Consider the following 72,089-nt stretch of genomic DNA (forward strand, 5'->3'; position numbering starts at 1 on the left):
TTCATTGATAGTTTGGAATTTATAGTATATTCTCTTCTTTTTATCCTATTTGATTTTCAGTTGCTTGGGGACAAGCAACAATTTAAGTTTGGTGTTGTGATGAGCGGATAATTTATACGCTTTTTGGCATTGTTTTTAGTATATTTTTAGTAGGATCTAGTTACTTTTAGGGATGTTTTCATTATTTTTTATGTTAAATTCACATTTTTGGACTTTACTATGATTTTGTGTGTTTTTCTGTGATTTCAGGTATTTTCTGGCTGAAATTGAGGGACTTGAGCAAAAATCAGATTCAGAGGTAGAAGAAGGACTGCTGATGCTGTTGGATTCTGACCTCCCTGCACTCAAAGTGGATTTTCTAGAGCTACAGAACTCAAAATGGCGCGCTTCGAATTGCGTTGGAAAGTAGACATCCAGGGCTTTCCAGAAATATATAATAGTCCATACTTTGGCCGAGTTTAGATGACTCAAAAGGGCGTTGAACACCAGTTCTACGCTGCAGTCTGGAGTTAAACGCCAGAAACACGTCACGAACCAGAGTTGAACGCCAGAAACACGTTACAAATTGGCGTTCAACTCCAGAAAGAGCCTCTGCACGTGTAACATTCAAGCTCAGCCCAAGCACACACCAAGTGGGCCCCGGAAGTGGATTTATGCATCAATTACTTACTCCTGTAAACCCTAGTAACTAGTTTAGTATAAATAGGACTTTTTACTATTGTATTTGACATCTTCGGAAGATCCGGGATTGTATTTTTGATCCTGTGATCATGTTTTGGGGGCTGGCCTCTCGGCTATGCCTGAACCTTTCACTTATGTATTTTCAACGGTAGAGTTTCTACACTCCATAGATTAAGGTGTGGAGCTCTGCTGTTCCTCATGAATTAATGCAAAGTACTACTGTTTTCTATTCAATTCAACTTATTCCGCTTCTAAGATATCCATTCGCACCCAAGAACATGATGAATGTGATGATTATGTGACGCTCATCATCATTCTCACTTATGAACACGTGCCTGACAAACACTTCCGTTCTACATGCAACCAAGCTAGAATGAGTATCTCTTAGATATCTAATACAGGGGACCGAGTCCGAGTTATTAGTGTCTTCGTGGTGTAAGTTAGAACCCATGGATGGCCATTCCTGAGATTCGAAAAGTCTAAACCTTGTCTGTGGTATTCCGAGTAGGATATAGGAAGGGATGGCTGTGACGAACTTCAAACTCGTGAGTGCTGGGCGTAGTGACAGACGCAAAAGGAGGGTGAATCCTATTCCAGTATGATCGAGAACCTCAGATGATTAGCCGTGCTGTGACAGAGCATTTGGACCTTTTTCACAAGAGGATGAGATGTAGCCATTGACAACGGTGATGCCCTTACATAAAGCCAGCCATGGAAAGGAGTAGGACTGGTTGGATGAAGACAGCAGGAAAGCAGAGGTTCAGAGGAACGAAAGCATCTCTATACGCTTATCTGAAATTCTCACCAATGAATTACATAAGTGTTTCTATCTTTATTTTCTGTTTATTTATTATTATTATTCGAAAACTCCATAACCATTTGATATCCGCCTGACTGAGATTTACAAGGTGACCATAGCTTGCTTCATACCAACAATCTCTGTGGGATCGACCCTTACTCACGTAAGGTTTTATTACTTGGACGACCCAGTGCACTTGCTGGTTAGTTGTGCAAAGTTGTGAAGTTATGCTTGGACCATGGTATTGTGCACCAGTTATTGGCGCCATTGCCAGGGAGAGAACGAACAACAAATTTTACAACCTCAGAGTAACAATTTCGCATACCATTCATAAAATGAGAAGAAAAGGAGAAATGATAAGAAAACACAAATTCAACACAAGATCTAAACAAAATTATAACTAGAGAACTCAAATTAAGTAATTGAAACTAAAATTAACAAGTCCCAATTCAGAAATTCAACAAAGAAAGATCAAAACAAACTAAATCTAGAGAGAAGTAAGAGTTTCTCTTCCTAGAAAATAAGAACAAAAAACTAGCTAAATTTATGTGTATTGTCTGAATGATTGAGTCCTCCCCCCCCCTTTTCCCTTGGTTCCTTGGGTCTTTTCCATGCAGAATTGAGCTCAGATTGGGCCAGGAACCTCTCAGAAATTGCCAGCGCGATTTCATTAATGATGTCATGTGCTGGGCGTCACGCGTGCGCGTCATATGAACTCCTCAGGCCATGCGTACGTGTTAGTCATGTGTACACGTCGGTGGGATTTTGCATCACCACGCGAGTGCGCTAGATTTTGTGCACCAGTCCTAGCTACATGCGTCCACACGTGCACGTCAGCCACGTCTGCACGTCGCCACCAATTCTCCAAAGCTTCATTCTTCATGTCCCTCCCACATATGCAAGCTTCCTTTACACCTTCTAGGCTATTCTTTCCCTATAGATCCTGAATCCACTTAACAAATACATCACGGTATCGAATGGTAATAGAAGAGGATTAAAAATTAGCATTTTTAGGGTTAAAGAAGCATGTTTTAAACCATGAAGCAAAATTAGGAAGGGAACACAAAACCATGCAATTTATATGAATAAGTGTGAAAAATATTGATAAAACCCCCTAAATTTTACATAAGATAAACCACAAAATTAGAGTTTATCAAACCTCCCCACACTTAAACCAAGCATGTCCTCATGCTAAAAATTAAAAGACCAAAGAACATAGGAGAATGAGGTTTATGAAATGCAACTTACCTTCATGGATGCAACTAATGCAAATGCTTCTATCTACTTGGTCAAAAGTGAATCAACTTCCAAGAACATATATGAATACATAGGGCCAAGGTGATTAGATGATTCATGAACTCTACCAATTCAAATATTAGAATGGCGTGTAAACAATTTGCAAGAAGAAAGCTTGTGAAAGCAGGGAACAAGGAGTTGAGCATTGAACCCTCACCAGAAGTGTATATGCTCTAGTCACTCAAGTGTATAGGGTTGATCACTAAATTCTCATCTAATCATACTTTCCAATATTTATTTTTCATCTAACAATCAACAGTTATTCGGTGCATACATACATTCATCATGAGGGATTATCTTTAGGTTGTAATGGGGTTAGGGTAAAGGTAAGGATGCATGTATGGCCAAGTGAGCTTGAAATTTGAATCCTTGATTAACCTAAGCTCTCACCTAACACACATAATAACCTATAAAATTCTAATACATAACCTAGCTACCCATTCATTCACTTTTTACACACTCATGCATTCTCTTTCAATTCACAACCCATATGCATTGGTTATTATTGGCTTCGCCTTGGGGCATTTTGTCCCCTTTTTATTGCTTCTTATATATATATATATATATATATATATATATATATATATATATATATATATATATATATATATATATTGATGAATTATATACAACGATGCCACTGCATATGGTTTAGACATTCAATACATGAGTGTGTATCCGATGCCCAATGTTTTCAATAAAAATACAAAAACACACTTTTACCTCTACCAATGTTCCCAAGCTTCCCTCCCGCTTAAATGACACACACCCTCACTCGCCTAAACTAATCAAAGATTCAAATCAGAGGACATTTATTGTTTTTCACTTAGGGGTATTGATGTGCTAAATTAAATAATAAAAGGGGTTTAACATAGGCTCAAAATTGGCTAACAATGGTAGATAAAAGGGTTAAGGCTATTTGGGTAAGTGAGCTATTGAAATAACGGCCTCAATCATGTAAATGTATTCATACACAAAATAATAGACAAATAGAATAAAACAAATCAAGGATTGCAATCATAGAAAGAGAACAATGCACACAAGAATGGAAATAAGTGGTTATATGATGTAACCATGCAATTAAGCTCAAAACTCTCATGCTTATGTGTTCTTAGCTCAAAAACCTTTTCCGGAATTAATTCCTTCAAGCAAGTTCAACAAAAAAAATTTCCAAATTAGTAGGGTGCCTGATGATCAGGATTTTTGATGGTTTAGAATTCACAATTGAATTCTCGTTGCAAGTATAGTTTCTAAACCAAACCATAATCCTTTCATACAAAAGATTGTTTGTCACTAAAACAAACCCCTAAATTTATAAACCAAAGTATTGGAACCTCGGGTCGTTCTCCCTAGGAATTGCGATAAAGTATCTTGTTATTGGTTATGAGATATTTTGGGGTTTTTGGGATAAAAAATAAGAAATGTAAATGGCAATGAAAATAAACTAACAACTAAAAAGGTCTTGGCAAGGTTTGGTGGTCAAGGATCTCTATCCCTATCACTAACCATAACATGAGAATTGGCAAGGATCAATCCCACTAAGTCATCCTCTAACTAGTAGTAAAGGAAAGTCAAGTGAGCTATATCAATCCAAGTCCATAAGTCTTAGCTCTCCACCAATTCAATTAGTGAGATCTAGAGTTAATGGCTCCCAATCATCAATTACTTGGACATTAGTAACTCAAGAGTTCCTAAGTTACCTTCCCAAGCCAAGAGCATAAAATTCTATACTAAAATCCAACTAAGCATTTCATCAAACACTTAGAAGGCATAAAAGGAAAGTAAAATGAACTAAGCAATTCAACAATAAAAGAACATGAATCATAAATAGCATTGAAATGAAAATAGAAGAAACAAAAGTGCATCAATATAAAAGTAGATAATTACATGAATTAAATGCAAAACTAGAGAGAGGAAAGGTATAAGGAGAAGAATTACAAAGAGAAAAGTAAATCAAAGCATGAATTAAACCTAGATCTAAGAAATTCTAAGCTAGATCTAACCTAATCCTAATCCTAGAGAGAAGTGAGAGCTTCTCTCTCTAAAACTAATTTTCTCTCCAAAAATTAAACTAAACTAAACTAGTGTCTAAAGTATGTTGACTCCTCTTCATTCCTTGGGTTAAATAGCATTAGAAGTGAGTTGGATTTGGGCCTGGAAAGCACAGAATTCGCCCCCAGCGGATTCACTTTAAGTGGGTCACGTGCGGACATCGGCGCGTACGCGTACAGTGCGCGTGCGTGTCGCTTGACAATTTTTCCACCCACGCGTACGCGTCATGTGTGCGTACGCGTCGCCTTGCGACCTCACAATCCGCGCGTGCGCGTCTGCTGCGCGTGCGCGTCGTTGATCTTATCCCAAATCCTTGTTTTTCCATGATTTCTCCACTTTGCATGCTTTTCTCTCCATTCCTTTGATCTTTCCTAGCCCTTTCAACCTGAAATCATTAACAAACATATCAAGGCATCTAGTGGAATTAAAGGTGAATTAGAAGTAACAATTAAGGTCCTAAAAAGCATGTTTTCACACTTAAGCACAAATTGGGAGACAATCATGAAACCATGCTATTTCATTGAATAAATGTGGATAAAAGGTCATAAAATTCCCTAAATCAAGCACAAGATAAACCCTAAATATGGGGTTTATCAATCTCCCCACACTTAAAATAAGCATGTCCTCATGCTTAAACCAAGAGAGAACAAAGGGTATCAACATTTATTCAATGAAATCTAACTAAATGCAATCTAAACTATATGCAAATATCTACATGAATGCAATTGCTTGGTCAAAATAAATCAATTCCCAAGAAGCATATATGCACAAGGGCTAAGGACTAGCAAGTCTAATCCACAATTGAATTGAGTTGTTAAATATTCTTACAAACTTGCATGAAAGGAGATGACCATAGGTGAAAACATGTAATTGAGCATCAAACCCTCACCGGATGTGTTTGCACTCTATTTGCTCAAGTGTTTAGGGTTGATTCTCTCAATTCTCTTCTAACAATCAACATTTATTCCATGCATGCATACAAGTATCATGAGGTCTTTTCTTTAGGTTGTAATAGGGCTAGGGTCAAGGTAGGATGCATATTTGGTTAAGTGAGCTTGAAATTTGAATCTTTGATAAGCTTAGACTTCCCACCTAACCTATATAGCAACCTATACAATTCTAAACAAACCTAACTACCTATTCTTCACTTTTTCACATACTCATGCATTTTTTTCTTGATCACAACACATATGCATTGATTTTATTGAGCTTCACTTTGCTTTGGGGCATTTTGTCCCCTTTTTATTCCTTTCTTTTTCTATTTTTTTTCTTTTTTCTATTTCTTTCTTTTCTTTTCCATATATTTTTTTCTTTTTTTTTTCTTTTTCTTTTTTCTTTCTCATTTTTTTTCCTGTCTATATACAAGAACATCAATGCATAAGGTCTATACATTTATCAATACATGAGCATGTACCCAATTCCCAATATTTACAACAAAATACAAAACTACCCTTTTATTCACCTAATGTCCCAAATTTTCCACACTTGAATGACACACACACACACTAGTCTAAGCCAATCAAAGATCCAAATAAGGACATTTATTGTTTTTCGCTTCAAGGCTTGTAATGTGCTAAAATGAAGAACAAAGTGGGTTAATCATAGGCTCAAAGTCGGCTAACAATGGAAGATAAAAGGTAAGGCTATTTGGGTAAGTAAGCTAAATAAAATGATGGCCTCAATCATATAAATGCATGAATACAAAGAATAATGGACATATAAAATTAAACAAATCAAAGATCACAATCATAGAAAGAGAACAATTTCACACAAGAAGGAAAATAAGTGGTTATAATATGTAACCACACAATTAGACTCAAATCTCACTTGCTTGCGTTCTTAGCTCAAAAACATATTCCACAATATATATATAATTCAAGCAAGTTCTATAAAAAGTTTTCACTCAAATCAATTGAGGTACCCTATAGATAGAAATCTTGAAAATTTTCATTATTTTGACTAAGCTTATTGTATATACATGTGCAAAAATGAGAAAATGAAAGTAAAAGTCCTAAAAGACCTAAAAATAAAATGCAAGAGTGTTGGGATTAGAAATTTGTCACCCAGAATCGCCGACCGGTCGGACGACCTCCCCATACTTAAAAGTTTGCACCGTCCTTGGTGCATTCAAAGATGAGCAAAGGGGTACGGCAACTTTCCAGATTGCCACCTTCAGCTGGTAGGTCAATCGGTTGTTGTGTATTCTTTGTCTCGCTTCCGTTTTTGCATGGTGGTGCATCATTCATGAAAAATAGAAAATAACACCATAAGATAGGAAAAGGACAAAAGCAAGGAAGCATACATTGTTGGAATGAGGTAATAATCACTATAATTGAATGAGTGAATCGGTGTGACATTTATGACCAAAAAGTGTGTGAATTCTAAATTGCGCCTTTTAGAACACACATTAGTATAAAAAAGTGATGTCACAAAAGAAGCATACACTTCACTTATCCTAGTGTGCTTGAGATGCTTTAAGTAGGCTTGTAAGGTAAAACAAGCATTAAAGAAGCATGAGAGCACTCAAGCTAAAAGCATATGGATGCATATGATCATGAAATACAATGCATTAAGGTAAATACACAACATCCACCAAGAAATTTCCTAATCGAGGAAAAGGATTGAAATTACATGGTGGCCAAATCATGCAATTCAAGAAGAGTTACAAGCTCGAAGGCGATTCTCATCACTTGGTAATCTCAAAAGGTAAGCATGAAGAGCTTAAAACCAAGTGGCAAAATATGACCTCAACACAGAATCCAATAATGAATAACAAAATGATTATGCTAAAATAGCATGCAATTAGAAATAAGCAGCAATATATGGTAAACAAAATCAATAATCCAATACCTATAATGAAAAAGAGAAAATGAAATGAAAACTAACTAAAACTAACTAAGCAACTAACTAAGCAACTAACTAAGTAATTAACTAACTAAAATAAATGGTTATCAATGGTGTTTGGAAGTGTTGGATGAGGGGTAGGAGAGGGGAAGAAGGAAGGAGAGGGAAAGAAATGGAAGAAGGAGAAGAAAAAGAAGTGTATTGAAAGAAGGGCATCCGCACGTACGCGTGCATGGCGCGCGCGCGGATGGTGGTGCAATGGATGCGACGCGTACGCGTGCATGGCGCGCGTGCACGGATGGCTTATTTCGAGAGTGGCGTGTACGCGTCATGTACGCGTACGCGCGAGTTGGTTTGTGCCTCAGGCATAGTGCTAGCGCAGCGTAGGCACAACTCTCAGGTCAATGTATGGAGGAATGAAATCTTGCAATCCACGCATAAGCGTACATGGCGCGTCCGCGTGGAAGGGTGAAAATGCTTAATGTACGCGTACACGTGCGGTGTGCGTACGCGTGGATGGTGCTCTATTTTTCAAAATTTTTCTATGTTTTTGCACCAATCCAAGCATTCTAAACCTCCAAACAGCTACCAAAACACCTTAAAACCTTATTTATCATCCTAGACTACCAAATAAACTCAACAAACAAAACAAAACATGAAATCAAACCTATTCTACCAATATTTACAAAAGAGAAAATGAAAAGAGTTTACCATGGTGGGGTGTCTCCCACCTAGCACTTTTGTTTATTGTCCTTAAGTTGGACTTTTGATGGGGTTCTTGCTATGGTGGCTTATGCTTGAATTCATCCTTGAATCCCTACCAATGTTTGCATTTCCAATGACTACCGAGATCCTAAATTAGGCGCATAAAGCCTTCAAGTAAGTTCGAGCAAGTAACAGGACCCCAAAGTTGATAATTGTCTATGTATATTCTGGGGTCCCATACTTTGTTTGTCAACCCCCTTTCTTCTTGATCTTCATGCTTCCAATAGGGTGACAAACTTATTGAATTCTCTTTGTAACTCCTACTCATCATCCTAATTCCATTGACTTGAGTTCCACTCCACCTTTGAATCCTAAAATTTGAGCTTCCTTCCACTATGCACCTTGCTTCTTGTTGCCAACCAACACCCAACTCTTTTCTACTTTCCAACCCACACATAGCTCTAAGTTGACCATCCGTTTCCAACAATGCATATTGATATGAGCCAAGGAAATTAAAGGATGAGATGATTACCCACTCAATTTGTAATTTGGATGGTTACCTAGCAAAGAAGATATCCAACGGGCTTGACATTGTAGGCTCTACTTCCTTTGGCTCCTCCTTGATGACTTCCATCTTTTGACAACTCTCTTCAATTTTCTCTTATTTGCTAACTTCTTCCAACTTTTCTTCATTGATCAAAACATGCATTGGAGGTTGTGCACATGCCTCCTCAACATCGGTTTCTGATGAGCAGATAATTTATACCCTTTTGGCATTGTTTTTACATAGTTTTTAGTATGTTTTAATTACTTTTTATTATATTTTTATTAGTTTTTATTCAAAAATCATATTTCTGGACTTTACTATGAGTTTGTGTGTTTTTCTGTGTTTTCATGTATTTTCTGGCTGAAATTGAGGGACCTGAGCAAAAATCTTATTCAGAGGCTGAAAAAGGACTGCAGATGTTGTTGGATACTGACCCTCCTGCACTCGAGGTAGATTTTCTAGAGCTACAGAAGCCCAATTGGTGCGATCTTAATTGCATTGGAAAGTAGACATCCTGAGCTTTCCATAAATATATAATAGTTTATACTTTGCCTGAGATTTGATGGCCCAAACTGGCGTCCAAAGCTAGCCTAAAACATCTTGGCATAAAACGCCCAAACTGGCACCAGAATTGGAGTTAAACGCCCAAACTAGCACCAAAGCTGGCGTTTAACTCCAGGAACAGCCTATACACGAAAAAGATTCAATGCTCAGCCCAAGCACACACCAAGTGGGCCCCAGAAGTGGATTTCTGCACTATCTGCACTAAGTTACTTATTTTCTGTAATCCCTAGTAGCTAGTTTAGTATAAATAGCACTTTTTACTATTGTATTCAGAAACTTTTCATACGGCGAGACCATTGTTTACGTTTGGAGGATGGCCTCATGGCCATGCCTAGACTATTTTCACTTATGTATTTTTTACGGTGGAGTTTCTACACCCCATAGATTAAGGTATGGAGCTCTGCTGTTCTTCATGAATTAATACAATTACTACTGTTTTCTATTCAATTCACGCCTACTTCTTCTCCAAGATATACTCTCGTACTTAATTCAGTTAAGTCAGAATGAAGGGGTGACCCGTGACAATCACCCAATCTTCGTTACTCGCTTAGCCAAGATCCGCGTGCCTGACAACCACAAAGTGGTCTACATGATGTTCAACGTAGTCATTGGACGACAGCTGGAGTATATTCTCTTGGATATCTAATACACGGACCGAGTCCGTGATATTAGTATCTTCGTGGTATAGGCTAGAATTATTGGCAACATTCCTGGGATCCAGAAAGTCTAAACCTTGTCTGTGGTATTCCGAGTAGGATTCGGGAAGGGATGACTGTGACGAGCTTCAAACCTACGAATGTTGGGCACAGTGACAGTGTGCAAAAGGATCAATGGATTCTATTCCGACGCTAGCGGGAACCGACAGATGATTAGCCATGCGGTAGCTGTACCTGGTATTTTTCATCCGAGACGAGCAATCCAACAGTTGATTAGCCGTGCAGAAACCGTAGAGGACCATTTTCACTGAGAGGATCCTACAGCTTTCCATGGAAGGAAGTAACGCATGGTTGGAAGAAGACAATAAGGAAGCAAAGGTTCAGAAGCAACAAAGCATCTCCAGACGCTTATCTGAAATTCCCACCAGTGAATTACATAAGTAACTTTATTTTATTTTATGTTTTATTTATCTTTTAATTATTAAAACCTCATCACCAATTGAATCCGCCTGACTGAGATTTACAAGGATGACCATAGCTTGCTTCAAGCCGACAATCTCCGTGGGATCGACCCTTACTCACGTAAGGTATTACTTGGACGACCCAGTGCACTTGCTGGTTAGTTGTGCGGAGTTGTGAAAAGTGTGAATCATGATTTCCGTGCACCAAGTTTTTGGCGCCGTTGCCGGGAATTGTTCGAGTTTGGACAAATGACGGTTCATCTTGTTGCTTAGATTAGGTAACCTTTATTTCCTTTTCAAGAAGTTTTTTTTAAAAAATCGTTTAAAAAATTTTTTCTTTTTCGTTTTCTAAAATGTGTTCTTCAGAATTTTTAAGAACGAATTCTAGAGTTTCATAAGATATGTTGAAGCCTGGCTAGCTGTTTAGCCATGTCTAATTTTTTGGACTGAGGCTTCCACTTCTCATTGACATGCTTATATGTTTTATGCTAAAGCTTGGCTGGCTATTTGTCCATGTCTAATCTTTTGGACCGAAGCTTTCACTTAAAGCTTGGCTGGCCATTTGGCCATGTCTTATCTTTTGGACCGGAGCTTTAGACTAACATTACATGATTCCTAGAATTCTTATTAAAAATTTTGTATCTCTTTATTTTCTTTTTCCAAAATAATTTACGAAAAAAAATTAAAATTACAAAAAAATTAATAAAATCATAAAAACCAAAAAGTTTATGCTTTTTGTTTGAGTCTAGTGTCAAATTTTAAGTTTGGTGTCTTGCATCTTTTTAAATTTTCTTAAAATTTTCAAAAAATTCATCCATGTGTTCTTTATTGATCTTTAAGTTGTTCTTGATGATTTTCCTTATTTGATCTTTAAGTTTTCTTGTTTTGAGTCTTTTCTTGTTTTTCATATGCATTTTTGAATTATTAGTGTCAAAAGTTTAAAAATTTTTAAGTTTGGTGTCTTGCATGTTTTTCTTTTCATAAAAATTTTTCAAAAACATGTTCTTGATGTTCATCATGATCTTCAAAGTGTTTTAGGTGTTCATCTTGACATTCAAAGTGTTCTTGCATACATTTTTTGTTTTGATCTTAAATTTTTATGTTTTGTTTCAATCTGGTATTTTTTCCTCTCATTAAAAATTCAAAAAGCAAAAATAATATCTTTCCCTTATTTTGCTCATAATTTTCAAAATCATTGGGTTGACTTAATCAAAATTTTTAAAATTTAGTTGTTTTTTGTTAGTCAAGTCAAAATTTCAATTTAAAAATTCTATCTTTTCAAATCTTTTTCCATTTTCTTCTTAATATTTTCGAAAATTTCAAAATTGATTTTCAAAATCTTTTCCTTAATTTTATTTCATTTTTTCGAAATTATTGCTAACATTTAATGTTTTGAGTCACAAATTTTCAAGTTGTTACTTGCCTATTAAGAAATGATCAATCTTTAAATTCTAGAATCATATCTTTTAGTTTCTTGTTAGACAAGTAATCAACTTTAATTTCAAAAATCAAATCTTTTTAATTTCCTTTTCAAATCTTTTTCAAAATAGATTTCAATCATATCTTTTTCAAAATTTAATTTCAAAATCTTTTTCTAACTTCTTATCTTTTCAAAATTCATTTTCAAATCTTTTTCAATTAACTACTTGACTTTTTGTTTAATTTTAAAAAGTTTTCTATTTCAATCATATCTTTTTCAAAACCACCTAACTACTTTTCTCTCTCTAATTTTCATAAACTACTAACACTTTTTTTCAAATTTCCTTTTAATTAACTAATTGTTTTAAATTCTAATTTTATTTTATTTCTCTTCTTAATTTTTGAATTATAACTAATAATTAAATTAAAAATAAAAATATTTTTTATTTTATTTTAATTAATATTTGAATGCTCCTTCCCTCTCATCTCTTTCTATTTATTTTATTTATTTACTAACACTTCTCTTCTATTTATAATTCGAACCCTCTCCCCCTCTCTGTGTTCGAATTCTTCTTCTTCTCCCTTCTTCATTCTATTCTTCTATTCTTCTACTCACATAAAGGAATCTATATACTGTGACATAGAGGATTCCTCTTCTTTTCTGTTCTCTTCTTTTTTATACGAGCAGGAAAAAGGATAAGAACATTCTTGTTGAAGCTGATCCTGAACCTGAAAGGACTCTGAAGAGGAAGCTAAGAGAAGCTAAAGCACAAAACTCTAGAGAGGACCTAACAGAAATTTTCGAAAAAGAAGAAGACATGGCAGCCGAAAATAACAACAATGGTATAGATGCAAGGAAGGTGCTTGGTGACTTTACTGCACCAACCTCTGATTTCTATGGAAGAAGTATCTCAATTCCTGTAATTGGAGCAAAAAATTTTAATCTGAAGCCTCAATTAGTTTCTCTAATGCAGCAGAATTGCAAGTTTTATGGACTTCTATTGGAAGATCCTCATCAGTTCTTAGCTAAATTCTTGTAAATCTGTGACACTGTTAAGACCAATGGGGTTAATCCTGAGGTCTACAGACTTATGCTTTTCCCCTTTGCTGTAAGAGACAGAGCTAGGATATGGTTGGACTCACAACCTAAAGAAAGCCTGAACTCTTGGGAAAAGTTAGTCAATGCTTTCTTGGCCAAATTCTTTCCACCTCAAAAGTTGAGCAAGCTTAGAGTGGAAGTCCAAACCTTCAGACAGAAGGAAGGTGAATCCCTCTATGAAGCTTGGGAAAGATACAAGCAATTGATCAGAAGATGTCCTTCTGACATGCTTTCAGAATGGAGCATCTTATGTATATTCTATGATGGTCTATCTGAATTGTCCAAGATGTCATTGGATCACTCTGCTGGAAGATCTCTTCATCTGAAGAAGACGCCTACAGAAGCCCAGGAACTCATTGAAATGGTTGCAAATAACCAGTTCATGTACACTTCTAAAAGAAATCCTGTGAATAATGGGACAACTTAGAAGAAAGGAGTTCTTGAGATTGATACTTTGAATGCCATATTGGCTCAAAACAAAATATTGACTCAGCAAGTCAATATGATTTCTCAGAGTTTGACTGAAACGCAAGCTGCATCAGGCAGTACTAAAGAAGCCTCCCCTGAAGGAGAAGCTTATGACCTTGAGAATCCTGCAATGGAAGAGGTGAATTACATGGGAGAATCCTATGGAAACACCTATAATCCTTCATGGAGGAATCATCCAAATTTCTCATGGAAGGATCAACAGAAGACTAATCAAGGCTTCAATAATAATGGTGGGAGAAATAGGTTTGGCAATAGCAAACCTTTTCCATCATCTTCTGAGCAACAGACAGAGAATTCTAAGCATAGCCTCTCTGACTTAGCAACCATAGTCTCTGATCTATCTAAGACCACTCTTAGTTTCATGACTGAAACAAGGTCCTCCATCAGAAATTTGGAGGCACAAGTAGGTCAACTAAGTAAAAGAGTTACAGAAACTCCTCCTAGTACTCTCCCAAGCAATACAGAAGAGAATCCAAAAGGAGAGTGCAAGGCCATAAACACGTCCAACATGGCCGAACCTGTAGAGGAGGGAAAGGCAGTGATTTCCACTGAGGAAGACCTCAATGGACGTCCACTGGCCACTAAGAAGTTCCCTATTGAGGAACCAAAGGAATCTGAGGCTCATACAGAGACCATAGAGATTCCACTGAACTTACTGTTGCTATTCATGATCTCTGATGAATATTCTTCCTCTGAAAAAGATGAAGATATTATTGAAGAGGAAGTTGCTCAGTATCTAGGAGCAATCATGAAGCTGAATTCCAAGTTGTTTGGTAATGAGACTTGGGAGGATGAACCTCCATTGCTCATTAATGAACTAAATACCCTGGCTCAACAGAAATTACCTCAGAAGAAACTGGATCCCGGAAAATTCTTAATACCCTGTACCATAGGCACCATGACCTTTGAAAAGGCCCTGTGTGACCTGGGGTCAGGTATAAACCTCATGCCACTCTCTGTAATGGAGAAACTAGGGATATTTGAGGTACAAGCTGCTAAAATCTCATTAGAGATGGCAGACAATTCAAGGAAATAGGCTTATGGACTTGTAAAGGATGTCTTAGTGAAGGTTGAAGACCTGTATATCCCTGCTGACTTCATAATCCTAGACACTGGGAAGGATGAAGATGAATCCATCATCCTTGGAAGACCCTTCCTAGCCACAGCAAAAGCTGTGATTGATGTGGACAGAGGAGAGTTAGTCCTACAATTGAATGAGGGCTACCTTGTGTTTAAGGCTCAAGGATCTTCTTCTGTAACCATGGAGAGGAAGCATGAAAAGCTTCTCTTAATACAGAGTCAAACAGAGCCCCCACACTCAACTTCTAAGTTTGGTGTTGGGAGGCCACCATTAAGCTCTGAGTCTCTGTGAAGCTCTCTAAGAGCTTCACTGTCAAGCTATTGACATTAAAGAAGCGCTTGTTGGGAAGCAACCCAATGTTATTTAATTATATTTATTTATTTTCCATTATTATTTTATGTTTTCTTTAGGTTGATGATCATGTGAAGTCATAAAAATAACTGCAAAATCAAAGCAAAATAAAAAAATAGCATCAAAAATAGCACACCCAAGAAGACAGGCTTACTGGCGTTTAAACGCCAGTAAGGATAGTAAAATGGGCGTTTAATGCCAGAAAGGGGTGTCTGGTGTCTGGCATTTGGCTGGCGTTAAACGCTAGAAAGGGGCAGCAGACTGGCGTTTAACGCCAGGAAAGGTAGCAGAGCTGGCGTTAAACGCCAGAATTGGCACACAAAGGGCGTTTGAACGCCAGATTGGTTCAAGAAGCAGAATTCCTTGACACCTCAGGATCTGTGGACCCCACAAGATCCCCACCTACCCTACGTCTTCTTCTCTCCTCTTCACACCTTTCCATAACACTCTTCCCCAAATACCCTTAACCAATCCCATCAATAACTCTTCCCCAAATACCCTTCACCTATCAAATCCTACCTTCTTCCCCATATTCTCTTCATCACTCACATCCATCCATCATAAACCCCACCTACCTCACCATTCAAATTCAAACCATTTCCCTCCCTAACCTACCCCTTCATGACCGAATTCCCTCTCCCTCCTACCCTATAAATACCCCTCCTTACAACCTTCAATTTCACACTTCATACACAATTAACCCCCTTGGCTGAATTCACTTTTCCCCTCCATCTCTTCCATTTCTTCTTCTTCTACTCCTTTCTTTCTTATTTTTCTTGAGGACGAGCAAACCTTTTAAGTTTGGTGTGGAAAAAGCTCTGCTTTTCTATTTTTCCATAACCACTAATGGCACCTAAGACCGGAGAAATCTCTTGAAAGAGGAAAGAGAAGGCAATTACTTCCACCTCCAAGTCATGGGAGATGGAGAGATTCATCTCAAAGGTCCATCAAGACCACTTCTATAAAATTGTGGCCAAGAAAAAGGTGATCACCGAGGTCCTTTTCAAGCTCAAAAAGAGTGAATATCCAGAGATCCGACATGAGATTCAAAGAAGAGGTTGGAAAACTCTCACCAACCCCATTCAACAAGTCGGAATCTTAATGGTTCAAGAGTTCTATGCTAATGCATGGATCACTAGGAACCATGATCAAAGTATGAACCCGAACCCAAAGAATTGGATCACAATGGTTCGGGGGAATTACTTGGATTTCAGTCCGGAAAATATGAGGTTGGCATTCAACTTGCCAATGATGCAAGGAGATCCTCATCCCTTCACTAGAAGGGTCAACTTTGATCAAAGGTTGGACCAAGTCCTTAGGGACATTTGTGTGGAAGGAGCTCAATGGAAGAGAGACTCAAGAGGCAAGCCAGTTCAACTAAGAAGGCTTGACCTCAAACCCGTGGCTAGGGGATGGTTGGAGTTCATCCAACGCTCTATCATTCCTACTAGCAACCGGTCTGAAGTTACAATAGACCAGGCTATCATGATTCATAGTATAATGAATGGAGAGGAAGTAGAAGTTCATGAGATCATATCCCTAGAACTCTACAAGGTGGCGGATAAGCCCTCTACTTTGGCAAGGTTAGCCTTCCCTCATCTCATCTGTCACCTATGCAATTCAGCTGGAGTTGTCATAGAGGAAGACACCCTCATTAAAGAGGACAAGTCCATCACTAAAAAGAGGATGGAGCAAACAAGAGAGCCCAATCATGGACCTCAACAAGAGCATGAGAAAATACCTCATCATGAAATCCCTGAGATACCTCAAGGGATGCATTTTCCTCCACACAACTATTGGGGGCAACTCAACACCTCTTTAGGAGAACTAAGTTCCAACATGGAACAACTAAGAATGGAGCACCAAGAGCACTCCATTATCCTCAATGAAATTAGAAAGGACCAAAGAGCCATGAGGGAGGAACAACAAAGGCATGGAAGAGACATAGAGGAGCTCAAGCACTCCATAAGATCTTCAAGAAGAAGAACTAGCTGCCATCATTAAGGTGGACCCGTTCTTTAATTTCCTTGTTCTTATTTTCCTGTTTTTCGATTTCTATGCTTTATGTTTTATCTATGTTTGTGTCTTTATTACATGATCATTAGTGTCTAGTGTCTATGTCTTAAAGCTATGAATGTCCTATGAATCCTTCACCTTTCTTAAATGAAAAATATTTTTATTTGCAAAAGAATAAGAAGTACATGATTTCGAATTCTATCTTGAAATTAGTTTAATTATTTTGATGTGGTGGCAATACTTTTTGTTTTCTGAATGAATGCTTGAATAGTGCATATTTTTTATATTGTTGTTTATGAATGTTAAAATTGTTGGCTCTTGAAAGAATAATGAAAAAGGAGAAATGTTATTGATAATATGAAAAATCATAAAATTGATTCTTGAAGCAAGAAAAGCAGTGAAAAGCTTGTAGAAAAAAAAGAGAGAGAAAAAGTGGCGAAAAAAAAAAGCAAGCAGAAAAAGCCAATAGCCCTTTAAACCAAAAGGCAAGGGTAAAAAAGATCCAAGGCTTTGAGCATTAATGGATAGGAGGGCCCAAAGGAATAAAATCCTGGCCTAAGCGGCTAAATCAAGTTGTCCCTAACCATGTGCTTGTGGCATGAAGGTGTCAAGTGAAAAGCTTGAGACTGAGCGGTTAAAGTCGAGGTCCAAAGCAAAAAGAGTGTGCTTAAGAGCTCTGGGTACCTTTAACTGGGGACTCTACCAAAGCTGAGTCACAATCTGAAAAGGTTCACCCAGTTATGTGTCTGTGGCATTTATGTATCCGGTGGTAATACTGGAAAACAAAATGCTTAGGGTCACGGCCAAGACTCATAAAGTAGCTGTGTTCAAGAATCAACATACTGAACTAGGAGAATCAATAACACTATCTAAATTATGAGTTCCTATAGATGCCAATCATTCTGAACTTCAAAGGATAAAGTAAGATGTCAAAACTGTTCAGAAGCAAAAAGGCTACAAGTCCCGTTCATCTAATTGAAGCTAATCTTCATTGATAAGTTTGGAATTCATTATATATTCTCTTCTTTTTATCCTATTTTTTTCAGTTGCTTGGGGATAAGCAACAATTTAAGTTTGGTGTTGTGATGAGCGGATAATTTATACCCTTTTTGACATTATTTTTACATAGTTTTTAGTATATTTTAATTACTTTTTATTATATTTATATTAGTTTTTATTAAAAAATTACATTTCTGGACTTTACTATGAGTTTGTGTGTTTTTCTATGATTTCAGGTATTTTCTGGCTGAAATTGAGGGACCTGAGCAAAAATCTGATTCAGAAGTTGAAAAAAGACTGCAGATGCTGTTGGATTCTGACCCTCCTGCACTCGAAGTGGATTTTTTGGAGCTACAGAAGCCTAATTGGCACTATCTCAATTCCGTTGGAAAGTAGACATCCTGAGCTTTCCAGAAATATATAATAGTTTATACTTTGCCTAAGCTTTGATGGCCCAAACTGGCATCCAAAGCCAGCCTAAAACATCTTGGCGTAAATCGCCAAAACTGGCACCAGAATTAGAGTTAAATGCCCAAACTAGCACTAAAGCTGGCGTTTAACTCCAGGAAGAGCCTATGCACAAAAAAGCTTCAATTCTTAGCCCAAGCACACACCAAGTGGGCCCCAGAAGTGGATTTCTGCACTATCTGCACTAAGTTACTTATTTTCTGTAATCCCTAGTAGCTAGTTTAGTATAAATAGCACTTTTTACTATTGTATTCAGAGACTTTTCATACGGAGAGACCATTGTTTATGTTTGGAGGCTGGCCTCATGGCCATGCCTAGACTATTTTCACTTATGTATTTTTTACGGTGGAGTTTCTACACCCCATAGATTAAGGTGTGGAGCTCTGCTGTTCTTCATGAATTAATGCAATTACTACTGTTTTCTATTCAATTCACGCCTACTTTTTCTCCAAGATATACTCTCATACTTAATTCAGTTAAGTTAGAATGAAGGGGTGACCCGTGACAATCACCCAATCTTCGTTACTCGCTTAGCCAAGATCCGCGTGCCTGACAACCACAAAGCGGTCTACATGATGTTCAACGTAGTCATTGGACGACAGTTGGAGTATATTCTCTTGGATATCTAATACACGGACCGAGTCTGTGAGATTAGTATCTTCGTGGTATAGGCTAGAATTATTGGCAGCATTCCTAAGATCCGAAAAGTCTAAACCTTGTCTGTGGTATTCCGAGTAGGATCCGGGAAGGGATGACCATGACGAGCTTCAAACTTGCGAATGTTGGGCGCAGTGATAGTGTGCAAAAAGATCAATGGATTTAATTCCGACGCTAGTGGAAACCGACAGATGATTAGCCATGCGGTAGCTGTACCTGGTATTTTTCATCCGAGACGAGCAATCCGACAGTTGATTAGCCGTGCAGAAACCGTAGAGGACCATTTTCACTGAGAGGATCCTACAGCTTGCTATGGAAGGAAGTAACGCATGGTTGGAAGAAGACAATAGAGAAGCAGAGGTTCAGAAGCAACAAAGCATCTCCAGACGCTTATATGAAATTTCCACCAGTGAATTACATAAGTAACTTTATTTTATTTTATGTTTTATTTATCTTTTAATTATTAAAACTTCATCACCAATTGAATCCACCTGACTGAGATTTACAAGGATTCCCATAGCTTGTTTCAAGCCGACAATCTCCGTGGAATCGACCCTTACTCATGTAAGGTATTACTTGGACGACCCAGTGCACTTGCTGGTTAGTTGTGCGGAGTTATGAAAAGTGTGAATCATGATTTCCGTGCACCAGTTTCACATCCTATGGAAGAAGCTCCAACAAGATCACCATTGTCACTTGATGTAGAGTTGTCTTCAATGATGGAACGTCCTTCTTTTTCAACCTCCCCTAGGTCTTCTTCCACTTCTTCTTCTTCAACAATCTCCTTCTCTTCCACTTGTTGCAAAACACACTCCACTTCCTTGTTCTCAACTTGAGACTCTAAAATCTCCCTCATACTTCCCTTTTCGGTTGCTTTTCCATAATTATCCCGGACATGTTTTGCTTGTGGCGTGAATCCCACGAGTCCAACTTTTGGCGGATGGTTGCTTGAAGCCGATCCATTTCTTCCTTGAGACGATCCTTTGATTCTTGTTCCGCTTTTCTAACATAAGTAGGATCATATTGCTCTTGGATTGATGGACATGGATATTCTTCCATGGAGAGTTGTGTTGGAAAGGAGATTTCATTATGTGGTTGGAAAGGAGGTTCATCAAAGCTTGGAGGTTGGAAGGTATTTTGGTTGTTGGTAGAAGGTGGAAGTATACGGGACATAAGTTCTTGGAGGGTAGAGGTGAAACTAGTGAGTGCGGTTTGGAGCTCTTCTTGCTCTTGAGGAATAATACCAAGTGTATCATCCATGGGAACTTGGTTTGAAGGGTAAAGATATTGGAGTGGTGGTGATTCAATGGTTGCTTGTTCATAATTATCACAAGGATATGCATAGGGAGAATATGGATTAGGATTTTGTGGAGGAAATTGGTAGAAATAGCATGTGGGTTGAGAATATGGTGGTTGGAATGATGGTGTTTGAGGACTATGTTGAGAGTATGGTGCATGGAATGATGGTGATTGAGTGGAATAATCATGATAAGAACAATCATCTCCATTGGAATGATATGCATTACAGGAAGGATTACCATCATAGTATCTTGCATGAGGAGGTTGCCATGGTGATTGCTCATAGGGATGTGGCTCCCTTCTCAAAATTCATCTCTCCCATAATGTGAGCCATCACTCAAGTTTCCATTACCTACAACATAGTCATAACCATATCCAAAACCACAAGGACGAGAATTCATAGTAACAAATAAAAACAAAACTAATAGAGTTCTAAAACTAACAAAGACAAACAAACAATCCAAAAATAAAGTTATTCACAATATTCACATATATACAATAACCAATAACATAACACCATTGCAATTCCCCGGCAACGGCGCCATTTTGATGATCGGGATTTTTGATGGTTTAGAATTCACAATTGAATTCTCGTTGCAAGTATAGTTTCTAAACCAAACAATAATCCTTTCATACAAAAGATTGTTTGTCACTAAAACAAACTCCTAAATTTATAAACCGAAGTATTGGAACCTCGGGTCGTTCTCCCTAGGAATTGCGATAAAGTGTCTTGTTATTGGTTATGAGATATTTTGGGGTTTTTGGGATAAGAAACAAGAAATGTAAATGGCAATGAAAATAAACTAACAACTAAAAAGGTCTTGGCAAGTTTTGGTGGTCAAAGATCTCTATCCCTATCACTAACCACAACATGAGAATTGGCAAGGATCAATCCCACTAAGTCATCATCTAACTAGTAGTAAAGCAAAGTCAAGTGAGCTATATCAATCCAAGTCCATAAGTCCTAGCTCTCCACCAATTCAATTAGTGAGATCTAGAGTTAATGGCTCCCAATCATCAATTACTTGGACATTAGTAACTCAAGAGTTCCTAAGTTACCTTCCCAAGCTAAAATCATAAAATTCTATACTAAAATCCAACTAAGCATTTCATCAAACACTTAGAAGGTATAAAAGGAAAGTAAAATGAACTAAGCAATTCAACAATAAAAGAACATGAATCATAAATTGCATTGAAATGAAAATAGAAGAAACAAAAGTGCATCAATATAAAAGTAGAGAATTACATGAATTAAATTCAAAACTAGAGAGAGGAAAGATAGAAGAAGAAGAATTACAAAGAGAAAAGTAAATCAAAGCATGAATTAAACCTAGATCTAAGAAATTCTAAGCTAGATCTAACCTAATCCTAATCCTAGAGAGAAGTGAGAGCTTCTCTCTCTAAAACTAACTTTCCCTCCAAAAATTAAACTAAACTAAACTAGTGTCTAAAGTATGTTGACTCCTCTTCATTCCTTGGGTTAAATAGCATCAGAAGTTAGATTTGGGCCTGGAAAGCCCATAATTCGCCCCCAGCGGATTCACTTTAAGTGGGTCACGTGCGAACATCGGCGCGTACACGTACAGTGCGCGTGCGCGTCGCTTGACAATTTTTCCACCCTTGCGTACGTGTCATGTGCGCGTACGCGTCACCTTGCGACCTCACAATCCGCACGTACGCGTCTGTTGCACGTGCGCTTCGTTGATCTTATCCTAAATCCTTGCCTTTCCATGATTTCTCCACTTTGCATGCTTTTCTCTCCATTCCTTTGATCTATTCCTAGCCTTTTCAACCTAAAATCACTAACAAACATATCAAGGCATCTAGTGGAATCAAAGGTGAATTAGAAGTAACAATTAAGGGTCTAAAAAGCATGTTTTCATACTTAAGCACAAATTGGGAGACAATCATGAAACTATGCTATTTCATTGAATAAATGTGGGTAAAAGATCATAAAATCCCCTAAATCAAGCACAAGATAAACCCTAAATATGGGGTTTATCAGTGCCCTAAAAACAGTTTCTTGGAAAAGAATCATCACTCAAACCAAGTAGTCCTAGCAAGAAACAACTACCATGCAAAGAGTGTTTAAATGCAAAAACTAGCCATGCAATATAAATTATCCTAATTGACAAAAGAAAATTAAGATTTGGGTGTTGAAAAGAATGGTCGTTACTTACAGAAGTCGGTAAATGACCTCCCCACACTTAGAAAATTTGCACGGTCCTCCGTGCTATTAATGATGAACAGAGTGGGTCAGGGAGTGTCACTCGCAATGGCCATATGATGGTGAAACAAGGATGTCTCCAAGTTCACCTCTTAATTACTTCTTTGCCATGATCCGAGGTGGACTCTAGATTGTCGGTTTTCACCGTAGCTGGGTTGATGGATCTTGCGGGAACTTCCTTTTCTGCCTCATCAATGCAGCTAGAGTTCGTCAACCGCTTAGCAAGTGGCTTGTCCTTTGAGGAAGTCGGTGCCTTAGTGGTCGCTCTTTGAGTTTCTCTCCTTGTAGATGGCTTTTTGGAGGTCTTTTCCTTTCCTTTTTAGTGGCCATCCTAAAAAGGAAGAAAAGAGAAAAATATTAAGCTCAGAGAGACAAAAACCGTAATTAATAAAGTGCAGGTGAAAATTAATGCCACAAAAGAGTGAATTGTCTTAAAAACATGGTAGCTACTACATGCAAGTAAGACGTCAAAATAATCATAGAGGTATCCCACTATCACTAGATGCAAGAGTGAAAGAGGCATGCAAGAATAAAGCATGAGAAGGGTAGGCTCAAGCATCGACAACACAATGATAAACACATGCAAGAGTAGTGAAAGTCATAGAAAAACTGTTGGCTCAACTAACTCCAAGACAATGAAGTCTAGAAATTGAAGAATATGGGGTTAGAGAGCATTGAATCACTCATTCTTGCATGACGCTACAGGCATAGCAAACCACAATTAATGAGTATTTGATGATGAAAAATCATGGAAATGACGCTCAATGCTCATGTAGCGCAAGTGTTGTGAAAAAGAGGCACTAAGTTGAAAGAGAAAGATCAACAATGAACAAAGATGTCATTGGCTCTTTTTTCACAAACACTTGGTATACAAATTGTAAATAACAAGAAAGTTTGATGAGTTCAAGAGGAATATGCCCCAAAATAGAATGTCATTTACCATAGCACAAACATCCAAGAGAAATGAAATAATTCACCAATTCAAAAGTAAATGAGATTCAACACCCATACAAGAAAATAAAAGGGAAGAAAAGAAACAAGAGTGAGCAAACAAACAAACAAACAACAAAGTCAAAATTCAACCAAGAACAAAGAGAGTAAAGTAATCAAATGCAATAGTAAAGAAAAATTTTAAAAAGGAACAAAAGAGGAAGAAGAGAAATAAAACCTTAAAAGAGGAAGAAAGTGAGGTTGGGTGTAAGTGAGAGTAGGAGAAGAAGAAGAAGGAGAAGAAGAGAGGAGAGAGAAGATGTGGGACCACCAGAAGTGGAGGTCACTGGTGGTTGAGGTCGCCGGTGGTTGTGAGCGGGAAAGGGGTGGTAAGGAGAGGGGAGAAGAAAGGAAGAAAGAGTAGAAGAAAGAAAGGGAAAAGAAGAGAACAGGGCAGCGTGCCTTGTTAGCTGCATCAGTCATGCGATGCGCACGCCTCACCCATGCATACACGTGGGGAGTAGGAAATGGGACATGACGCGTGAGCGTCGTCCACGCCTACGCATGACCAGCAAAAAGAAAGGGGACGCTCTGACGCGCACGCATGGGGCCAAAAAATGTGCTTTTCGCACAAAGGCAGCACCACTCCAGCACAACTCTCCAGTTTTTGTACTAGGAGTTGTAACATAGCAAACGATGCGTGCGCGTCGTCCACGCTCACGCGTGGGTGTGCAAGATAGACCAGTGACGCGTACGTGTCACCGATGCGCACGCGTGGGAAGGATTGTGCTCCCAGCGTGAAATTCGCACTGTTCCATCACAACTCTCTGGTTTTTGTGCAGGAGTTGTGGCATTGAAATCGACACGTACGCGTCGTCCACACCCATGCATGGGACGACTTTTTTTTTACAAGAAACATGAGGGAAGACAATTATAGCACAATCTTGGCATTCATTCAAGCTAGGTACTTCAAAAACACTTAGAATTTCGGGCAATACTCAAAATCAAGCATTTTTCTTCAAAATTGCCAATTTAACCAAACTAAGATTAATGAAATCCTCATGAAAACTCTAACAAGCCCAACAAAATCAACAAAATCAGGCACGCTTAAACAAATTCAACAAAATCAAACAAGGACCCTAAAACTACATGCAAGAAATTATGTACAAGGAGGATCATACCATGGTGGGGTGTCTCCCACCTAGCACTTTTTTTTAACGTCCTTAAGTTGAATGGTCATGAGCTTAAGATCATCTTTTTGGAATATCCTCAAGGACATCTATCTTTCCCTTCTTGTTGCTCTTGGTAAGAATGTCCTTTAAGGGAAGATGCTTCCACTTGTTAGTTGAACCATGATTGGGTGCCTTGTTTGCTTGAGAATGTGGAAGTTGTGGATCCTTTCCCTTTTCCTTGCTAAGTCCTCTTATACCCAAGTTTCTATTGACAATTATCTCATCATCACTTCCAAAGTGTTCTTCAATTACATCATCTTCAGCAATGTCACAACCAAAAATTGAATGCACCTCTAGAGGTTGCCTCATGGTTTCCTCCAATTTAAACTTCACCACCTTCCCTTTGGCTTCAAATGAGTAATCCCCCGAAAATGCATCTAATTTAAACCGGGATGTCTTCAAGAATGGCCTCCCAAGTAAGATGGAGGATGGCCTATCCGAATCAATGGAAGGTATCTCTAGGATATGAAAATCCACCGGAAATATTATATCCTGAATTCTCACCAATACATTCTCAGCAATACCCACAACTGAAACTATACTCTTGTCTGTAAGCACAAACCTAGCTCCGGATTGCCTCAACGGTGCAAGGTTCAACTTCTCATAAATCGAGAGTGGCATAATGCTCACACACGACCCTAGGTCGCACATGCAATCCTTAAGTTGAATCTCACCAATCATACAAAATACCAAACAAGGACCGGGATCACTATATTTTTCAGGAAAATCATCTATCACAGAAGAAACAGAATTACCTAATAGATTCATCCTTAGTCCACCAGTCTTCTCTTTATGAGTGCACACATCCTTAAGGAACTTAGCATATTTCGGAACTTGATGTATGGCATCAAAGAGTGGAATAGTTACCTCCACATTCTTGAAGATTTGCACTATGTTGGATCAAGCTCCTCATGCTTCTTGGTTCTTGGCTAACGTAGGGAAAGGTATAGGTATTTGTTCCTCTGAGTTGTTCTTCCGCTTCGGTTCCTTGGCCCTCAATTGTTCTTCTTCTTCCTTTGCAACTTCTTCCTCCTTTTCATATTCATCTATCTCTATTGTTTCACCAACTTCTATATTAGGAACATCCTCCACTAACTTGATGGGCTTGGGTTCAACTTCCTCAAGCGTTGTACCACTCCTCAAGGTGATTGCATTGATGCTACCCCTTGGGTTTGGGATAGGTTGAGAATGAAGGCTAGGTGGGCTAGAGGCTTGGTTGGTGTTGGTATTGTTGGTAGGAGGTAGGGTCAACCTTGAGAGAATCTCGGCTATGGAGAACATTTGAGCACTCATAGTACCAACTTGTGCATTAAGAGTCCTAGTATTCTCTTTATTTTTCTCTATCATAGCCCTAAGTCTCTCTTGTTCTTGGTAAAGTGCACGGTGAGAGTCATCACCTTGGTTTGTGAGAGAAGGAGAAGGTTGATTGGTTTGTTGTCTTTGGTGAGGCGTTTGGTATCTATGGTTGTTGTTTTGGTTTTGTTGTTAGTGTTGGTATGGTTGGTTATGGTGGTTATGGTTGGCTTGGTGGTTATTGTTGTGGTATTAGAAAGAAGATTGGTTGTTGTTGTGGTAATGAGAAGATGAATTGCCTTGGTTCTATCTTGGATTGTGGTTGTTTCCTTGGGCATTGTCCCTCTACCCTTGATTAGAACTATTACCACGAGAGTAATTGTTTTGACCTTGAGATTGATACGGTAGACGGTTGTTGTAGTTGTTAGCTACCACAAGAGTGTAATCCTCTTGGACTTGATGGCATTGGTTGGTGTAATGTGCGGTAGTAGATGGTGCACGAAATCGTGATTGTTCATTCCCAGCAACGGCGCCAAAAACTCAGTACGCACGTTCTGAATCTTAATTCTTTTTCACAATTCTGATACAACTAACCAGCAAGTGCACTGGGTTGTCCAAGTAATAAACCTTACGTGATTAAAGGTCGATCCCACGGAGATTGTCGGCTTGAAGCAAGCTATGGTCATCTTATAAATCTCAGTCAGGCGGATTCAAATGGTTATGGAGATTTGATAATTAAAATATAATTAAAACATAAAATAAGATAGAGATACTTATGTAATTTATTGGTGAGAATTTCATATAAGCGTATGGAGATGCTTTGCTCCTTCTGAATCTCTTCTTTCCTACTGCTTCCATTCAATCATTCATACTCCTTTCCATGGCAAGCTGTATGTTGGGCATCACCGTTGTCAATGGCTACTTCTCGTCCTCTCAGTGAAAATGGTCTAAATGCGCTGTCACCGCATGGCTAATCATCTGTCGATTCTCGATCATGTTAGAATAGGATCCAATGATCCTTTTACGTCTGGCACTACGCCCAACACTCGCGAGTTTGAAGCTCGTCACAGTCATCCCTTCCCAGATCCTACTCGGAATACCACAGACAAGGTTTAGACTTTCCGGATCTCAGGAATGGCCGCCAATAATTCTAGCTTATACCACGAAGACTCTGATCTGAACCAGGAGCCCAAGAGATAAGCGCTCAATCCAAGGTAGAACGAAAGTGGTTGTCAGACACGCGTTCATAGGTTGAGAATAGTGATGAGTGTCACGGATCATCATATTCATCATGGTTGAAGGGCAATCGAAAATCTTAGAAAAGGAATAAGCTTGAATTGAATAAGAAAACAATAGTACTTTGCATTAATTCATGAGGGACAGCAGAGCTCCACACCTTAATCTATGGTGTGTAGAAACTCTACTGTTCAAAATACATAAGTGATGAAGGTCCAGACATGGCCGAATGGCCAACCCCCTAAACGTGATCTCTGAACGTAAAATTATTCAAAGACTAACTAGAGATATAAAATAAATCACTAAAAGTAGTTTTTATACAAGACTAGTAGCTAGGGTTACATAAGATAAGTAAATAATGTAGAAATCCACTTCCGGGCCCACTTGGTGTGTGCTTGGACTGAGCATTGAGCTTTCATGTGTAGAGACTCTTTTTGGAGTTAAATGCCAGGTTGTAGCCTGTTTCTGGCTTTTAACTCTGATTTCCAACCTGTTTCTGGCGTTTAACTCCAGAATAGGGCAGGAAGTTAGTGTTTGAACGCCAGTTTGCATCGTCAAAACACGGGCAAAGTATGGATTATTATATATTTCTGGAAAGCCCTGGATGTCTACTTTCCAACGCAATTAAGATCACACCAATTGGGTTTCTGTAGCTCCAGAAATTCTATTTCAAGTGCAGGGAGGTCAGAATCCAACAGCATCTGCAGTCCTTCTTCAGTCTCTGAATCAGATTTTTGCTCAGGTCCCTCAATTTCAGCCAGAAAATACCTGAAATCACAGAAAAATACACAAACTCATAGTAAATTCCAAAAATGTGATTTTTGAATAAAAAACTAATAAAAACATAGTAAAAACTAACTAAATTATACTAAAAACTACCTAAAAACAATGCCAAAAAGCGTATAAATTATCCGCTCATCAGTAGAGCACAAACCACACACTCTAGGAGGTCCTTCAAGTTAGAGGATTCGAAGTGGGGCTTGGATGGCTTGGATTGATTGAGATGCCTTTTGCCCTTGGTGAATCTCCTTGATGAGAGTGGTCATTTCTCCAAGCACTTTAGTCAAAGCCGATTCGAAAGGAGGTGCTTCCACCACACTCTTGGGAGGATTGTTCCTCACTCTCACATGTTGGGTAGCTTCAGCGACATCATTGATCAAACTCCATGCTTCCGCCGCCGTCTTGTTCTTAAAAAGGGAACCACCACTAGAGGCGGTGAGCAATCTCTTATCCGCTGCACAAAGACCTCCAATGAAATAGCTAATGAGCAAGTGAGTATCTAACCCATGATGTGGACAAGATTCCAACAACCTCTTGAATCGAGTCTAATATTCATAGAGTGTCTCTTGGTCTCTTTGCATTATACCGAAAATTTTCTTCCGGATGTAGTCGGTCTTCTCCGGAGGAAAGAACTTATCTAAGAACTCTCTTCTCAATAGGTCCCATTCAGTCACCACTTCATCAGGTTGGGAGTAGAACCATTCTTTTGCCATCCCCTCAAGAGAGAAGGGGAAAGCAAAAACCATGATAGCAATCTCATAAGCACCATGCCTTCGAGCCGTAGAGCAAACTACTTGAAAGTCTCTCAAATGCCTAATGGGGTCTTGGCTCGGTAGTCCATGGTACTTAGGAAGCAAGTTAATCAGACTATTCTTCAGCTCAAAATTAGGATCAAGATTCGGATACCTAGCTTGCAACGGTTGAAGAATGAGATCTAGTGCTCCTTGTTTGTGCAAGGTAATCCTATGTGGCGCCGCCATGTGATTTTCACCTGTAGTATGGAAAGATGTATCAGTAGTGCCAACAAAGGAATAGGAAGTTCCTTCGTTGAATGAGGACTCTAGATCACTCTCGGTTTGGTCTAGTGTTTCAGAGGGTTTCTCAAGAGAGATCGAAGCACTACCTGTGTAATCCAACTGCCGTCTAGCTTGCTGAGTATGTAGTAAGGTTTTTTCAATCTCGGGATCAAACTCGGCTAAGTTAGAATTCGGTTAAGACCGAATCATTCAACTTAGAAGTCATAGCTCATGCATTAAAGGAAATCTAAACTAAAAACAAACTAATGAAAGCAAGTAAACTATCTACAATATTCACATATTCACATAACCAATATCAAAACACACGTTGCAACCATTCTCCGGCAACGGCGCCAAAAATTTGATGGCAAGATTATGGTCGGTCTAGAATTTTCATCAATAAAAATTCAAATCATTGTCATAGTATAGTCCTAGACCAACATATAATCCTATCGATCAAATTTTGATATGGTTGTCACAAAGTCAACCCCAATAAAAAGTAACCGAGAGTATTAGTCTTGGGTCGTAAGTAACTAAAGTAAAGTGTAAGTAAATTCACTCTAACAAGATAACATATAAAGCTACTTCTATTCTAAGACTAAGTGAACAACTAAACTAACTATAACAAGAATCAAACAATTGGGATTTTTGGGTTTCAAATATGAATTATAAAAAGAAACTCTTGGCTAGGCATAGGAATTGGGGTCACCATCCTTGTCTAATAACCATATATTGATAATTTTGAGGAACCAAGCTCATTAAGTCTACTTCTACAAGTGAAGTACGTCAAATGGCTTGATCAATTTCAACTCATAAGTCCCAATCCAACAACTAATTGGCTTAGTAGTAGATTGGTGTCAATGGGTATCAATTTGACTACTAAGGGTTCTCAAACTAACAAATCAATTAGACCCAATGACTCAAGTTCACCCAATTCCCTTAAACTAGGCCAAGAGTATAGAAAACTACTCCATAATCAAAGGAAATATTTCATCAAACACATGGTATGCACTAACTAAAAACATATTCAAATTGCAAATTAATTAGAAATTACAAGTACCCACTAACAATTATCAATGGAAAACAACTCAAATAACACTATCAATCATAGAAAACATCAATGCACTAATAGAAATTTAAAATCCATAAAGTTCATAAAATGAGAAGAAAAGAAGAAATGAGAAGAAAACACAAATTCAACACAAGATCTAAACAAAATTATAACTAGAGAACTCAAATTAAGTAATTGAAACTAAAATTAACAAGACCCAATTCAGAAATTCAACAAAGGAAGATCAAAATAAACTAAATATAGAGAGAAGTAAGAGTTTCTCTCCCTAGAAAATAAGAACAAAAAACTAGCTAAAATTATGTGTATTGTCTGAATGATTGAGTCCCCCCTTTCCCCCTTGGTTCCTTGGGCCTTTTCCATGCAGAATTGAGCTCAGATTGGGCCTGAAACCTCTCAGAAATCGCCAACCACAATTTCATTAATGCTGTCACGTGCTGGGCATCACGCGTGCGCGTCATATGAACTCCTCAGGCCACGCGTACGCGTCGGTCATGCGTACGCGTCGGTCATGCATACGCGTCAGTGGAATTTTGCATCACCACGTGAGTGCGCCAGCTTTTGCACGCCAGTCCTAGATACATGCGTCCACGCATGCGCATCAGCCACGCGTGCGCGTCGCCACCAATTCTCCAAAGCTTCATTCTTCATGTCCCTCCCACTTGTGCATGCTTCCTTTCCACCTTCTAGGCCATTCTTGCCCTATAGATCCTAAATCCACTTAACAAACACATCACAGTATCGAATGGTAATAGAAGAGGATTAAAAATTGGCGTTTTTAGGGTTACAGAAGCATGTTTTAAACCATGAAGCAAAATTAGGAAGGGAAAACAAAACCATGCAATTTATATGAATAAGTGTGAAAAATATTGATAAAACCCCCTAAATTCTACACAAGATAAACCACAAAATTGGGGTTTATCACCACCTCTCACGAATCCAGATCTATTTTAAAATCAAAAATATCTTCTACAAAAGTGTCATCATCAACACATATCTTCTCTTTCTCATTCCCCAAACCCTTACCATTACCCTTTTCAGCACTCTTATTTGTATTTTCCTTTCTATATTTTTGCTTACGTGAAGGAATAGGGTTCCCAACACATAAATCAGATAAGCTGTCTTCCCTAACTGGTTTTTAGGGCTCATCTTCTGCACTCTCATCAGAATTAGAGGAGTCTTCATCAGAGGACAACAACATTACAGGTATATTGCTACCTTGTGATTTTTTCTGACCCTTTGTGTAACCTACCACAGCAGCAGACCTCAAGCAATACCTCCTGCTCACTTTGGTTTCAGTTAATTTGGGGATTATCTTAGTCTTCTTTTTTAGTTGTTGTTCCTTAGGCACCATAACTGAGGCTTTGGGTACTTGGTCACTTGGTCGACTAATATTAACAGTGGGAGTTTTTTTAGCATTAGGATTAGCACAATGGTGTGGAACGGATGCGGTATCTTTGTTTGCTTGCTCTCCAACATCCCTTACTTGATCATCAACATAGATCATAATCTCCTTCCCTTGTAGCAGTTCAGGTGATGAAACCTCATGTTCAATAAAAACATCAATAAGATCCTGGCTTTATGAACCCATCTGACACATCTCTCTTAACTCTGCATTAGTGTTTAACTTCCTTAAATCCAACTCCATGCTCTTCCCAGGTACAAGCCACTAACCTTCCTTCATTCTGTCATAACCTAGCTCTTTAAAGTAGTTTCTCAGATAAAATACATCCAACCTATCCACCTCAAGATTACCCAAGCATCTTCTATTATCAGGATAGTACCCCACATTTTCGTCAACACCCTTTTTAAAAAAATTTTATGATGAAACATAATATCCAAAACTTTATCCATCTCCAACATATATAAATAAACAAATTAAATACATGCAGCACTAACAGTGTATCAAACTCCACATGAGTAACATTCATGAAAAAAAATTCCCTGTTTCATACATCGAAAAACAGATTAAATGAAATCCCTCCCAAACATAATAACCACAAAAATCTAATAACATAATAATCTAATAAAAATATAAATGCAATAAAATCACCTCAAAAAATAACTCAAATAAAGAATGATCAATGAGTATCCAAATTTTTTTTTCAATCGGTAACAATATTGCTAACCTCGTCTATACTCACCATGATCGTACCCTCTGCTTCAACAACTTCCTATGGTTGGCATCCTTCCTTCTCGTGCTAACAAAGTGAGAAATTCTTATTGTGAAGGTGCCTTACTATCGCGATATTTCTGGAGGAGGAGAAAAAAAATGGTTTAAGAAAAGAAGAAGAAGAAAGAATTGTGAATGATGACCCTTACCTAAAAAACCTTTCAATACCCCCTGCACAACAATACAATGTTGTTCTTTTTCATTTTGCGCTTACAAGCAAAATGACGTCGTTTCAGACGTCCTACATGGCAATGGCAGGGCTAGGTCAGCGCCTGATTGCTGGCTCACGCCGAAATTGAGTAAAGGGATTTGTATGTAGCCCGGGACTCAAACTGGAGGATACATTTAGTGCAATTGAAAATTGAGGGGCAACATTGATACACGGACTAAATCTAGAGGACCATTTTAAAAATTTAGTTAATATTATGGGATAGACTGACTGAATTGATAATTGGATTTTTAAAAAAAATATTATTTTAATTTTCAAAATTTTTTTCTAAATTAAAAGTACTAGTTTTTTAGTAATTTTATCCCTATAACAGTTAATTATGAAACAAAAATCCCTTCAATCCCCTGCTCCTTGGTGTTAGGGTCTTGGGAAAATTAGAATTAGGATTAGTTGTAGAATGACAGTGGTAAATGTAGGTTTAGTTTAGTAAAGTTTTTTTTTAAAAAAAAGTGCTTGTGCTTTAAGTTTTTTGTTTTGTGTTTGGTAAATAAAAAAGAAGTAAAATTTTATGTGCAATTATTTTTGTTAGTTAAAAATTGTTAAATGATTTGACATGTTTGATTAAATTGTTATCTAACGATTTTTAATTATCAATATCACATGAGGACAATTGTATGTGACTTTTCGCGGAAATTATTTTTAATATGGAAATAGAGATTGTGTTTTAGTTAAATATTGACATTTTTAGTGTATTATAGTATTGTGGATGTGCAGAAAACGCTGTAACTTGACATGTGTTCAATACGCCCTCATGTGTTGGTCAGGATATTGTCACGTGTTCAATACGGCCCCACGTGTTGATGATTCCCACCTAAAAAATCTACCCACCTGTAATTATACCAAATAATTTTATTTCCAACAAAAACACCAATATTTTTCATATAAAAAAATTAGCCTGAATTTCCCCGTCAAAAAGACTATATACTTATATTTGCAGCTTTTAAAAGATAGGAGTACTTTTAAAAACACCTAAAGTGGAGCTTTTCAAAATTGACTTGTACTTATCAAAATTAAAAAAAGTCTTAATATAACCTCATATATTAATAAATAGAGTAAATAGCCAAAATCGTCGCTGAAAGATACATCGATCTCCATTTTGGTCCTCGAAAGATAAAGTTAATCGAAATCGTCCCCGAAAAATACACGATTGGTCACGTTAGTCCTTCCGTCAGTTAGATGATGACGTGCCACATTAAGTGCCACGTGGCATATGATGACGTGGGGGGCTAATGCCACGTGTCACAAGAAGATTGGTTGACGTGTCAGCTCAGTGACACGTGGCATGTCAGGTCAGTGTCACGTGGCACTTGACATGTAAAAAAGTTATTTATAATCAAAATAGTTCTTGAAAGTTCAGACATAAGTCATTTTCATCCCTGAAATTTTAAAAATTAATCAAATTAGTCCTTATATAATTTTTTTTATTTTTTCTTGATAATATTAAATTTAAAATATTTTTTGATACTACTAATTTTAATAGAAATGTAATTGACAATCAAAAAATTAGTAATGGTATCTTTTCTTTTTAAAAATTTTTTCAATAAAATTATCTCTCTCCTTTAATTCTTGTCAAAATCTCTCTTATTCTTTTCTATTCTAAAACTTTTTTCTTACATTATTACATTTTACTAGAATATATATATATATATATATATATATATATATATATATATATATATATATTCAAAATTGAAATGTATGTATTTGTTAACCTAAACAAAGTTATAAGCTCAAAATCAAAATTTATGTATGTTAACCTAAACAAAGTTAATAAAAATTTATACATCTTTTTTTTTTCATTACGGTATTACTTTCATTTAGGTTAACATACATAAATTTTGATTTTTAGCATATAACTTTATTTAGGTTAACAAATACCTATATTTCAATTTTGAGTGTATATATATATATTCCAGCAAAATGTAATAATGTAAGAAAAAGGTTTTAGAATAGAAAAGAATAAAAGAGATTTTAACAAGAATTAAAGGAGAGAGATAATTTTACTGAAAATTTTTTAAGAAGAAAATATACAATTACTAATTTTTTGATTGTCAATTACATTTCTATTAAAATTAGTAGTATTAAAAAATATTTTAAATTTAATATTATCAAAAAAAAATTAAAAAATATATATATAAGGACTAATTTGATTAATTTTTAAAATTTCAGGGATGAAAATGACTTGCGTCTGAACTTTCAAGGATTATTTTGATTATAAATAATTTTTTTACATGTCAAGTGCCATGTGGCATGCCACGTGTCACTGATCTAACACGTGGCATGCCAGGTGTCAGTGAGCTGACACGTCAACCAATCATCTTGTGACACGTGGCATTAGCCCCCACGTCATCATCCAACTAACGGAAGAACTAACGTGACCAATCGTGTATCTTTTGGGGACGATTTCGATTAACTTTATCTTTCGAGGACCAAAATTGAAATTGGGTATCTTTCAGGGACGATTTTGACTATTTATTCTTAATAAATATCTAAAAAGTTACTACTATATTTATGTTTATTATAGTATGTTTAAATTTTAAAAATTATTTTACCAAATACAATTATTGTTGTTTGTACTTATCAAAATTTATTTTTAATTTAATTTACCAAAAATAAATATTATAATTTTTAAAAAATTATATTTTAAAAATTAATTTTTCTAAGTTATTTTTTGAAAAATAAATGCTTTACTAAACTATACCATAATGGGATATTATGGTATGTCTTGGGATTACAATGGGATGAGATTTTTTTTGTATATTATTTTTATTAAGAATAAATTCGTTTATAAATTAATATTTTAAGAAAATGATCATTTTAAAAATTTGTTGTAACGTTGGAGCAATTTTAAAAATAAAAAGATGATTTTAATATTAGAAAAAAAAATATTAAGAGTCAAAATAATATTTTATTGTATATTTTTATATTTTTTAAGAACCACATAATTGGATCTGATTATTGTTCGTTGGATCTATTCCTTCTTAAATCAACTGTGAGATGAGGAAGAGTTGTTATACTTATTCCTTTATATGGCAATATGGCATGACCAATTTTTCTTTTTTTGTTTCTTTAAAATAGAGTACTATATCTAATACTACAATCAATTTATCTAACATAACTTGAGATAACTTAGTCTTCGATTCGCTAGATTATTACACACATGCTGCTAACATAACTACACATCTTATCTATACTCCTTTGTTCTAAAAATACTCTTTGATAATCCACCTTATCAAGTTGCAATAGCATAATTTTTTTTTAATGATAAAAAGAAAAATGAAAAAGCAAAAAGAAAGTGTCCCAATAAGAATATCCCAGAATTCTTTCAACAACTTGCTCATAAAAGAAATTTACACACTTACAAGCATAGCTGTTTTTTCAAAAGAAAGTAAAAGTAATTAAAAATAAATCCTTTAATAATGACTTTACAAATCTTTATCATCTAAAGGACTAAAAAAGACATAACAAAAATATATAACCACAAAGTGCTCTTTAACATGTCGGCAAAACCTGCATACATAGCCAAAGAAGAAGCATGAGAAATAATCATGATAGGGAATTGGCAACCCTTTTGAGATGGATCTTCATCTGTTATAATAGCCAAGCCAGAAAAATCACAGTCCCAATCTCTCTGATTGTTCACTTGATAATACATATTGAAGGCATAAGATGCATTCCCTTCAAGTGTTAGGCCATTACAAGAGGAACCGTATCCCAAAGCAGTGCAATCTGATAGGCTACAAGCATAGTCAATGCTATCTGGCAAGTAGTTTAAGTCAACAGCATCAGGGTCTAAGATACACCATTGTTTCTCCCTGTACCTCACTCCTTCCACAGGAGCCAGACCCTTATTCTCGTTCATACCTACGTTGCACAAACACCAATGTCAATATTAGATTATGTAAGATACAAATACAACAATATATAAGATTACCTTTCAAGTCGAGTTGGTACTTTGGTTTGCCATCAAACTCAAAGATGCCCCAATGCCTCTCAAAATTACCAGGTGCAATGCTCTTAGCATTCTCATCAATAAGACTAAATAGATAAATGTCAATTGTTGTGCCTTTCCTCTTAGGAGTTCCAGTCCCACTCATAACATGTTTGAGCAAACCCATATTGAACCTTTCTGCATTCTTGACATTAGCATTTTTGTCACCATCAGTTGGCCACCCGACTTCACCAACCATGACATGCATCTCAGGGTACCCTGCCTTCTCTAGAGCCCAGAGAAGCGTGTCCAGATTCGCGTCGAAAACATTGGTGTAGACCGAATTGCCATCCCTTAGAGGCTTGTTGTTGCCATCAAAGAATGCAAAATCAAATGGGAAATGATCATTTCCATAGAGACTAAGGAAGGGATAGATATTAACTGTGAAAGGTGCATTGTTTGAGTATAAGAACTGGATTATCTCAATTGTGAGGTCTCTAACTTCAGGTCTGAAGTCACCTGCTGAAGGAACTGGATTTGATTCTGGGGAATAGTATATGTCTGCATTGAATGGAACTGTTACTTTCACCCTTGATCCAATCCCTGCATTGTTCAGTGATGTTTGAATGTTCTTCAGAGCTGGCAGAGTTGATTGTAGATAGCTGCCATTATATTCCTTAAGGAAAGGTTCATTCCCCACTGCTATGTACCTGCAAGAATCAAAGAAGAACATAGAGTTCAAAACAGAAGAAAGAATGCTAGTTTTTAAAGTATGATATAAACTCTTCCATTCTAACAGTTGTCTTCAATGAAAAGTTTGGAATATACCATCAAGAATTTGACCAAGAAAAATTAAAAGAAACAGTGAAAAATGGTGTGATCAAATATTGAACTATATACTTAACTTGATGTTTACTCCACCAGTGTACAAGTAACTGGTGACATTCTCATCAACCCAAGAATCTGCAACCTTTGGATTCTTACTCATTTCTTCCAACATATTGTTTGGAATAGCCAACATAACTTCAATATCAGTTCCTATAAGTGCAGCCATGATCCATTCCTCTGCATCAAACAGCTTCAACTTATCGAAACCGTTTTCTTGAAGCATCTTAACCACTTTCTCTGGTGGAAGCTGGTGAGTTGCCATTGTTCCCCAGTTTACTCCAACCCCAGAAACCCACAAGAACATAGTTGACAATACAATGAGGAATATTGCTTTTTCTTCTGCCATGTTCTTTCTTTCTTTCTATACTGAGTTTTATGCTTTGGAATAAGCAGAGATTCAAAGAATAATGACAGAAAAAGAAACCAAACAAATTGGAGAATCAATGAAATGGAAGAAACTGAGAGAGAAAGAGAGAAAGGGGGGAAGTTATGATTCTTGGTTTCAGAATTTATAGTTGAAAAGGGAAGAAAAGGTTTCTTTCTTAGTGTTTGTTCTTGTGTGTGTGTGTGCGCGTGTGGTTTCAGTGACTTCATGGAGAAGGTAAAACAAAGGACTAAGAATTGGTTTGCAAGAAAATTTTAAAGAAAAATAAATAGGAGGGAAATGGAACAAAGATTCGTTACTTAACTCAGTTAAAGAAGTGCCAGATATTGCCAGCATGTGTTGCATTTGTCTTAAACTCTTGTTCAATAATAATAATAATAGCATTTAGTTCATATTTCATAACTAAGATTGTATTAAGAAATTATATATATATTAAAAAAGAACCTATACATTAAATGTTTATGAGAATATAACATATCAATTTGAAAGCTACAATGTTTATGGAGAATTATTATCTCACTATTCTTTTTCATGCTCACGTATTCAAATGGGATTGCTTTGAAAGATAAATGCATGCAAAATGGGGACACAATACACAAAGACTCTTTTAGCATTGACTGGTAATTGACTAGAATAGAAGAGGGACAGGGTCGTCAAATCACCCACTTTCCACCTTAAATTTACGTGTACATTACTATTATCTTATTAAATTATTATCCTATCTTGCTTTATTGTGTGTGTGTGTAATACACACAATGAGTTAGTATCAAATAATACCACTCATTTTAAATACTTATATAATCTACTATAATATATATATATATAACAAAGTAGAACTTTAATAAAAAAAAAAAAAAAGGAGTTTAGGGGCTCCCTTTTTGCCTCGCATTAGAAGCATTTCAATTTTAGAAAATTATATTGGCTCAGCAGGGAGTGTTTATCCTCACACGACATGATATGAAAGCATATTTATAATATAGTATATTAGTTCGTTTTACGTCACTCACGTAGTGCCTTGGAAAAATTATTATCCCACCCAAGTATTTAGGAATGAAAGTATATATAACTTAATGATTAATGATTACCCTATACTGGATCCTTCTAAGTCAAGCTAGCGTAGGTAATAAAGTATATTCAGCTTCAAGTTCTTGCAGTTTAGACCAAAAGAATAATGTAAAATCAATTTTTGCTAAAAGTAGAAGCAAAAATAAAATAAAATTAGCTTATAAACAAGTTAATTTGGAAAAACAACTTAATTAAAAAAAATTTTAAAAAAAAACAACTTAAAACGTAAAAAATTATATTAAAAATAGCTTATAAATAAATTATTATATATTTAATTTTTTAGTCATAAAAATACTTATTTTAAAAGTTAATAAAAAAATATTATAAAAAAAATTTTTTAAAATTTTTTATAAATACTTTAAATAACTTTTTTTTAAAAGTTACAACTTAATTTTAAAAATTATATCAAACATTAATGTTATAATTTTCATAAGTAAAAAATTAAGAAAAGTCACTTATGAAGATATTCAAATTGGCCAGAATACTTGATACAGCTATCTTCCAAACTTAGGGGATTAGGAAATTGTTTCATTGCGGTATTAACTTGTTTCCAACTGCGAAAACTTTTCAAATTGCAACAATTAACGAATCAACAAATAATTGTTAAAAGCATGCATGAACTTTTGAATTGGAGCTTCTGATTAATAGACTATGATAAACCAAGTATAAACTAGTCCACTTGTATAATCCACTATGTTCCCACATCTTTGATTTCTCCTTTCTTATTATTTTGCGTTTTCATCTGAACCAATTGAGACCACTTAAATATTGAGGATTACCTTTGACCTGCTTCAAAATCTAATCCTCCATTAGCAGAGAGTATGCATACCATGTAAGATTTAGTTATATATTTTTTCAGCCGAAAGAAATAAAGCAATATGAGATAATAAGATATTACTCCTTTTTCTAGGCTTTTTTTCATCATAGAGAGTGACTAAGATAAGTTGTGAAAGTTTTATTTGCTTAAACTTGATAATTACTCGTAATTTCTTTTCTTTTTTGGTCCTTGACAGCACATAATTCCAAATTGAGAGCAATAACTACTAAAGACAGTTGCATAGTATGGAGATAAGAGTTCTCATATAACTTCCAAGAACAAAAACTCCAACTTTCCTAATAATAAGAAAGGACAATAGCGTTGGAAACACAACAGAGCATAATAATTAAGTAAAACACTGCCCAAACTTAAATCCCAACATTGTTTATCAATCACTAAGGAAAGCTTGAGAACATAAAGTAGGATGCTGTAAAATACTAACTCTCATATAACTGGGGAAATATCTACAGCTTTAATCATTGCTCAAAAACAGTCACCAATTCATCACAACATATGATTAGGCAAGCTAAGAACTTCTTTCTAGAAGAATCAACAAGCCCCTAGAGTTAGTGTGTGTGTGTGTGTGTGTCTGTGTGTGTGTGAAGAGGGAAAAGAGGAAAAGGAAACAATGTGAAGAGTGACCTATTCTTTTTGCTGATTTTTCACTTTTAACTATGCTTTTCTGAGTCAGATAGCATGGCACGGAATTGAATCGATCTACACACAAGCATGGCCCTGTTATACCCAGAAAACTAGAGTAATAAATCATTCAAACCTAATATCTCTTCAGCAGCATCAAGAAAACATGCTCTTGTTATTGATCATCTTCCCTACAGCATGCTTCTGGCAACCTGAAGCTTAAACAAAACATTGCCTGCAAAGTAAATAGAAAAAGATCATGAATACAGATATTTTATAGTTTCTACAAACACAAATCAAATAGAAGAACAGCAGTGATCTATAGTACTGAATACTGATACCTTGTTTGGAGCTACATCCCTAACCCGATGAAATATTGGGTCTTGTATACAGGCACTCAAAGCAGACTCTGCCACCTGCAAAATTAAGTTCAAAATTAACTGTCTAAATAAGTGAAGCAAGAGTTTGATCAGTGTCCATTGCGAACTGTCTTACAAAATCCAGGCTCCTAAGCCACCCGATTGGGCAAAACATTGTAAATACCACAAATCAATGAAATCATTGATATTCTTACCAAACATAGGAAAAAGAAAATGGGAAATACCATCAGTAGAAGGAACTCACAGCTATTATCGTCTCTGGAGTTTCAGTTGCTCTAATGAAGCAATAGCAGTGGACCCATGGTAGATTTCCTTTCCAATATTTCCTCTGGATTAATCCCCTAAATGCATCTGGCAGAACATTTTTTTAAGTCAGATATCTGCCAATAAATCTCAAAGATAATGAGAGTTTTTTGCAAAGCAAAGAATGAGTTATGAAACTCCTAGCATAGGAAGACAACAAGAGTCTTACACGAAAGTTCCTTAAAAAAAATAAGTTACATTACGTCCAATGACATCACTACATCTGTACCTAGAAACTGAACAGCTGATGCTGGAAGGTTCATTATTACGTGGTCAATATGCTCCCAAGTTTTTGTGTCAGTGAACTCGAAACCTCTCATTCTCTTGTTTTGGCTTCCTCTTTTCCCGCCACCTTCAAAGCTATCAGTTTCATGAGTCTTTCCATTCTCTGTAAACAAAAACAACTTTATCAGGCTTTAATTTCAGTCTTAAGAGTATTTTGAATACTTTAATTGTTTCTCACTAAGAAGGGGCACTGTTCAACAATGTTAAATTTCTTTATTTCCAGAACAGAAATTGCAGAATTAATTTGAGACTATAAGATCAGGTAGCCACTGTACTAGTGATATCCTCGGGGTGTCACAGTGGTATCAAGAATACCTTCATGGGAACTACTAGAAGATCTCTTAGCAGAAGTTACAGATGTATCATCATGCTTTGATGGACATTCTACATCCTCTAAACTGTTGTTATTGCGATCTCCTATGCCCTTTCTATCAACTGCAAGAAAAATATCAGTGTTAGGTAACATGTTAAGATACCAAACCAGTATTTGCAGTTATATCCTGTAAAGATATTACCAATTAGCAAGGCAGTTTCCGCACTTGTTTCAACATCATCTTTTGTATTGCATGACTCACATGTATTCAGACATGGAACATTACATTCTAATTTAACATCAGAAGTTGGCACCTCCATCAGCTGGGAGATGAATTTTCTAGCATCCGTGTTGTATGCATATATGCGATCTTCGACCTTGTTGACTTTGGCATTGATCCTCAGATAGTGAATGCTATCTGGATTCAAATCATTTGCATAGACTAGGCATCCTTTTTGGGCTGCAGGAATTGCAAAAGGACCTATACCCGCAAACATATCGCAAATGATCTCTCCAGGTTGGAACAGAGAAACCAATCTTTTATGTTCATGTTCCAATCTAGAATTCCAATAAACCAAACTGTAATCAAGCTTAAAAGTGGCACCATATTGCTTCACTTCTGTAACCATATCATGTTCTCCTGCTAAAACTTCAAATTCTGGAACACGAAATTCATTTGTAATGGTTCCCACTTTATTAACAATGGTTTTGATTCTTGGATAGTTTTTCTGCATAAATAGTTAAAACATGAACAATAATAGGAGAAATATGTATAAAACAATATGCTTGACACTATAAAGACCAAGTTTGTGGATGAATAACTGAATGGACGTCTATGTCACAAAGGCCATGCCATTCAAACATACAGACATTATTGTATTATCTATTGTTGGTAAAAATAAAAATTCAGTTTGCTTCATACAAGCATGAAGCAACACAGAGATATGAAGACAGCAGCAATAAAATAAGGCCCTCACATCCAATGGAACAGAGGATTCAAAGCCTACTTTTCAAAATAGAAAAATGTTACAAAGAAAGGACGCATCATAAATTTCATAACTTTGATACTGCAGCAAGCATTATGTTCATATACCTAAACAAAAGCTGGTCTAGTGCTATTCCAGACGAAGATGAGAAGGGCAGAAGGATCTAACAATTAACAATTAAGTGTGACTAGTTCATCTAGTGGATGTAAATAGAAAAGGTAACTGAAAAGTAAAAGCTAAAACTAAAGCCGGAAGTAAGAAAACATACATCAAAAATAACCTTTGCAATAACATCTTTGTAGGGAAGTAATTCATCGTGTAGGTTTAAATGGGCAATTTGACCTGCATTAGAAGGACAAATGTTAGCTTAGCATTAGTGACTGACCAACTAATAAAATTTAAGAAGTTACAATCCCACCCTGAAAGAATAAATGTTTAACAACTAAAAAAGAATATGCTTTTAGCTCATTTCAAAGAACATGCAAAATTGGATGGATATACACACATCAAAGAACAGTAGAATCAGAATCAAAATCAGAATCAGAATCATTATAGTAATATAGCCATACAAGACAGATACCAGGGAAAAAAATGAAATAAATACTTAACTATTGTTTCAAAGGATGAGGGAACCTCAACTCCAGCAGGCAGTATCTGCTTAAGCACATGATCTATCAACAAAGATATTTGTCAGGTGGTCATAAACATGAGCAGGAAGAAAGAAAGGGGCAACATATAAAACAATTCAATCATTACAAAGAGAGCATCATATGAATGCTGATCCTGTGAAAACTACTTAGCATAAATGTAAAAGTGATGCATGTTTTCCAGAAATCAGATCGGAAATGAAAGAATTGGTCCATGCAAACTTGGTATGCCAATACTTAAGAGATGATAGTTGATAGTGAATTTGAAGTACAAAAAATTTTAATTGTTTAATATCTAATTAATGTAGTCCTAACAAAGAGTTTTTTGAATTCCATGGCCCATGCAATAATTGCCATAGACTATGCAGCATGCTTCAAGAGAACAGTGGCACTCACCAGCACTCCAATATGAATACCCTAGTGTTAATGAGTAGGGCACAACTTCAATCTCACACAAGCCCTTAAGCTCATCGAGCTTTTCCTTCGGAATATCAGATAAATCTGCTCCACATCCAAATCAAGTCAGCAACAAGAAGTTCACCAAAATTCATTATTAAATAGTGCAAAACAAATAACAATTCATAATCACTTTTCATGAACACAAATTATATATATTCACAAGCTCACACCTGAACATCAGTGCAGAATTTCAACTCATTCATGGACTAAAACATAGATTCATACCTTGGTTCTGAACTTTCTCGGAGAGAATAATGTAACGGTTTTTACAACATGTCGGGTCCTCAGTGATGGGTTTGACCCGGGGCTTATCAAGCATGTAACTGCACAATCACAACCAACCAAACTCAAATTCTAATTAGGAATATAAAAGCTGCAAAACGCACAATTACACAAAAAAAAACACACACACACACACAAATGAAGAGACAGAGAGAGAATTAGGGGAATACCCATTGAGTATTCGAGTGGCGAGTTTGCAATGTTGGCAAGGAATTCGAAGCACCCAAAGCTTCAAGTGGACATCAAACTCGCTCTCATCCAACAACATCGTGCAGTTCCAAGATTAAGCTTGATGAATATAAGTGGTAGAATAAAATCAAGCTTTATCTAAAGACAGAAACACCAGACTAGTTTAGACACCCTAACAAAATTATTGCACCAAATACACTCGTTGCCCATTAACAATGAAAGATTAAATAGGACAGGATGAAAAGAACAACATAACAGATAGGGACACATTGTGTACCTTTCACAGCGAGAACAAAAGAGGCGAGAGCTCTTGTAGCAGCGGCGGCGACGCTATGACTCTGCAGAAACGACGAAGAATAACTGTAGAGACGTGAAGAGATGGAGTCCGAGGCTATTCTAGGGCTTTTACGTTTTGTGCTTGTTTAATTAAAAAAACGGCGTACTAACTAACTCTAGGGGCCATGCTTATTGTCTCGTTCCAAAATTTTAAAAAGAGTTAATACTCAAAATCGTCTCCGAAAGATACCTCGATCTCCATATTAGTCCCCGAAAGATAAAGTTAATCAAAAGAGTTTTCGAAAGTTACACGAGTTAATCACGTTTGTCCTTTCGTTAACTGCGTTGGTGACATGGCTAACTGTTGCTGATGTGTGTGGTTAGCCTCCAACGTGGAAGAGGCCCACGTGTGATGACGTGTTGCTGACAAGGTAAGTTTGAGAAAACAGTTCAAATGAGTCCCTAAGTGTTTGAAACATAATCCTAAATTCCACGATAAATAGGTCGTCTTCATCAATCAGATGGCCATATAGCTGGGTTCGTGTTCAAGTTGGTGGTTTGGGGCAACGATGGAGGCCGGAAATGGAGGTCGTGGTGGCGGTGTGTCGTTGTTCTCGAACAGGAGTAATGGTTCCAGCGCCTCAATGCGAAGCCGGAGGAAACCCCATGAGGAATCATGTTTATGTGGGTTGAAGGCTGCGATAAGAAAGTCTGGGACAGCGGAGAACCCAGATAGACTATTTCGTGCATGTCCAAGGTACCGGGTGAGTGTGGTGTAAGATTTTAAGGGTTTTTGATGTTGTTTTGTGTGTTGGAATTTTGTTTGATTTTTTGTTTTGTGATTTCTGAATTTTCAGAAGGGCAGTCACTGCAACTACTTTAAGTGGGTTGAGGATGATGAGTATGAAGGGATGGGCCAAGGTGCAACGAAGAAAGATTATGGGGCTGAGCTGCAGGTTGATAGTGACTGTGATGAATGGAGGTTGAAGGTGGCATGGAGACTGGGCAGCTTGGAAGCTGAAGTAAAAGCATTGAAAATGTTAATAGTTTTCCTGTTTGTGGTAGTTGTGCTTAATGTGATTGTTTGTAGTTTGTTGTGTCGTTCCAAGTAAAGCAAATTCCAAACACTTGATGGTGTAATGAGATGAATCCATTGAATGAGAATAGATGTTTCATTTGGTTGTTTTATATGAAGACAACACAATCCAATTGAAAGGTTCCAAACCAATTCGGTTGACTATTAAAGTAACATGTACTAAGGAATGGACATAATCAGTAGTGAAAGTAGTGTTAAACATTGAGTAGATAATGTAAACATAGGAAACAGACCAGATCAAAGTCATAAGCTTTTACATGAGGATACATAACCTAAAAAGTATCCTAGACCAAAATAAAAGGGCATAGTACAACTTGCATTGACATAGATAACCAAAATGTACATAATGTCACTCCAACTGCCCTGTGCAAAATAACAGAAAGTATCCTCACACAAAAAAACGAGTTCAACGACAATACAATTCAACACTAATCAAAGTTGTTTATCAGTCTTTCTTGGGGGCTTGAAGGCCGGAGTAGGAACGAAGGTCATAAAGTCGGCCAGTTTTTTAGCCGTGGCTGAACTAGTCCCCTTGATTGTCTCAGCAGAGATAGCAACTGGTGCGGCTACAGTAGCTTTAGGAGACGACTGAATTCTGGCTTTCCCTTTAATGACCTTTAGCTTCGATGGCCTAGCAGCGAGTTGTTCCTACACAAATTAATGGTACATCTAGATTTAGATTTAGCTTATTAAATAAATGAGAGTTATGAAATAGCTAATGTTTAAAATGAATCACATATGGCTGATTACCTGTTGTGTTTCTTGTGTTGGTGGTATACTGTCACACTGGCTAACATCAATAACTGTCGGGGTCTGTGTTGGTGCTGCAGCTGGATTAGGTTCAGCTGGAACAGTGGTTGCTTCAGGGGCAGCCCCTTCTGCAGCAGGGGCAACCAGAGCTAGTTGCAGCTGCAGCTGCCTAGCATGCTCCTCAGCTTCAGTTGCTTTCTTCTTTGCGCAGCTTCGCTTGTTGTGTCCTATCTCACTGCAATACATGCATCTGATAGGGTTGTATTTCCTCTTCATCTTTGTTTTTGACCCAGTGGGTTGTTCGTCCTTCTCTCTTCTCCTTTTCTTGGTTGGTCTTCCAGGCTTTGCCTTAAATGGTGGTGGGACGGGTGCTGGGTGTGGAGTTTTTTCCCACAGATCCTGACCTTTCACTGGATTCACATTGAAGCAATAAGTCTTCCTGTACGCTTCCATCTTCAACCAGTCGTGACAATAGTCTTCAGCACGTTTGTCATTCTTATCCTGTATAGCTGAGATTGCATGCATACACGGCATCCCTTACATAGAGAAACCAATCATTATTTTAAACTCGTGCATAAAAGTAAATTATAGTAACTAAATGTTGAATTTTTTACCTGTTAGTTGCCAAAAACGACAGCTGCATGTATGCTTTCCCAGGTCAACCACCATATTGGTTGGCCAGCCATGAACTTCATACAGTTCTTCCTTTTCATCACCAGACCATTGAGGAGCCCAGTGGCTAGACAACGCTGTCATGGCTTCGAGTCTGCTCTGCTGAACAGGGGGGAGAATCCCTTGATAATTCTCTAGCTTCTTCCAATTGTCAACAATACTCTTCATTATTATTCTTCTTACTTCCTCAGCTAATGTCAGAATCGGCTTGCCCCTATCATGCTTGATTTTTGCGTTGAAAGACTCGCAAGCATTGTTGCATATGTTATCCACCTTTGGTAGTTCACTGAAGTGGGCCTTTGTCCATGCATCTTTTGGCCACTTCTCGAGATATTCCCATGCTTTTTGATTAATGAGCTTCACTCTGTTCATGTTTCTGTTGAATTCAACTGTTGTCCTAGACCGAGCACATTCCCAAACCATATCCTTCAGTTCAGTACTGGACCACTGTTTTGAGAAATTGCGCCATAAATGCCAGACGCAGAATCAATGGTGTACCCTGGGAAATACTTCCTGAACAGCTGGTATTAATCCCTGCAAGTTGAAACAAACACGAGAAGATAACATGTCAAATTCGTCCCTACGATAACTTCATTAAATCAAATACATCCCTCAATGTTACTTTATTAAATCAAAATAGTCCCAGTATTGTCTTATCAGAATCAAGAAAGTGCTAACCTTCTGCATGTCTGAAATGAAGCACCACTTGTTCTCCCTGTAGTCTCCCAGATCATTGTACAGTAACTCAATGAACCACTTCCAGTTGTCCTTGTTTTCAACACTGACTATGGCATAAGCAATCACAAGTATGTGATTGTTAGCATCCTGCCCACAAGCTGTTAAAATCTGACCCCCATGTAGTGTTTTCAGAAACGCTCCATCAAGACCAATTAAGGGTCTGCAACCAGCCTTAAAACCCCTCTTGCAGGCATCAAGGCAGACATAAAAGCGATCAAACAGGGGAGGACTCTCAGGCATGGGGATAACAGACACTTGAACTATGGATCCGGGGTTACTAGTCAGCAACTCATTGGCATAGTCCCACACCAACCCATATTGAGCTATCTCATCACCCTCAACTATTTTCCTAGCGGCTTTCAAAGCTCTTGTAATGCAAGTGCTATTGAGATAGACGTTGCACTTTCTAACAAACCAGTCATAAACCTCTCGATGCTTCATGGTTGGGTGTTTTCTAAGCTTAGGAACTAGTTTACTCAGAGTCCAGGTTTGGGTTGCAGCTCTGTTTTTCCTCCTTCTAGGACAAGTGTGATTATCTACTAGTGTCCTAATTTGCCAAGAACCATCTTGCTTATTACATGCACAGTAAACTACCCAGGGACAATCTTCGGACTTGCAGACAGCCCTAACTCTAACTTTGTCATTTTTTGAAAACAAAATATTTCTACCCCACTGGATTGTATAATCCCTAGTTGCTTGCATGAATTCAGACTTTGATTTAAATACCATACTCACCTCGAATTTCAACTCTCCAAACTTTGTTTTTTCATTGAACTGAGGGAACACAGCTGGTGCTTCTTCATCAGACTCCAACACCTTATCAGAATCCTCTGAATGCCAGGAGTCAGCATCTGAGGCAGCATCACTATCTTCTAAATCTGCTAACAAAGAAGTTTAACACATTAGAAACCGTAACATTTGCATAATAATTTAGGAAACAAGTAACCCTAATGGAATTAACATACCAGACTCAGAACTTTCTTCATCTTCAGACCCCTCATAGTTAGAATCATCGGTGTCTATCTCTTTATCAGCTAGTCTTTTCTTAGGGGCTTCTGCTTTTCTCTTACTTCAGACCTGCTGTCCCTTTTTCCACTTCTTTTTCCCTTCCCAGAGTCACTGTCACTCTCACTGCTATAGAGGTTGTCTCCTACAACCTTTGGAGGCCTATATAGTTCATCTTCAGTACTCTCATAAGAGTCATGAGAGTCAGTGTCATCTTCCTAGAGTTGAGCTTCCTTCACTTGTCTTCCAGATCTTGTGACTCTGCATCCACTGCTAGTTTGTTTGTCCTTTGTCCCTTGTGAGTTATTGCCTGCCTCTGATGATGAATTTGATTGAGGTGGGACTGATAACTGGTCTTCTTGGCCTCAGGAACAGGCTTCATGGGCTAAGCAGTTGTCTTCTTGGGCTGAGATGTTGTCTTCTTGGGCTGCTGGGCTGCTTTATTGGGCTGAGACATGGGCTTCACCTTTGGTTCACTTGGGCTGTGACTTGGGCTGTGAGGTTGTTCTGTTGGGGTGACAGGTTTGCTTCTGGGACTGAGGATCAATTCTTGTGGGTTTCTTCACAGGTTGGGAGCTGCACTTCCCCTGTTTCAACCCTGCTGCTTCCACATTCACTACTTCATCCTCAATCTGGTCTACTATACAAGGCTGAGAGATACAATGCTCCAGGTAGATATTGATCAGATTGTGGTTTCTCCTGCAATCCCTGCACATGGCAACCAAGTCTGCGTCTGTGACCAAGCTTCTCAACCCTGATGAAAGAGGAACTCCAGGATCTTTCCACCAACAACTTCCAGCTTCAATGTAACCCAACTCCCTATAATAACCCCTTACAAAGAAGACGTCAAGCGTGTCTCCTTCAACCCCCATCAGCACCTCTGTATTATCGGGTTCGTATACCATATCTCCTTCAGCATTCTTCTTAAACAGTCCCCCATGGTGAAACACAAAGGTCATCGGAGGACCTTCCATCTACAAGCAGAAACAAGAAAACCTCCTTAGCCCACACAGATTGCAACTGCATATTCTCAATCATAACATAAGAAACCCTAACCCCAAAACAAACATGCAACAACGAAAACTAACTCCCATTAACATCAAACACCCATAACACAATATCATCACAATGGCATTCAAAGCAATGTATTCTAACCTTAAACAACACTCACACAAACCCCTACCCCTAAAGACAGAGATATACAGAACGCCACCCCTAACACATCAGCCTACAAACTGACTTCAAAAAAAAGGAAAAAACTTTAATGCTTACCTCTAACCGTCACGCTTGCTTCTTCCACAAACAATGTTGCTAACAGCTGACGACCGCTCTTCTCAGTACCTACAGCTACTCGGCTTTGATCGTCAGCCAACGAGGACAAACGTCGATGGCGATGTTCGAATGCAACGTGAAGGGGTTAGGGCATGGCTTGACGGAGACGAAACAATTTTGGAGCCAAACGTGGAGATACTCGTTATGGAAGAGGGTGACTCCACTCTGCAACGTTTTGAATCCACTATCTACACGAAACGACGCCGATTCATGTCTATCTGGACATTCCCTCAAAACGGCGTCGTATTCCTTCTCTGCCAGCATGGAAGTTAACGTGCCACGTGAGCAGACGTTAGCCATGTCATCAAGCAAATTGACGGAAGGACGAACCTGATTAACTCGTGTAACTTTCGGGGACTCTTTTGATTAACTTTATCTTTCGGGGACTAATATGGAGATCGAGGTATCTTTCGAGGACGATTTTGAGTATTAACTCATTTTAAAAAATACCGTAAAATTTAATAATTGAGTTTTATATTAAAATATATAAAAAAAATAAATATAATTTTATATATATTTATATTTTATTTTTTGTCTTTATTTTTAATTTTTTTAATTTTATAAAAAAAATTAAATTTTTTATTTTATTTATTATTTTTTATAAAATTAAAAAATACAATATTAAAAAATAAAAATACAAACTAAATATTCTTAATTTTTTATTAAAACGTCATTTATTGGAAAAATAAAATTTTTAACGCTTAAAATTTTATACCCAATTAGCATTAATTAAGATTTTGAAAACCAAACTATTCCTCAAACTACTCTAACTACTAATTTATTAGTTTAATAATTCAATTGATTCAAGTATAATTTAACTATAATAACGAGTTATAATATATAAAAAAGTTTATTTATTATGTGCTCTAAGAACATAGATTAAGATTATAAATTAAAAAAATTTTTGTTGAAAATATAAAAAATTTAAATTTTTAATACATTTATTTTATATCTATTAAATAAAAAAAATTAAAACCTTCCACTAATAATAAATTTATCATATGTCTTAAAGACACGTATTTACTAAATCCTATATAAAATATGAATAAATACACAAATTATAATAATATTATAACATAAATCTTAAAATTTCATTCAAATTAAAAATTTTACATCAACCAAAGTATTACAATCTCTTCCAAATCTACAAAAGTCAAATAATAAAAAAATTAAACATAAAAAACAACAAATAAATTTAGGATTAATATTTAAATTCGTTCTTGAAAGATCATTTATTCCTCAAATTAGTCCTCAAATGATTTTTTTAGTCATATTAGTCTTTGAAAGATAAAAGGCAAGTCAAATTGGTCCTTCCGTTAGTTAGATGATGACGTATCACGTTAAGTGTCATGTGGCATGATGACGTGGTAGGTTAATACCACGTGTCACAAGATAATTGGTTGACGTATCAGGTTAGTTACACCTCACTTGACATGTAAAAAAGTTATTTATAATCAAAATAGTCTCTAAAAGTTCAAATGTAAGTCATTTTTTAGGTTCTAAAAACTGGACCGATCATCGAACCGTTCTAATCAAGAACTAGTTCACTGGTTTACTAGTTCAACCGGTCCAACCGTGATTTAATAACAAAACCGTTTTATAATAAAATAATAAATAAATTATAAATAAACACAAAAAAAATACAAATATCAAAATTTCAGGCTTTGAGGACAATTTCAGCACAATTTTTTTCAGCACAACACAGTACATAGCAGTGAAGCTAATCATTCAAAGCAAGAGCACAGAACAATACAAAGAACAAAAACAGGACTAAAATGAATCAACTAATCAGTAATCATTCAATCCAAAACAGAGCTAATCATTCAATGATTCAAATTCCAATTAGTAGCACTAGCAGAATTACCCCAAAAAAATCAATGTTCTTATCAAAACTAAGATTGTGTTTGTTTACAGAGACAGGATACTAAGACATAGACACTGAGACACAAAATCATGTTTGACAGAAGAGACATGGACAGAAACAGTGTGCCCAGAGACACTGAATTAGTGTATTTTGTGTCCATCCTGACAGGAAGGACACGGGGACACTAACAAGAGACACAACTTATTTTTCATTCTTTTTTTCATTATTTTTGTTCATTTTTCATAATTATATTTTTTTATTATTATATTTTTTATCTCAAATTTTTTGAATGAAAAAAAAATGAGAATAAATTAGATTTTCATAATTTGTTCTAGTTTATCACCAAACAGAATACAAGAACACAAAATTTTGTGTCTCTGTCCATCAGTGTCTTGTCTTGTCCTGTTCTCAGTGTCTTGTCTTGTCCTGTTCTCATAAACAAACGCAGCCTAAAAAATAGAGAACGAATATTCATTAAGGTGTCCAAATCCTCATAATAAGTCTTCTACCACTAGCAAACCCAGAACACAAAAACACAATATACAAAACTTTTGATTCTAAAACTAATAAATCTCCGAAAAAAAACTAGACCGATTTGAATACTCACTATTTTCAACAAAAATTAAGGCATATCAACCCTCAAATTCACATAAAGTTCACCATTTTAGAAACAAGTTCACATTTTGGTACCTATTGGAAGAGGTGACAGCAATCTAAGTTCAACCAACTTCATCTCCTTCCCACTTTAGAATCCGGCCATCGATGACGTCGGTGTATGGCCCTCCGCCGTGACAATCGAACACGAGACTCTCAGGACCAAAGGCTCTGGTGACGTGGAGGAGTGAGCAGAGAAGCCATTACCTTTTATCTGAGCAGTTTGGGCAGAGTGTGAGGAAGAGCAGTTGAGTGCGACGGACGATGGCGATCAGGCAACGGGCACGACGACTGACATTGGCAGAAGCGCGACGGAGCAGCGAAAACCAGACGCGAATGTCGATCGCAAGGAAGAAGCTGCAATTGGTGAGACTGTGAGAATGAACAGGGGTTGGAGACCTGGAGCACGACGACAACGCGACGGACGACAGTAGTGCCTCACTCCCTACGGCGGTGGTGGAGGTTAGATGGCTAGGGTTTGTTTGAGGGCAAAACCTAAAAACTCTGAAAAGGAACGTGTGAGGAGGGTGTGTTGGGGCAAGGGGGTGAGTGAGTGAAGGGGCAGAACGCTGGATTTTTTTTTAAATCAAATCGGTGATGTTTATTAAGAACTGGCCGGTTCAACGGTTTGTGGATGGACGGTTATTAGCAGCAAACCGGACCGGTTTTATCGCTGGTTCCCAGTTGAATCGGTTCGACCGGTCGGTCCGATCTGATTTTCAGAACCATAATTTCATTCCTAAAATTTTAAAAATTAATCAAATTAGTCCTTATATAAATTTCTTTTATTTTTTCTTCATAATATTAAATTTGAAATATTTTTAATAGTACTAATTTTAATATTATTTTTTAGCATAGTCAGAACTGAACCGGTGATCGAACCGATCATGTCACTGGATCATTGGTTCAACCGGTAAGTCACTGGTTGAACCGATTGACTCGGTCCTATGTAAATAAAAAACAAAACATAGTCAAAATTTTAAAATTAAAATTTAAAATACATATTTTCACTAACATTTTAAAAATATCTAGCTATCCTAAAACAATATGAAACAGGGACAATACGTATTTTGTTAATTTTACTCTATCATAAATATTTTTATTTTGTTTTTATATTAAAATAACTATTATTTTTGAATTTTAATAATTTATTAATTAGTTTATATCTATTATAATATTATATACTACAAGTATTTATTGAAAAATAATATTAATAGATATTATATAATTATAAAAAGAAAAAATAAGTGAGTTTATAATTATTATTAAATAAAAATATAATTAATTTAAGAATGAATGAGTTTATAACTAAAATTAAAATAAATTAAATAGAAATAAATTATTTGCTGAAAGATATTTATATGTATTTTAATTTGCACATATATTAATAACAACCTTAACAGCCTGGTGGTTGACTATTATTGACCCAGGATAATCGACGACAAGCCGACCGACCTCTTCAGGTCAGGATCATCCGACCTCTTCTCCAAGAGCTCGGCCAGATCACCAGGAAAGCCCAAAGAGGGCCCAAACAGAGGAACACGACCCAAATTCAAAGGCAACCCAAGCCTATATAGATAAGGACAGTTTCCTTGAAGATAAGATAATTTCACTCAAAGATAAAGATAGGATAAGATAACTATCTTATCTCCAAGAAGGTCATTCCTCACCATTATAAATACATTGGAGCACCCAGGTATAACTCATACTCTGATTCTACAAAATACCTGCTTAATGCCCATGCTAACTTAAGCATCGGAGTCCCTTACAGGCAAGGTTGTCAAACTCGCACCGGTTATTTGTCTTATGCAGTCTGATCATTGGACCGGATCGGTCTAGAGTCCGGTTCATCCATTTTTTTGTCGAACCAGCCGGTCCGGTCCGATTTTAATAACTGTTTTTTAAACCTCAAATAAACAAAATTTTCTTTACATAAAATAATAAATAACTAAATTATTATAAAATTATTTTATCATTTGTATTTTAAAATTTTACATTTTTAAATTGTAACTTTTTATAGTGAAATTTTTTTATTTAAACGAGTTTATCAAATTATTGTTGATTATATATTTAAAAATTTAATATTTTAAATCTCACTAAATAATATAGTAGTTATTTTAAAATTTAAATGTTTTAAATTTTTAAAATTATAATTTTTATTATTGTTTTCTTTATATGGTAGAACTCAATCATTAAAAAACCGATTTTGTGGGATCACTTAGCTTATTGAATTTTAATATTTTGATATAATTTTTTTAAAATAACTACTATATTTATTTAGTGAAATCTAAAAGATTAAAATATTTAAAATAACTACTATATTTAGTAAAATTACTATATTTAGTGAAATCCAAAATATTTAGTAAAACTACTATATTTAACTAGTTTTAATATTTTGGATTTCACTAAATAAATATACAGAAAATCTCCACATATAAGTCTTTTTCCTATATAAGTCTTACAAGTCCTCAATACCTCTTATCCCTAAAACGTGCTTCTCTTTTGACGTATGTTTCACGCGCCTGCTTAACAGATTTTTCAATCAATCAACGCGCGAATATATAACTTCATTTTTCAAAAGGATTTCGTTTCCTTTTTCCAATTTCTTCTACGTTTTCTTGCCTTCTCTCTTCGACCTCTTTCGAGCGTTTCTCTGTGCATTCTCCTTCGTGTTTTACCTGTGTTTCTCTCTGCCTTACGTGCTTCAGATTTTTCGTTTCGTTTTGCGTTTGAAGATAATGGATGATTCAATTTCAGATTCTCAGGTGAACCAGAGCGAAGTGGAATTTGAAACTGAATCTAATGAAGTTCCTGAGGTGTGATTTAGTTTTAGTTAGTAATTGAATTTGAATTTGAATCTGATTAGTAGTTTTTTTATTGTGTAGCTGAATAATCTGTGAACCTTGCCTGTGATATTTGCTCTTTGTTCTTCCTTATTTGAATTGAATCTAATGCACTAGTTCTCCTTAGAATTAAAATAATTTTGTCCATTTTATATCAGACCTTCGGGTGTAGATCAGTAATATTTGGGTGCATTTAAGGAAATTTTAGGTGCATTTACAGTTTATTATTTTAGTTGAGTTGTTTTAGTTTCTGCTTTAATATAGTGTATTTTTGCAGACCTTCTGTGCAGCTGATGACCAGTTTGTCCCCAAGGTTGGGATGACTTTTAAAACCCTTGACGATGCTGCAAAATTCTACAAGGATTATTCAAAGGTTGCAGGTTTTTCTACAAGAGTTCGGTGCACAAATAAGAAGAGAAACGAAATTATGAATCAATTGATTACATGTACTAGAGAGGGAAAATGAAAATCGAAAATATCTCCGACCGAGAAGACAAATTTCTCAGCTGGTTTAAATTGTCCTGCAAGAATTTATATACATGTATTGAAGGATGTTGGTATTTGGATTATTTCAAAGGTCGTGTTGCATCACTCACATCCTTGCTGTCCGGATCAAGCACAGATGCTCAAACAGCACAGGAAACTAAGCATGTCCGTGCGTCGTACAATAGAGAATAACGAAAAAGCCGGTATCAGACCTAGCAAAACTTTTCAATCATTTGTTGCAGCATCCGCGGGTCACCGTGAGTTAAATTTTATCAAAAAAGACGTGAGGAATTACATCACTAGAGAAGTGCGAAATGTTTTGGAACAAAAGGATGCAAAAGAATTCGGAAAATAATTATTAAGAATGAAAGAAAAGAATCAGAATTTCTTTTTCGAGCTCGAATTCGAGGATGATCATTCCATTAAGCTTGCTTTTTGGGTAGATGCAAGGGGCAGAGCTGCTTGTGAGCATTTTGGAGATGTTATTTCAATTGACACCACCTACAATACAAACAGGTAACATGGTCTTCTGGTTTATGATGCTAAATTTATGTTGTTTTATGAATCTACTGCAGAAGTGCATATCGGCATTTTTTAGGTGCACAGATTCATTATTTGGGTGCATTTTGTTGATTATAATTCTGTTTGGTGGTAATTTATTTCAGGTATAATCTGGTTTGTGGTTCTTTTGTCGGGGTGAATCACCACGGTCAGTCAACACTTCTTGGATGCGCTTTGATGAAAAACGAAGATATTGAATCATTCAAATGGTTATAATGAAAAGGGCTATCGAGGCTTGTATGCCAACAACAATTTACCGTTGGTGTATTTGGCACATCACGAAGAAGATTCCAAGCAAATTAAACGGGTACAAGGGACATGCAGATATCGAACAAGAAATGAGCCAAGTTGTTTGGAACTCTCATAGCAAAGATTCATTTGATAGGAATTGGAATGATTTTCTACTGAAGTATGGTCTTGTGGATAATAAGTGGCTTTCAGGTAATGTTTTTTAAAATCTACAGCAGAGGTGTAAATTGCATGTTTTTGGGTGTATTTTAGTCTGATTTGGGTGTATTTTGCAGATCTTTATGAAGACCGTCATATGTGAGTTCCAATTTATCTGGATCACCACTTTTGGGCTTGGATGAGAAGCACACATCAAAGGAGCGAGAGCATGCATTAATTTTTTAACAAGTTTATTATCCGGAACAGCTTGCTTATTCAATTTGTCAAACAATACAATAATTGCCTCGGAAGCAGGGAGCAAGCAGAGAAAGAATCGGATGCTGCAGATTTTCATACGGTGATACCATGTGCAACAAAATCCTCCATTGAAGCTCAGTTTCAACATGTGTACACTCACCAAAATTTTAGGTAAGTCCAAGCACAATTCAGAGGGAAGGCGAATTGCATCATAAGATTAACGAACTCAGCTCTAGGCTATTCAGTATACGAAGTTGGAGAACAAGTTTCCATCTCGATATTCAACAAGCTTGTGGTTACTTACGACTCAGTAGCATCCCAAGTGAAATGCCAATGCTTATTATTCGAGTCAAGAGGGATATTGTGCCATCACGCACTAAGCGTTTTAAGCTTTGAACGAGTAACCCAAGTGTCTCTGAGATATATATTGGAACGATGGAGCAAGAAGGTAAAGAGGCGACACACACACATTAAGAGCAGCCACGACGAGCCACTGTTGGAGCCAAGAAGCAAGATGTTTGATGAATTGGTGTTTCTTTTGCAAAATATTTGCGAATTTGCATCTGAATCGGAGGATTTGACTGACATTCTGCACCATGCGTACGATAATGTCATGGTTGAGATGGAAGAACTGAAAGCCAAAAGAAAGGGGACATGTTCGTTATCTCACGAAGATGCCAACATGGAATCCATTAACGAGCTTCAAAGCCCTCCAAGGGTTCGAATAAGAGGACGTCCAAAAAATAGGCTAAGTTCAAAGTCGGACAAACAGATTGCAAATGCCTCAAAGAAGAAGAAAACGAAAGCTTTAAATGAGGTAAAAGTGATGTTCTTTAAATATGTGGTGATTGAGTTTAATTTTCTTGTTAATAGTTTTGTTAACATGTGAGTTTATTATTTCTAGTTAAACCTCTTTGATGCGGCATCAGCGGTGCGTCCAAATTCCAGCCAATATCACAGACATGTTATGAATTATCAGTTCAGAGAACCAGCAGCACGGGATAGTTTTTTGGGTGTATAGTTACATAATATGGGTGTAAAGCTCAGTTTTTTGGGTGTATTTCTGAATTTTCTTGTGTTTGATATTTTACATTTATATATTTTCAGATGCTGCTGTTTATGTTACAAATTATTGTTTTGTTTAGTTTTTATGGTTTAAAGTTTAGGGTTTTAGGATTTAGTGTTTAGGTTTTAGGGTTTAAGGTATAGGGGTTTAGGTTTTAGGTTTTAGTGTTTAGGGGTTTAGGGTTTAGGGTTTTAGGGTTTAATGGTTTAGGGTTTATGGTTTTAGGGTTTAGGGGTTTAGGTATTTAGGGTATATATTTGGGTTTATACGGGTTATATTTGGGTGCATAATTAAGGTTCATGTATAGGGTATAGGGTATAGGGTTTAGGGTTTATGGTTTAGGATTTTAGGGTTTTAGGGTTTAGGGTATATATTTGGGTTTATACGGGTTATATTTGGGTGCATAATTAAGGTTTAGGGTATAGTGTTTATGGTTTAGGGTTTAGGGTTTAGAGTTTAGGGTTTAGGGGTTTAGGGTTTATGGTTTAGGGGTTTATGGTTTAGGATTTTGGGTTTTGGGGTTTAGGGTTTATGGTTTAGGGTTTAGGGTTTAGGATTTAGGGGTTTAGGGTTTTAGGGGTTTAGTGTTTTATGGTTTAGGGTTTTAGGGTTTAAGGTTTAGGGTTTATGGTTTTGGATTTAGGGTTTAAGGTTTAGGGGTTTATGGGTTTAAGGTTTAGGTTTTAGGGTTTTAGGATTTTAGGGGTTTAGGGTACATATTTTGGTATATACGGGTTATATTTGGGTGCATAATTAAAGTAATTGGGTGTATTAGTTGGTTTGGTGTTGTTTTCCTTTATTTTCTATGTACCTGTAATTTTTTAACTTTTTAATACAGCACAGACAGTTTATTTATGCAAACAAATTTTATAATACAAATGAATTATATATTCACAAAATTTACAAATTCAAACTATTTCAAAACTACATAAAACTGAAGTCAATCACTGTCACTTTCAATATCATAAGAATCTACTTGACAATATGGGCTCAACAAAGCTGCAGATGGCTTCAAAAATCTTTTTTTTTTCACTTCTCTTGATCGCTGCATCTCTGTCACGATTCATGTCATGAAAAAAAATTTGGGAAGCAAATTCAACTCTGAAGTGGTCGACCTACGCCTACAGTTTGAAAGAATATTATTTGAATTGAATCTGTTAATTTAGAAAAGTAATAGAGAGTTATATAGTTTTAAATATAATTACCTGAGTCCAATTGTCCCACTCATACTTCCCCTTTTTAACATTTTGAGGCTCGATTATTTCAAGCCATTTCATGACATAAATAGCACAATCATAGCTAAAAACAAAAAATAATTTAGCAAATTAAAATAGGATAGCAATTGAAAACATAATTTTTCAGAGTGAAAGTACATTTTTTGCCTGAAATGTCAATGTGAGGAGGCTCAATTTCACGATCTTTTCTCTTGAGAGGTGCCCCGGCATATACCCTAATTCTCGAAATCACATACCTCTAAAAACAAAAACAAAGCCGAATATAAGAAGGAATAAGTCTAATAAATCATCACACCCAAAGGATAACAATATACACCTTACTTTGAATTGAAATGCACCCAAATTTAAAAACGCATAAACCATAACTAACTTACAATAAATTTATTTAGCTTCATTCTGTCTTTGGAGGGACACGTCTTGTGATAGGGGTCAAGTATATAAAATATTTTCATTCTTACATCAGCCACCCATATCCACCAATGATTTAAATAGCAAACAGGTGCAAAAATCTGAAACATCTCCATATTGAACAGTGTTTTATTTTAATTTATAGATAACCAAAAAATTGTGATAAGAAGTTTTAGAAATGAAAACTTACATACAGATGTGATGCTAATTTTTTTGGTCCAAAAAGGGTATAAGCATTGGGTAGTCTTCTACATTAAATGGCTTTTTGGATTTCGGCTAAGAACTCTCCATTTGGATGATTTCCAATGGCCATGTTCTACAGCATTTGTGAAACACCCAAAGAAATCTTTTAATGCACCCAAAAGATAACAAAATGCACCCAAAAGATAACAAAATGTACCCAAATTTTAATACATTACACCTTACCACAATATTAGGTGGGAGACAGTAGATTTCTTCCTCGAATCTTTTAATATTCTGTTGGTTGAGGATCAGGCACATGGCAGTCACAATCTAAAAAAACAAAATAGCTAAATTAATTACATCAATCAATATTGCAGTCACATTTCATAACATAATCATTAAACCTGTTCTAATCTTACGTCAGCTTCAATATATGAAGTAGCTTTTAAGGATGCAAAGTGGACTCTTGACAGCACCAACGGTTGTTGGGCGTTTAGTGTGCAAAGTGAATCATACTCATCAGTACTGTCGTCCGCGTATGTCCTGCTATGTGTTGCCCAGAGGTAGTATTTTTCTTTCATTTCGGCCGAGATTAAATTTCTCCTCACAGGAGTTTCAAATTTGTCAAAAGTCTGGCCCACGGTTTGCTTTTCAGTTAGCGGAGTTTTACCTTCTGGGAACTGGTATTTTCTTTTCTCCACTCTTTGCAATCTTTTCCACCAGCACATCTAATTCTTCTATTAGTATTGTGGTTTCTGGACTTTTTACCACCTGAGCTTCTGCTTGCCCAACACCCTCTTGTGTCTGTGTTTCTTCTTGGCTTGAAGCAGTCAAGTCAAGGCTGAATGATGGCAACGGTAATTCTTTAGGTACATAGGACGCTGTCCTGGCCATCATCAATAGTGCAGCAGTAGTCACTTCAGGGGCTGGATCCCTGCATGTTGACATATATCGTACTATAAGAATAAGAATAAACGAATGATATTGAAAATCAATTTATATTTTGATGAACTTACATTTTAGATGGAGCTAGTGGCATTGTTGGTATGCTTTCATAAACTTTTGGGGGTTCTGGAGTGCTGTGGGGGTTAGAGAAAATGAATCAAGTTATAAAAAAATCAATTTCAGCTCAATTTTCAGGATATATACCCAAATAAGATAACAATATATCCAAACAATAACGAAATGCATCCGAATAATTTTGCTCACCTTTCTGTTGGAGGGATGGTTCAAATGGTGGCACAGGGCTTTCTGATGTTGCTTGAGATGAAGGCAGGCATAATTGAATTGGAACTCTAAACAAGACAAAAATAAAATGTTAAGAAAATCCTTTTAAAATAGATTAGAGGATTGAAATTTCATTATAAAACTTACATATCAAGCGGTTGAGAGGATGGTCGAAAAACGATGATCTGTTGTTGAGCTGGATCACTCAACGATTCTTCTTCCCGACTGAACCTGAAATACACCCAAATAAGATAACAATGCACCCAAATAATAACCAAATGCACCCCGAAATGCTTTTTTTTTAGAACTTATGTAGTTGCAGATTTTTATTTTTTTTCTTGCCCTTTTTTTTCTTGAATAAAACTTTAAAGGGCTCTTTGTTCTAAAAAAATATATACAGAATTAGAACAATATGGTAAAAAAAGAATTTAGAAAATGGTATAAGAAAAAGAAATTACATGGAATCCGAAGGTTTGTTTACACTGCTTTGCTCCGGTTGTCCTTGAAACAAAGGATCAGTCTCGGTTGCTAAGCTCGCCTCCGGCATTCTAAGTACAGAATAAATATCATTCAGTAAATAATACTATTCAGGATATCAAAATTCTATCAATTAACCAAAGATAAATAATCAGCAACCAAAACACCTTAAAAAATGTAATATGCACCCAAATTCAACATACCCTTGTTGATGTTGTCTTAAAAATCCTTCTATTATTTCAGTTCCAATTTCAATTCTGACAGTACATTCAAAAGTATATGTTAACAAAATATAGTTTTGATTATAGAGTTTAAGATAGGTTTAGAAAGTATCTTACCCATCGTAGGAATGATTTTCTTCTTCTGAAGACGAATCCTCGATTACGTACTTTCTTTTTCTGGATTGCGTCCTGAAGATCAAAATATTATGAATCAGACAAATACAACAATATTGATGATGAGATACTGTCGAAGGCAGTTCACACTTTTTGGCGGCAGTGTGAATTTTTTTGCTTGTTTTTTGTTTTTTAACTGGCAAGGATTCTTCACTCCTGAAATTAAATGAGAAACCCTGTATTAATACATTAAATTTTGATAGAAACAGAAAAGAAAGTGATGATAATTTTAGATTTTTACTTATCAGTGGATTCACTTTTGCTCTTTGAATTGGAATCCTCTAAAATCTGCTTCCTCTTTCTGGATTCCATTTTGAAAAGCAAATAATTATTAGGAAAAAACACCTTAAAATTGACAAAATGCACCCAAAAATATATTACTTACTTTTTGGCTCCCCTTTTGGGTTGTTTACTTGTAGGTTCCTCTGAGTCTTCTTCCGACTCAGACTCAGAGAAAACATCAACATCAGTCTCTGATGAATCATTCTCAGAGGAAGAACTTTGTTTTTTTTTTCTTTTCTTCTTTCTTTTCTTTTTCTTTCATTTTTTTCAATTTTTTTTTTGTTTTCGCCATTTTGACGATGCCCTGAAACAGTAGAAATGTTAGTTTACAACTTATACATAAATAAAACACACACAAATTAGAGAAGGTATTCTGTTTACTTACCATATGGCCATCTATCTCTACTTTAATTCTTGAAACCAGCTGCTCTCTGTTCTAGTTGCTAACCCAGAACATTGCAGCTTTTTTTCTCTCCTTTCTTCTCCTTGTTTTTTGCGAGATGGAAATAGATTATCATCAAGGTATAGAGACTCCCGTTGATTGATTTTTTCTTTTTCAGACGGTAATTCGTTATGCCTTTAATGATGAAATTCAGCACATGGGCTCCCAGTTGCCCTCTGTTATTTTCTCCATCTCAAAAATTGGAGCTATGTGCACGGGAGATACTTTGGTTATTGTACTAGGCAACAAGAACGCCATCTGAATATAGATGATGAAAATCCTCTTAAACATCAGCCGATCTTGTTCACTTTCAACACTGATACTCATCATCTCATCAGTCAGCTGCTTTAGAGTATTGCCCTGGAACCTTCTAAAAATGAGTCGGTTCTCTTCAGAGAGATTCTTATAACTCACTTTATCAGGAAATAGATCTCCTACAAAAAAAAACTAATTTATTACTTGAAATGCACCCAAATATGATTCATATGAACCCAAATATCACTCATGTGTACCCAAATATCACTCACATGCACCCAAATATCACTCATGTGCACCCAAATATTACTCACATGTACCCAAATTTATTACAAAGAATGGAACTATAGAGGTTTTCTCTAATCAGTTACCTGATGCATTGAGGCCAAGGGCATCTCCTATTGTTTTGGGTTTAATCTTAAAGGAACCATAGCTGGTTTCCAGTGTGTTTTTCCCCAATTTAAAGGAGTTAGCCAACTCCTTTAAAAGTTTGTGAGGCACATTCATTGGCGGGATGTGCATGAGTCCCCCAAATCCTAATTCACGAACGATTGCTTTTTTTGGTTCACTCATCTTTTCAAATTTTTTGCTCAGTAGTCTGGTGGCACACTTCAAGCCTTTGATTTGTTGTAAACAAAGCAAAATTAGAGTCATTTAAATAACCTATATTTGTATTAGAAAAAATTGACTTGTTCTAAGATATATATATATATATATATATATGTTCACACCCAAATCCAGTCCTATACACATTTTATTTTTTCAATTAAACGAAATTAAATGAGTTCAAAATCATATTTAACTTAACTAAACAAGTAAAATGATAAATTAAACGAGTTCAGAATGATATTTAAGTTTAAAATGCCACTAGAAGCACCAGTCACATTCCATATTGACATATAAACTCAGAAATGGTCCATACATAGTTTATATGTATACAAACCTACTTAAAAGACATCCAAACATTCACAAAACAGAGTTTATATGTATACACCCAAATATCATTTCACTAGAACTACGTAAAATAGCGTAAACGACTTGAAGAGTTTTATTAGAACAGTAATATCATATATAAACCAAGAACAGTGAAACAAAGAGAAAAATACCACGATATAGTATTTCGATTTCGAAATCAGAAACAGAAATGTGAAAAATATAGAAGAAAAACGAAACAGTACCTTGAATGATGTTTGTTCCTTCTTTTTGGTATTTTTTTTATGGAGATTTGAATATTTCTTTCTTGATTTCTTCTACTTTTTGTGACGACTTGGACGATTTCTTCAGAGTTTTTTTTTGTTTTGAACGTGGCTTGAATCTCGAGGGTTTGTGTATTGATTGAGGAAAAAGAGAAAGAGTTTTTCATTATGAGCGCGTTTTGGAAAACTAAAACGGTTGAGTAACGCGCGTGGTTTTCACGTTCGAGTGTGGAGAGTGTGGGTGCGCGTCTTTTTTTGTTGGGCGTGGGCAACTTGTATAACTTGTAAGCGAAAAAGGCTTGTATGTGTAGCAGGCCTGATAAATATAATAGTTATTTTTAATATTTTAATCTTTTAGATTTTACTAAATAAATATAGTAATTATGTTAAAAATTATTTGAAAACTAATTTAAAAAATGGGTAATCTTTTAAGGATGAATTTGACTATTAACCCGAATAATTTATCATTGATGGTTAAAAATTTACCAACGTAGTCATTAATCCCCAAATGCATTATTCACCAACAAAAATTAACTACACCAAGGCAGCCATAAAATTATTTGGTTAACTGGTTAAGTCAATATTGATCAAACTAGATTGAATCAAGAAAAGTTCAATCCAATTCATACATTTTGTGAACTAAATAAAGTGACAATTATCACAATAGAAGGCATTCAAATGTGTCTATTATTAGTTCTTTACAGTATAAGCTGTGTCAAGTGGTTGACGAGAGAAATAATCTGTAAAATAGTGTACAAGTCTAAATCCCTGAATAAAAAGCTCTCCTCAATGGGTTACTCGCTAAACAAGCCAGGATGAAACTGCAACCAAATATGAGGTCATGAATGAATCACTGAAGCTTAATTTAAAATTTATATTTAAAGATGGTGTGCTGGTTCATTTGGACACAGACAGAAATGTTTCTCTCCACTGTAAATTTGAAACTGTGCCTTTGTTCTCTTATAGAGTGATAGTAATGACCAAGAGCTCTTTTGATTAAGCTATTGTATGATAGCCTGGATTGCTTAGCAATATTTTGGCACTGATGACAAAATTTTGTATGATTTTCTCCCTTTTTTATGAGATTGAAAATACAATTTTGACCACAAAAAAAATCCTCTGAACACCTATGACCAATGTGAAAATCACAGCAAACATAACAAGAACAAAAACTAAAATTACAGCCGACACAAGAAGAACAAAAACTAAAAACAAAAACAACAACTTAGGGTACGTTGGGTTTGTATTTTTATTTTCTATTTTTATTTTTAATATTTTCTGTATTTTAGATTTTGTGAAGAAAAAAGTGAAAACAATAAAATTTGATCTGGCTTGAAAATATTTTACTGTGAAGTATGATAAAAATCATAAAGTGCAATATACATGTATCTTTTGTTTGAATACTTATAATGGAGGGATATATAGAATGAAATATCACATTACAAAAATTTCTGGACAAACTAAAGTATATAACAAAGTCATTGAAGAGGTTGAACTTCAATTCAAAAGGCTTTTGATGGAAAATAAAAAAATAAGATGAAAAAATTTTTTTGAAGAAGAATCTTATGGTGTGAAAACACAAACACAAGAGTCTGAATCGTCTAACCCTATACAACCTGTTTTTCTTACTACAAGAGATAAAAGAAAGAGAAGAGTTATTGTTGCTATACAAATTGGAAGTTGTTTTAAAGAAAAGACTACTCTAGGAACTCAACCGACTTTAAAAAGTGTTTTGGTTAGTAAAGAATTTGTACACAAGACTAAGTTGGGCTAAATGGATTGTTGATGCACGTATTCTTTTCAATGCAAATCAATCACCTTACTTTCAACCTACCTTGGATGGTATTGCTGCAATTGGATCTGATTTTAAGGGACCGTCATATGATGAAATGAGAGTTTATTTGCTGACTAATCTTAAGAAAGAGCAGTTGCTTGTTGAAACCTATAGGAGCTCATGGAAAAATACCGATTATACGTTGATGATAGATAATTGGACTAATCAAAGGCAACCAACCTTAATTAACTTTTTAATTTATTATTCTACTAGTATGTCATTTGTTAACTCTATTGATGTTTTTAATATGATAAAAATTGTCGATACCTCGTTTAATTTGTTTGTTGATGTCATTGAGTGGGTTGGGCCAAGTAACATTGTGCATGTGGTCACTGATAATACTGTTAATTATGTATATGTTAAAAACTCATTCATAAAAAATATCTAAATATTTTTGTCTCTTTGTACTGTCTATTGTATCAATTTTATTTTAAAAGATATTACAAATACTTCTCACACAGCTGATTTTGTTTTTCGTACTTTAAAAGTGATTATGTTTGTTTACAATTATATGATTTTCTTGTCTTGGCTTAAAAAAAGAAAAAATTAAAAAGAAATTGTTTAACAAAGAGTCACACCTTTTCCTACTGTTTTTACATATTTGGTGATTTACTTTTGGTTTTGTATTTTAGATTATGAATATGAATGTTATTTTGGTGAATTGATTAGTATTTGAGTTTGTTTTATTTTGTCACGAATATGCAAGTAGAAGTTTATATGAAACATTATAAATTTTAATTTCTTTGCAAGTTAGAAAGATGTACAAGAATAAAATGTATATAAGCACATTTCATTTATTTTTTGCAAGAAATAATTGGTTAAATTATCTATGCCACTTGAACATTAGAATAGCTACAATAATAAGCAACATGCCTGTAAATAACAAGTTTTCACTAATTTTTAGAATTCTAACTTCAGAAGTTTAGTTGACTTTGATTAAAAGTAAATTGGTGTTAATACGGTTTATATTTAGTAACTTTATATCAAAATAAATTATAGTAAACTAAATATTATTTTAATTATATTATTTAAAATCATTTTTAAATAAAAAAAATGAATTTAAATAATTATTTTATATTATCTTATTATTTTATTTTATATATTTAAATAAATTCTAATACTCTTTTTCTAGTATTCTTAGTATTTTTTAGCTATAATTTTTTATTATTTATGATTCTTATATTACTTTATGTTTGTTTTTTTATTTAATTTGGTCTTTTTATAGAATTAATAGAATTGTAACACAAAGCAAAAAAAAAAAAACCTCCATACAAAATAAATAATAAGAGCGGTAAAAAAAATTATATAAATAGAAAATAATAAGAATTCCGTAAAAAATAATATGCATAAGTATTAGAGAAAAAATATTTTAAAAACAAAAAAGTAACAAAATTCATCGTATGAATATAAATAATGAAGGATAAATTTGATTGATAGACAATAAATTTCATTAATTAATGGTCTAACGAAAAAAAAAAACACAAAATTTAGAATTTTTAATTGTACTTAAACGTGAGTTAGATTATAGAATCACATTTATGTTTATTTCAAAAAATAAAAAAAAATCAAACAAAATGATTTGAATTGGGGATAGAGAAGAGAATCCAAAAGAATAAATGAAAAGAGAAGATATGGAACTGGTGAAACTAATTTGGATTAGGGTTTTTAAAATCGGTTCAGGAATCAAATTGTCATAAAATAATTTTTTCGCCACATCAGCTAGCCGTTAGTTTGCCAGTGTGTCACCAATGAGTCGAGATTAGCTTGTCGATGGCGTTTTATGGACAAAAAATGCTTGAAGAACGAATTTAAGTTCGAAAATACAAGTTCAGAGATAAAAATAAGTAACTATTAAATTTAGGGACACTTTAAAAGTCAACTATAATTTTAAAGATCACTTTGATACTTAACTCTTTAAATAATCTATTAAATTCTCAAATAATTTCACCAATTCATAAGAATGATTTTAAATATTCAATTTGTGATTTAACTAGAAGTATTCTCTAATCTAATACCATTTTAAAATTAAATAGTACTTCTCCTAATTATTTTTTTTAAGAATATTATTTGTATACTAAAATTAGTTATTAAAATCAATCACTATATATTTATGTATAAATATATATATGTAATTTAATTTATTTTTTTTGGGTGAACAACCAAGAAAAAAAACAAAAGAGCAGAAAAGAAAAAGAAAATAAATCAGGTTCTTAACAGTAAGAGAGGACAAACCACCTCTGGTGGCTGGTGCTAAAGGTGAACCTCACTACCTCCAGATCCCATCTTTGCCAACCGATCTGCCACGACATTAGCTTCTCTTGGGATAAGCTCAAAACGAATATCTCAATCCCTTCTTAACTTCAAGTCAAAGATCAGTTGTATTACTTCTTTTTCAAGATGCCAGAGTGGAACTTGCCAACCAGTCACTAGCTCAAAAGCTGCTGTGCAATCTGTCTCACAGACAACAAGCTTAAGACCCGCCTCCCAAGCCCAAGCCAAACCTTTCCATATACTCCACAACTCCATCTTGATGACACTAGATCCAAAGGAATTTCCTGAGCATCCCATTACCCATTGACTGGAGCTATCACGAATTACCCACCAAAAACCAGCATAATCATCCCCCAAGTTCACACTCCCATCACAATTTAACTTCCAAGCACCAGGTTCTGGCGGAGACCAAGACAGAGGTTTTAATCCCTGGATGCAACACACTCGATTCTGAATTGTATATTCAAAATCTACCATGCACCTGCGAGCCTTGTATGCAATTGACCCAGCAGATCCAAAAACTCCCTGAAAATTACCCATATTTATGTCTTGCCAAATTGACCATATTATAGCTGCAAATTTAGAACAACCTTCATTGAGGAGGCCATGCTTGAACCAATCATGCACCTCGTGAGAGCCAAAGAAACACACATCAGAAAAACCTAGAGAAACCCAAACTGATCGCACCACTTCACAATCCCGAAAACAATGAAGAATTGTCTCCGGAAGTTGATTGCAACGTGTACATAAGGATGAGGAGGAGAGATGTCGCCGAAAACGCAGATATTGAGTTGGTACAGCATCATGAAGGCAAAGCCACACTAGGAGCCTCAACTTTTCAGGGACCCGCGCCTTCCAAAGCCAAAGCCAATTGATATTCCTATCCCAATTCAACTTATTCTGAATTAACCATAAATATCCTTGTTTAGCAGAGTAAAGAGTGTGCTCCCAATTCCAACCCAAATCACGACCAGAAGCCGAAATATGTACTAAACTAAGAATGTCTTCCCTTAAGTTCCTAGGAATAAAAGAGTAAATCCTCTCCAAATGCCAAACTCCATCACGGTAAACATCTTCAATGGTCAAAGCAGCCTCACAGATATCAAGAAATTCAACCCTCGCTCTCCCACTTCCCAAACAAATCCTTCCTTTAATACGGAAGCTGAGTGCACAATAGACTTCCATATATACGATGAAGAACCCATTGCTTTAACTGCAAATAGGTTTCTATTCTGGAGGTATTTCTGAAGCATAATCTTGACCCACAGTTTCTCTTGATTCATCAAAATTTGCCAAACTAGCTTTCCTAATAAAGAAAAATTGACCAACCGCGACTCCCGCAAAGCAAGACCTCCAAACTTTTTCGGAGTCGTCAAAACTCTCCAAGATGCTAAATGAAGACCACGGTGATTATGACTACCACACCAAATAAAACTTCTAGTAATCTTATCAATATTAGAGCACACACCTGATGGAAAAAGGCTTACTGGCATCCTATAAATAGGTATAGAAGATAAAACTGATTTAGCAAGGCAAATCCGACCAGCTTTATTAAGGAAGCGACCTTTCCAAGATGCTAGCCTATTAGGAAGCTTATCAACCACATCATTAAAATCAGCTTTAATAACTCTACCATGCTTGAGGGGGACACCAAGGTATTTTCCCAGAGAATTAGCAAATCGGATAGAAGAAATACCAGTGAAGAGATCCTTGCGTTGTCTAGAAACATTCATAGAACAGATAGCACGAGATTTGTCAAAATTCACCTTCATACCAGATGCTCTGCAAAAGGTGGCCAAAGTGTCCAAAACATGAAGCACTTGAGATTTCTTAGCTTTGCAAAAAAGGATAAGGTCGTCTGCAAAAAGGAGATGGGAGATTACAGGACCTCCACTAGACACAGTCACTGGTTTCCATCTACCAACCTCCACTTGCCTAGCAATGAGGCAACTCAACCTCTCCATACAAATAACAAATAAATAAGGAGACATCGGGTCTCCTTGCCTCAAACCCCTCTTTGGCTGAAAACCATCCAACCGGTTACCATTCCACATTAGAGAAAGGGAGGAAGACTTTACACATTTCATAATAAGAGAAACAATAGTACTTGGAAAGCCAAACATTAGGAGAGATTGCTCCAAAAACTCCCAGCTCACCCTGTCATAAGCCTTTTCTAGGTCAATTTTAAAAGCAAGAACACCTTTCTTTGATTTGGTTTTCTTCATAAAATGGAGAACTTCCTGGGCTACAATGATATTGTCTGGGGCACCCCTTCCAGGAATAAACCCTCCCTATAGAGGGCCAATGATATCTTGTAGAAAAGGTCGTAACCTCTCCACAACCACCTTAGTTATAATCTTGTATATGACATTACAGAGGCTGATAGGACGAAACTCTTTCATGCGAGATGGGTTATCAACTTTAGGAATCAGCACCACCAAAGTGTCAAACAGAGCACTATCCAGATCAAACCCAGCGAAAGCCTTCTTAACAAGTTCCCATACCTCTGTACCAACCACTTCCCAATATTCCTTGAAGAAAAAAGCCTGAAAACCATCGGCACCTGGGGCCTTAAAAGAGTTCATGCCCATAACCACATTCCTAACCTCTTCTTTAGAAACATTTCTTATGAGACTTTCAATAGCTTCACGAGATAAAGAAGGTAATTCCTGATCCCCATCACATCGAGTTCTACCTGTTCCACATTACAAAAAAGATCTCTATAAAATTCAATTGCACATTCTTCGAGTTCTTGCGGATCAGTACTCCATCTTCCATCCTCCAAAAACAACCCCTGAACCTTGTTACGCTTCCTCCGCATAATGGTTTGCATATGAAAGAACTTAGTATTCCTATCTCCAAATTTGACCCAGTGCTCTCGGGATTTTTGATACCAAAACAACTCCTCTTGCATAAGCAGATTACTATATTCAGCCTGTAACTCCCTTTCTTCCTGTATAAGGGATAAAGCATCAACTCTCTCCATTCTCTGTTGGATACTGGTCACACGCCTCTCCAATTCCCTCTTTCTTTTAAAAATATTCCCAAAGACATCTCGGTTAAAGGCCAAAGCATCATCTCTAACCTGAGAAAGGCAACGAATAGGATTGGGTCTACCCTTGTCCCAAGCACCCCTGACCACTGACGAAAAACTTGGGTGATAAGACCAAGCTACTTGAAAACGAAAAGGTTTTACCCCGACTCTTCTATCATTACCTTGACATCGCACCATAATAGGACAGTGGTCAGAATGCATCCTCACCAAATTCTCCACATAGCTTTCCGGAAAACGAAAACACCAAGCATCAGTAGCCACAGCCCTATCCAGCCTCTTCGAGATGAACCGATTACCCTGCATGTGTCTGAACCAAGTGTACAAGGATCCATGAGCTCCCAAATCAATCAAACCACACTCATCTAGGAGAGCTCCAAACCGCTCTGCCCTTCGAGAGACAAAGTTCCCACCTTTAACCTCAGATGAAAGAAGGATCTCATTAAAATCCCCAATAGCTAATAAAGGACCTGAATAATTTCTGGAAAAATCTGTCAAAACCCTCCAAGCTTCTTCCCTTATGCTAGGAACGGGACTTGCATAAATTGCTGCACAGACCCAAGAGAAACCGCCATTCGAAAACTCAACACACACCACTTGCAAACTC

At 36.1% G+C, this 72,089-nt stretch overlaps 2 protein-coding genes and 1 non-coding gene across 5 annotated transcripts; all 3 read right to left on the reverse strand.

The window, feature by feature from the left end:
* Positions 1–13,247: 13,247 nt before the first annotated feature.
* LOC148570491 (small nucleolar RNA R71) lies at positions 13,248–13,355 on the reverse strand. Its single transcript, XR_015908005.1, has one exon. It is a non-coding gene; the product is annotated as a small nucleolar RNA R71 (small nucleolar RNA).
* Positions 13,356–35,965: 22,610 nt separating this feature from the next.
* LOC107633048 (glucan endo-1,3-beta-glucosidase 8-like) lies at positions 35,966–37,968 on the reverse strand. The gene is made up of 3 exons (XM_016336683.3): positions 37,505–37,968; positions 36,603–37,309; positions 35,966–36,532 (listed from the first exon to the last, which is right to left on the reverse strand). Exons 1-3 carry the CDS (start codon positions 37,831–37,833, stop codon positions 36,111–36,113), a joined length of 1,458 nt encoding a protein of 485 aa, XP_016192169.1. The 5' UTR covers positions 37,834–37,968; the 3' UTR covers positions 35,966–36,110.
* Positions 37,969–40,176: 2,208 nt separating this feature from the next.
* On the reverse strand, positions 40,177–44,681 carry LOC107630415 (tRNA (guanine(37)-N(1))-methyltransferase 2). 3 transcript variants are annotated; one of them, XM_088509252.1, is made up of 12 exons: positions 44,515–44,681; positions 44,219–44,336; positions 43,992–44,089; positions 43,704–43,808; positions 43,269–43,331; positions 42,929–43,002; positions 41,877–42,402; positions 41,677–41,796; positions 41,306–41,464; positions 41,018–41,124; positions 40,735–40,809; positions 40,177–40,628 (listed from the first exon to the last, which is right to left on the reverse strand). In XM_088509252.1, exons 2-12 carry the CDS (start codon positions 44,314–44,316, stop codon positions 40,569–40,571), a joined length of 1,485 nt encoding a protein of 494 aa, XP_088365378.1. In that variant the 5' UTR covers positions 44,317–44,336; positions 44,515–44,681; the 3' UTR covers positions 40,177–40,568. The 3 variants fall into 3 exon arrangements, with proteins under 3 accessions (XP_088365378.1, XP_088365379.1, XP_016189014.1); XM_088509253.1 differs by having other exon boundaries at positions 42,941–43,002; positions 44,219–44,375; positions 44,515–44,665; XM_016333528.3 differs by having other exon boundaries at positions 44,219–44,375; positions 44,515–44,665.
* Between the last annotated feature and the right edge of the window lie 27,408 nt (positions 44,682–72,089).

This window comes from Arachis ipaensis, chromosome B3 (assembly GCF_059453495.1).
Source record: "Arachis ipaensis isolate K30076 ecotype BB chromosome B3, ASM5945349v1, whole genome shotgun sequence".
NCBI classification, from domain to species: domain Eukaryota; kingdom Viridiplantae; phylum Streptophyta; class Magnoliopsida; order Fabales; family Fabaceae; genus Arachis; species Arachis ipaensis.

Coding starts and splice junctions, on each gene's coding strand:
- LOC107633048 (XM_016336683.3), bottom strand. CDS start 37,833: ATGGCAGAAGAAAAAGCAATATTCCTCATTGTATTGTCAACTATGTTC. Junction 37,310..37,504: donor ACTGGTGGAGTAAACATCAA/GTTAAGTATATA, acceptor TGATTCTTGCAG/GTACATAGCAGTGGGGAATG. Junction 36,533..36,602: donor GTACCAACTCGACTTGAAAG/GTAATCTTATAT, acceptor TGTGCAACGTAG/GTATGAACGAGAATAAGGGT.
- LOC107630415 (XM_088509252.1), bottom strand. CDS start 44,316: ATGTTGTTGGATGAGAGCGAGTTTGATGTCCACTTGAAGCTTTGGGTG. Junction 41,797..41,876: donor GGAAACTGCCTTGCTAATTG/GTAATATCTTTA, acceptor TTTTTCTTGCAG/TTGATAGAAAGGGCATAGGA. Junction 41,125..41,305: donor ATCAGCTGTTCAGTTTCTAG/GTACAGATGTAG, acceptor ATGTTCTGCCAG/ATGCATTTAGGGGATTAATC.